General features: G+C 41.5%; 5 protein-coding genes and 1 non-coding gene across 8 annotated transcripts in view; 4 read left to right on the top strand and 2 right to left on the bottom strand.

The window, feature by feature from the left end:
• The first annotated feature begins 7,540 nt into the window (after positions 1–7,540).
• LOC120043850 (histone-lysine N-methyltransferase, H3 lysine-36 specific-like) lies at positions 7,541–35,396 on the top strand. The gene is made up of 18 exons (XM_038988451.1): positions 7,541–7,934; positions 11,826–13,346; positions 13,891–14,040; positions 14,241–14,338; positions 16,263–16,364; positions 16,619–16,756; positions 19,997–20,120; positions 20,379–20,579; positions 24,554–24,733; positions 24,969–25,125; positions 25,440–25,645; positions 25,803–25,915; positions 27,037–27,306; positions 27,829–27,945; positions 31,287–31,428; positions 32,895–33,001; positions 33,251–33,452; positions 33,726–35,396. Exons 1-18 carry the CDS (start codon positions 7,541–7,543, stop codon positions 34,487–34,489), a joined length of 4,986 nt encoding a protein of 1,661 aa, XP_038844379.1. The 3' UTR covers positions 34,490–35,396.
• A 3,962-nt stretch (positions 35,397–39,358) lies between these two features.
• LOC120030611 (ras-related protein Rab-24-like) lies at positions 39,359–45,768 on the bottom strand. 2 transcript variants are annotated; one of them, XM_038976043.1, is made up of 9 exons: positions 45,389–45,768; positions 44,458–44,650; positions 44,265–44,333; positions 43,988–44,066; positions 43,434–43,501; positions 43,228–43,327; positions 42,991–43,041; positions 42,810–42,869; positions 39,359–42,637 (listed from the first exon to the last, which is right to left on the bottom strand). In XM_038976043.1, exons 2-9 carry the CDS (start codon positions 44,569–44,571, stop codon positions 42,573–42,575), a joined length of 606 nt encoding a protein of 201 aa, XP_038831971.1. In that variant the 5' UTR covers positions 44,572–44,650; positions 45,389–45,768; the 3' UTR covers positions 39,359–42,572. The 2 variants fall into 2 exon arrangements, with proteins under 2 accessions (XP_038831971.1, XP_038831967.1); XM_038976039.1 differs by having other exon boundaries at positions 45,669–45,738.
• Positions 45,769–46,956: 1,188 nt separating this feature from the next.
• Positions 46,957–49,943, top strand: LOC120030623 (membrane-associated progesterone receptor component 1-like). The gene is made up of 3 exons (XM_038976056.1): positions 46,957–47,290; positions 48,158–48,313; positions 48,957–49,943. The coding sequence occupies exons 1-3, from the start codon at positions 46,996–46,998 to the stop codon at positions 49,049–49,051; spliced, it is 546 nt and encodes a 181-aa protein (XP_038831984.1). The 5' UTR covers positions 46,957–46,995; the 3' UTR covers positions 49,052–49,943.
• Positions 49,944–55,786: 5,843 nt separating this feature from the next.
• trnal-caa lies at positions 55,787–55,897 on the bottom strand. The gene is made up of 2 exons: positions 55,860–55,897; positions 55,787–55,832 (listed from the first exon to the last, which is right to left on the bottom strand). It is a non-coding gene; the product is annotated as a tRNA-Leu (tRNA).
• A 193-nt stretch (positions 55,898–56,090) lies between these two features.
• Positions 56,091–57,570, top strand: LOC120030632 (cytochrome c oxidase subunit 7B, mitochondrial). Of its 2 annotated transcripts, none has more exons than XM_038976068.1 (3): positions 56,091–56,219; positions 56,941–57,059; positions 57,315–57,570. In XM_038976068.1, the coding sequence occupies exons 1-3, from the start codon at positions 56,183–56,185 to the stop codon at positions 57,396–57,398; spliced, it is 240 nt and encodes a 79-aa protein (XP_038831996.1). In that variant the 5' UTR covers positions 56,091–56,182; the 3' UTR covers positions 57,399–57,570. The 2 variants fall into 2 exon arrangements, with proteins under 2 accessions (XP_038831996.1, XP_038832004.1); XM_038976076.1 differs by having other exon boundaries at positions 56,093–56,219; positions 56,944–57,059.
• Positions 57,571–65,953: 8,383 nt separating this feature from the next.
• The window catches only part of LOC120030645 (phosphoglycerate kinase), an 18,215-nt gene continuing 12,958 nt past the window's right edge, over positions 65,954–71,210 (top strand). The window contains exon 1 of the mRNA XM_038976087.1: positions 65,954–66,094. Coding sequence (XP_038832015.1) covers positions 66,030–66,094 — 65 coding nt within the window. The 5' untranslated portion in view covers positions 65,954–66,029. The remainder of the gene's footprint in view (positions 66,095–71,210) is intronic.

Raw genomic sequence — 71,210 nt, forward strand, 5'->3', positions numbered from 1 at the left:
ATAATTTATTTTTCTAATCAATCTACATGGCAAATACACAAGCGTTATTATTTTTTCCCATTTTTGTTACAATGGTATATATTGCATTAGTACACATTAGTACACCAACTACTTCTCTGATAGAGTGTCAAATCGGAGGGCCTGTTGTCCGGACCTCTGGTAGTCTCTATGGGGGTGCCACAGGGTTCAATCCTCGGGCCGACTCTCTTCTCTGTATACATCAATGATGTTGCTCTTGCTGCTGGTGATTCTCTGATACACCGCTACGCAGACGACACCATTCTGTATACTTCTGGCACCTCTATGGACACTGTGTTAACTAACCTCCAGACGAGCTTCAATGCCATACAACTCTCCTTCCGTGGCCTCCAACTGCTCTTAAACGCAAGTAAAACTAAATGCATGCTATTCAACCGATCACTGCCCGCACCTGCTCGCCCGTCCAGCATCACTACTCTGGACGGCTCTGACTTAGAATACGTGGACAACTACAAATACCTAGGTGTCTGGTTAGACTGTAAACTCTCCTTCCAGACTCACATTAAGCATCTCCAATCCAAAATTAAATGTCATCTATAAAATAGCGTCCAACACTCTACTCAACAAACTGGATGCAGTCTATCACAGTGCCATCCGTTTTGTCACCAAAGCTCCATACACTACCCACCATTGCGACCTGTACACTCTCGTTGGTTGGCCCTCGCTTCATACTCGTCGCCAAACCCACTGGCTACAGGTTATCTACAAGTCTCTGCTAGGTAAAGCCCCGCCTTATCTCAGCTCATTGGTCACCATAGCAGCACCCACTTGTAGCACGCTCTCCAGCAGGTATATCTCACTGGTCACCCCCAAAGCCAATTCCTCCTTTGGTCGTCTTTCCTTCCAGTTCTCTGCTGCCAATTACTGGAACGAACTGCAAAAATCTCTGAAGCTGGAAACACTTATCTCCCTCACTAGCTTTAAGCACCAGCTGTCAGAGCAGCTCACAGATTACTGCACCTGTACATAGCCTGTCTATAATTTAGCCCAAACAACTACCTCTTCCCCTACTCTATTTATTTATTTATTTTGCTCCTTTGCACCCCATTATTTCTATTTCTACTTTGCACATTTTTCCACTGCAAATCTACCATTCCAGTGTTTTACTTGCTATATTGTATTTACCTCGCCACCATGGCCTTTTTTTGCCTTTACCTCCCTTATCTCACCTCATTTGCTCACATTGTATATAGACTTATTTATCTACTGTGTGTATGTTTTGTTTATTCCATGTGTAACTCTGTGTTGTTGTATGTGTCGAATTGCTATGCTTTATCTTGGCCAGGTCGCAGTTGCAAATGAGAACTTGTTCTCAACTAGCCTACCTGGTTAAATAAAGGTGAAATAAAATAAAAAATAAAACATAATACACGACACAGGTATTACACATATCTGATTTCAATATGGGGCCTTCAAATGAAAGGAATTTAAAATATGTATTTATTTAACCAGGTCAGTCATTGAGAACACATTCTGTTTTACAATATTGACCTGACATATATTTGTTAAACCAACTTCTGTGTTGTTACATGAGTAAACGTATGGATTTATTGTTTTTCAGAATCAGAATCAGAATCACTTTATTTGCCATGTACATTTACACATACCTGGAATTTGACTCAGTGAATTGGTGATGCCAGAAATAGACAATGTACAGACAGAATACAGGCATAAAGTCAACATAGTCAACATACAGAATACAATATGAATACAGTAAACATAAAACTCTGGAGTATAATGTGATTTACAGCAAGGATATAGAATTTACAGAGGGGATATCTAACCTGGTGGGTAGGAGCGTTGAGATTGAATCGCCGAGCTGACAAGGTTAAAATGTGTCATTCTGCTCCTGAGCAAGGCAGTTAACCCACTGTTCCCCGGGCGCCGATAACGTGGATGTCGATTAAGGCAGCCCCCCGCACCTCTCTGATTCAGAGGGGTTGGGTTAAATGTGGAAGACACATTTCAGTTGAATGCTTTCAGTTTTACAACTGACTAGGTATCCCCCTTTCCCTTTCCCTATAGATGCAGAGGGAGGGAGGCTGCCATGATGAATATATACATGCATATGCTGTATACAGATGTTTTTATAGCAAAAGGGTCTAAAGGTTCAAGTATATATTATGTATATTTGCCAATGAGATCAATTCCAAGTGTAGATAGTTGAGGTTTGAAATAACTTGTGTTTATTTCATTCATGTTTCATCATAATGTCTTGTCCTTCATATCACTGGACTGGTATGAGCAAAACGCAGCAGATGGGACATTGTCCTCCACCTTTATCATGTGTTGTGCTGCCCCTTGGTGGTAGAATTATGCCACTACAGGTTGAATTAAAAGTTTTATTTGTACAGTAGGCATATGTATGTATTGTATTCCTTTTTTATAAAAAAAATTCAGCGAGGACCCAATATTCAAAATACTTCTGCTGTAGATCGACGATGTTGGAAATAACATTTTTAAATGTGTAAACATTTACTATTACCTCTAATTATCTTTACATTCCATATACTTATGTGATAATATCATATTGAATGTTTTTGTTTTTAGAGAACAAAGCCATATCTATTCATCCCTTATAGGGCATAATAGGGCCTACTGAAACAATAACGGTCGCTTTTGAGCTTTGGGTGGCAGAGGTCAAGCTTATATTTGACCACTAGGTGGAGTAAGGAGGGAGTAGTGCAGTGGAGCCTGTTGGCCGCAGGCCCAGTAGGCCTCATTAGATCAGATCTGAATGTCTTGGACATTTGGCCTCCAAACTTGAATTAAATACATTTTTAGTGACCTGATAGGCCATACAAACGCCATACAAGTACAGTATGTCCGCTCTTCTACTTCTTCTACTTCTAGTGTCTACTTCTTCTTTGAGGTGCATGAGAGAGGTTGTATTTTGTCAATATAGTAGAAATCTCACTATAATAGTGTCATTTAATAGATATATGTTATACAGAAAAGGTATAGTGCTTTCTATGTAACCAAACAACTTATGATTAAAGTGCAAAAACTTATTTAAAGGATCTTATCTAAAATGTATTCTATTGCGCTGGATGTTTAAATAATTAAGACTAGGAGTTATAGGGCCTACGTGATTCTAATGTTTATAAGTACTGAAGTTCATAAGTACAGCTGCATGTCCTCTGAGCCAACGGGCTCATGTCTCATACATAATGCTGCAGGTGGAAGGGGGAAGAAATGGCGCGCCACTAACTAAGCGGCGGCCTAGTTCCTGTACCCAAGGCCGCAGGAAACACCCTCCATACGTCCTCCCTTCTTCCCTTTCTCTCTGGCTTCCACAGGAACGACGGAGCCTGGCACAAGCCTGTGAGTAAACCAATCAGGGCTGTAACAAACTGCTGCATCCACCGCACAAATAGACAACAATAATAACGCAATGCATGCACAGTTGTTTACACACAACAACATGTTACTGTACAGGTGGTTCTGCCCTCTTCCTTCCCCACCTGAATAAAAGTCTGCTTAAAGAACATTTTATTGTGTTACTCTCCAATGGCTCAGATGAAGCATTGATTCTTATGGAGGAGAAGGAGAGATTGTTTTGTTCAAAGACACTGGTAGCAATGTGACAGATGACAGAAATAGAAACTGTTACTCCTCTGAGGCATGTCATTTACTTGTAATAAGAACAGTTTCTGTTTCTTTGCCAGATGAGTCATAACTCATAAGCAGGTTGGGAAGGTGATGGAGAGCAGGGAGGAGTGTGGCATCATCATTAAGGTGACAGTGTCACAGCGGATTTTAAGAGGTGACTGTCACCATCCTCAGAGCACAAAACCTAAATTAACCAGTAACTGCTGTAAAAAGCTCTAATTTGCAGTTACACTATTACACTCACGCAATCATGAGGTCGTATTATGTATAATCAATGCATCATGACTTAGTTGTTTACTTTTCAGGGTTTGGATTCACCACCACCAATAGCTGTAGGATTAGATGACATGTAGGGTTAGATCTGATTGACCCACTGACCTCGAATTATCAATGGGCCAATTACAGTTTTCAATACGTTTAGTAGTGTATTGAACAAAGAGTTACACTTTATACTACATATAACACTGTTATAAAAATGACATTACATATGTCATTAACAGTCATGACTATTGGTGTGCGCTTGTGACAGCAGACTTTGCACTGTCATCATGACACTGTTAATTCAATCAAATGTATTTATAAAGCCCTTCTTACATCAGCTGATGTCCCAAAGTGCTGTACAGAAACCCAGCCTAAAACCCCAAACAAAAAGCAATGTAGGTGTAGAAGCACGGTGGCTAGGAAAAACTCTCTAGAAAGGCCAGAACCTAGGAAGAAACCTAGAGAGGAACCAGGCTATGAGGGGTGGCCAGTCCTTTTCTGGCTGTGTCTGGCTGCTATTTTAAACCTAGCCAATTACTTCATTGTGGCATATGTCATCATAAGTCATACAAGCTAAACTAATGTAGCAGGCGTAGAAATACGCCAGAGCGGAGTCCCCACTTCCCTTTTTCAGGGGAAACGGTGGTTAGGTTTGTAATGCTGTATCCCTGAAAACCGGTAACTTCCGCTTTCTTACAACACTGCTAAGGGTGGTTATAAACTGACTTCAAAAGCTTACTGTTAATAACATATGGCAGTGTTAAAAGTTGTATAGGCCTAACAGTGTTATGTAGCCCTTATGACAGAGAGTTTTAGTAAAGGGTTACCAAATAAAGCATGAGTATGAAGACTGACATATGACTGAATTACATTATAGTCTGTCATGGACTCATAGAGGACAGTTCATTAACATAAGTGACAACTTCGAGCTGTGAGTAAGTAGGCTAATGGGCAGTGACAGACTTTAGAATAGGCCTGTCAATCACTCTCCCACAAAAAGGCATGATGGACTCGTTTACAGATAAGATACTTGTAAGAGTCCACATTGTACAGGTGAAGAGTGAAAACAGCTTGGGTAGAGGTGGAGGAGCACAGGTGTATAAATCAGTTATGGCAGCATGTGGTGTAAAATAGGATAAGAATAGAGTGGTACATAAAAAGGCTTACTTAAACCTGACTAACTTCATCAGAAACTCATGTGCTCCTGTCTCAAACCACCATTGTCTTCTGCTATGACTGACTTTGCCGACATTACGAACTGCACAGACACAGAGACAGAGACAGCACGGCACAGAGGAACACACGGCTCACAACGAGATGATGATGTAAGAGTTTACTTTAAGTCTATTTCTTGACGGATATGTAAATAGATAGGCTTTACATCATGTTATATATTTTTCTCTCGTTACAGTGCAGTCTAAAAAGGAAAGAAAGACGCGTTTAGTAGGGCTTGTAGACGCATGAACGTGTTTGATCTGTCGGGGCGCTATTTTGACTGTGTGTGTGCCCATCGCCGTACACTGCAGGCCCTCTCTCCCACCAGGCTCATGCGAGCGAGGCTGAGCAGACAGCGCAGTTCTTCCGTAGGCTTTAGATTTTCCCCTCGATCAAAAATACCGCATATTAATTTTATGGAGAGTGTGAAGACATAGCTTGCCTTCTCGAAATACAGAACTGTTATTTGATTAACATCTTTGCATATTTAATGGTTGTGCATTTATCTAGGACGACTCCACTCCACCCCCTATCCACGGTCTCTACCAATATAATTTCCTTTGCAACAATCCACACAAATAAGACAATACGAGATTCAAACTCTCTTTTGACGTTCAGGGCATGATGGAGTCTATGGAAATGCCTGCGAATTATGCCACACTGTCCCCCTACTACACACACCAGTTACATTTTCCCGTCGTGAACCTTTCTTCTGTAACCTGACATATGATATACACTAACTATTATTGTGAAAGTGGTTTATTCAATGGTGTTTAATGAATGAATGCAGCTTTGCATTGAGGCTTTGGAATGTTTTGGATGGATTGGAAATGTGTGCGTAATTGCGGTTCAATCTTTTTCGCTTTGATGTGAACTTCATATCGAGCATATTAACACTTTGTGGCCTGTTTTTTGTGAACCGACTCCATTTTGAAGGACCGGGTGAGCAGAGAAAAGGTTTTGCAACTCGTCCAAAGACAAGGAAGCCATCTGTTTTCTGGGTAGCCTATATTAGAATGAAAACATGAAAACATTCTAATCCCATCATTTAAAAGCGCATGGGATGTCCATATGGGGTATGATATGATACCATTGTTGGTACAGATTGAGCAAATGACAGACATGTCATAGTGATTAATGTGAATGACAGTAATTGAAAATGTATGTAATAATTAAAAACCAGTAGAGCGGAATATGCCCGTATTTTTTCAATCCTACATATTTTTGGATTTTTGGTGGAACTCAAAGCCTCAGCAATACTCCAAACTGGGGGTTGGGAGGCAGTGCCGATTGGTCAGCTCTCACACAGACACGGGCAGGCAGGGGCTGCAAGGGGCAGGTCGACAGCTAGGAATTAGTCATAATTTAATAATGCATTGAATATGAGGTAACAAGGAATTAGAAACTTATAGCATATGTCGCTGTAAATGGGTGGTTCTCTCAGTAAGTGAAATGCATGCATATATTTATCGTTTGAAGGGGCCGCTGGTGGTGTAAGAGCTATCGCAAGTAGACTATATGTCCACAGGATCCTGGCCTAGTATTGCTGCTGCTGGGATTCTCCTCATCCGCTTTCACAAAATTCGAAAATAGCATATTTAATGATAGAAATGAAAGGGTTGACAGTTGTTTTTGCGGTGACCGACATTTAAATGGTAAGATTCTTGCCGCATATCATTGTCATACGCGTTTTTATTTGTTTAAACATTCCGTCATTGTGTACAGTATACATCTGTCGGTGGAAGTCTGTACGTATGTGTGGCAGTGTGAACTTGTGTGTCGATACCGTATGTTCGCGTGCCAGCTATGCACTGAACCTATATCTCTGTGGTGCCTCGTGAGCCATGGCACACAGAGTTGATGCACAGGCGCTGTCAAGAGCTGTCCATTTTATTCTTGGTTTCGCGATTTCTTCATCAGCCTTTTGAAATCATCTTAACCCTTCGTTGTCGCTGGGCAGGACAGCGTGTCATTACAGGTACTCTGGTCTAATTTTAACATGACCAGCGGCCTGCCAAACGCGCAATAGGTTGCCACAATTCACGTTCTTGGCGGTGTAGCGAGGAGTGGAATGATGATGACACTGTTGCTTAATACTTTATTTTCTATTTTTTTTAGGTGGAGCAAGATAACCATCTCACACTTTTATATATAACGAAACTCAGTAATTTAAAACTTTCCTAATTTTACAACACTATTGTTTTTTTTATAACTTTTTTAATAACTTTTCAATAATATACCATTACCATCCCCATTTTTGCCACTTTCTATAATAGCTAACAACGAACAGTAAAACAAATTGTATGTGATCAATAATTGCAAATCCATGCAATTAAAGTTGTTATCACTTATTTTTTTAAATATTTTTTTTGCCTATTTCTGTTATTTATGTTTAGGATGGAGCCTTGCCAGGATGAGTCGGCCCTATGAACTGCCTATCAGCAATGCTCAGGCCTGTCACACTGACCCAACATTGACCTCTGCCCCCAATGACCCCTTCTCTCCCTCCTCAAAGCACAATAACCCCAATTCTAGACTAGACCCTCCACGTGCCATGCAGATGTCCACCGCCCCTGCCCTCAAACCTCCATCCACCTATGGGTTCATGCCCAAGGACCTATCCTCTTCCTACAGTCCTCTGAGAAGGCTACAGCACCTGACCACCATGGTCAGCCACCCGGACCTGGTACAGCTTGGAGAGGGGGAGAGGGAGGTCTCGCACACCCGGAATGCTGTTGGGAAAACTGACTTTGGGAATTCCTTGGCCCTCACAGCTCCCCAGCCAGGCAGGAGAGACACAGACACCAGTAAGACTAATCCTAGTGTGGAGAAGAAGAGTGACTGTTGCATCTCTGACCCACCTAGTCCAGACTTTTCACTGGATAGCAATAGCCCTTTTGCGAATGGCTGCCTGCACTTTGAGTCCACTTTGTTTGATGATGATGATGAAGAGGATGATGAGGATACAGCTTTACCTCTGACAGACAGACAGAGAAAAGTTGGAAAGTCACCTGAACCACTTCCTGAATTTTTAAACTTGAAGGTAAAGCAATTACTGAAGCCTGGGCTATCTGTGGGTAAAGGCTTGCAGTCCCCTAGTGTCCCCCCATTAACGGCACATGAAGGTTCAGACGAGGACTGGGGGAGTAACTGTGAGCCGCTCTCTCTTGGGAATAGCCCCTCTGGGCCTTCAATGGCAAGTCCTACTACTGTTATGAACCTTTTACATAACATGGCTATTGACAGCAACATCATGCAGTACCCAACAGCCCTCATATTTAATCCTGTAACATGTCACAGTTCTGGCCTGGGTACTTCCTTTTCAGTCCAGATCACCTGTTTTACTGTGCAACATAAATTGTCAAGCTTATTGGTTTTGATTATATGTGAAATATCAATGAAAAGTAGTGAGAGGCCTAAATCCTAACTAATTAGCAAGAAAGGTCAAGCGAGGTCACTTCCTCTATAATAGATAAGATCCTCTTAGCTGGAGATGATCCATGTAATTCCAGCATATCATATGGTGAATTACAATCAATAGTTGTACCGTTTGAAATTAATAAAACACCTGCACAGAGAAAAGTCATTAGTCAGGCCATATCCAGAGCTTTGTTTAGTGGCTGGGATGTTATGCATGATCCGTTGATACAAGTTTAGTAAGGTTGACTGACATCTAGGCCAGAGAGTGTGCACAGAGCTGATATATTAATTTTAGTGTTTAAAAGATAGTTGGTAATATAATGTGGATTTGTACTATCTTGCATCTGGTGAAAATTAGGATAGAGTTGCAGGGATTTAACTTTACCTAACCTAATTTACCAGGACCTTGGTCCTGGCAAATCAGCAACCGTATAGTCTTGGAAAATATTGGAATGCTTGTATATGTTTACATTTGCGTATTTAAATTGGCATGTAAATTCTGATATACTGTAATACTTTTTTTTAGTTCCATTACCAGTTAAAAGTTTAGACACGCCTACTCATTCAAGGGTTTTTCTGTATTTTTTTACTATTTTCTACATTGTAGAATAATAGTGAAGACATCAAAAATATGAAATAACACAAATGGAATAATGTAGTAACAAAAAAAGTGTTAAACAAATCAAAATATACTTTATATTTTAGATTCCTCAAAGTAGCCATCTTTTGCCTTGATGACAGCCTTGCATGCTCTTGGCATTTTCTCAACCAGCTTCATGAGGTAGTCACCTGGAATACTTTTCCAACAGTCTTGAAGGAGTTCCCACATATGCTGAGCACTTGCTTTTCCTTCACTCTGTAGTCCAACTCATCCCAAACCATCTCAATTGGGTTGAAGTTGGGTGATTGTGGAGGCCAGGTCATCTGATGCAGCACTCCATCAATCTCCTTCTTGGTCAAATAGCCCTTACACAGCTTGGAGGTGTGTTGGGTCATTGTCCTGTTGAAAAACAAATGATAGTCCCACTAAGCTCAAACCAGATGGGATGGCATATCGCTGCAGAATGCTGTGGTAGCCATGCTGGTTAAGTGTGCCTTGAATTCTAAATATATCACTGACAGTGTCACCAGAATTGCACCCCCACACCATGCTTCACTGTTGGAACCACACATGCAGAGATCATCCGTTCACCTACTCTGCGTCTCACAAAGACAGAGCGGTTGGAAACAAAAATCTGAAATTTAGACGTTGGACAGATATCAAACGGTCTAATGTCCATTGCTCGTGTTTCTTGGCCCAAGCAAGTCTCTTCTTCTAATTGGTGTCCTTTAGTAGTGGTGTACTTTAGTAGTGGTTTCTTTGCAGCAATTCAACCACGAAGGCCTGATTCACGTAGTCTCCTCTGAACAGTTGATGTTGAGATGTGTCTGTTACTTGAACTCTGTGAAGCATTTATTTGGGCTGCTATTTCTGAGGCTGGTAACTATAATTAACTTATCCTCTGCAGCAGAGGTAACTCTGGGTCTTCCTTTCCTGTGGCGGTGTTCATGAGAGCCAGTTTCATCATAGCGCTTGATGGTTTTTGCGACTGCACTTGAAGGAACTTTCAAAGTTCTTGAAATGTTCCGTATTGACTGACCTTCATGTCTTAAAGTAATGTTGGACTGTTGTTTCTCTTTGCTTATTTGAGCTGTTCTTGCCATAATATGGACTTGGTCTTTTACCAAATATGGCTATCTTCTGTGTACCCCCTACCTTGTCACATCACAACTGATTGGCTCTAAAGCATTAAGATGGAAAGAAATTGCACAAATTAACGTTTAACAAGGCACACCTGTTAATTGAAATGCATTCCAGGTGACTATCTCATGAAGCTGGTTGAGAGAATGCCAAGAGTGTGCAAAGCTGTCATCAAGTCAAAGGGTGGCTACTTTGAAGAATCTTAAATATAAAATACATTTTCATTTGTTTAACACTTTTTTGGTTGCTACACGATTCCATATGTGTTATTTCATAGTTTTGATGTCTTCACTATTCTAGAAAATAGTAAAATAAAGAAAAACCCTTGAATGAGTAGGTGTGTCCAAACATTTGACTGGTACTGCATATAACATGAATTTAAACCTATTTAAACATGTCTTGAAGTAATTTAAATATTGATTTATTTGGTGTCTATCAACAGATGGACAGCCCAAAGAAGAAGTCCCTTCCACCTGTAAAGTTTTTAGAGGGAGAAGTTATATGGGCAAAGTTCAACCGAAGACCGTGGTGGCCTTGTGAGATGACAGTTGACCCAGTACAGGGAACCTACCACAAAATGAAAGGTAGGCTCTGGTCCTGGGTATTATTTTAACAACTCATTCTTTTGTTTGAACTAATCTTGTAGAACAGATTTGTACTAGCTTGGAAGTGTTATATTTCACAATCCACTTTACATTGAAATGGACACATCTCTCTTGCAAAATGTATTTTATACCTGTGATAAAGGTTAAATGAATATGAAACCTACGAACACTAATACCTAGTGGCCCGGATCCTTTGCTCCTGTGTGGTGATGTTTCAGAGCCCAGTGATAGGCCTTGTCGGCAGTACCACATCAGGACCTTTGGAGAGCCGGTGGAACTGGCCTGGGTCGCAGGAAAAGCTACACATACTTTTCATGGAGGCTTTGAGTTTGAACAGCTCCCCTTGATACGCAGGAGAGGAAGGCAAAGAGACAAAGACTACAAATACACTGTAATTATTAATGTGAATCAAACATGTGGCACAGCTTTTTTGTATGTTGGACAATAATCAATCATGTTTTACCTGAATGTATCTAAAATACAAATATTTATGATTACAAAAACACTTTATTTTCCTCCATAGATACCCAAGCGTTTTAAAGCATCGTGGAAAAACAGTGTGACTGAGGCAGAAGCCGTCCTTCCAGAGCGGCCCAAAATGGTGGCCTCTATACCTGACTCCATAGATACAACCCTCCATGATGGGTCCACATCAGAGAATGAGGACCTTCCAATTCCCCCTTCCTCCATTCCATCTGCCTCTATATCCCCTGCACCAAGTCACATAACAAACGGAACTGTGTCGCCACAAAGTAAACCTTCCCCAATGAAAGGAAGCATTTTCAAGAAGCCTCAGAGGAAGAAGAATCCAACTAAAGCATCAAAAGCTAAAAATGAGTTCTTCAACACCGAAACATTTGGAAGCACTGACAAGCCAGAAGAATGTCCGTATTTGGACCTTGACTCTATCCCCAATATTTTGTGTCCTAAAGCACTTGAGCGTCATTCCAAGCCCTCTCAGACTCATTCCTCAGTTCCAGTAGTAGAAAAAGTGAAGAAGCAGCCGGAAGTCCAAACTGGCCTGTGGTTCAGCAAACCAGGAAAAGACAGGCGACTCATCACTGCCACCTCCATATCTAAACACAGTTCCTTTAGCAAGGGCCCCTGCAAGAAAAATACTCAAATTGCAGCTGCTGTCAACAGAAAGACACAAGTGTCCAGTGTGGCAATCAAGGAATGCTCTAGTCATCAGTTGAAGACTCCAGTGTCCAGTGTAATAGTCAAAGAAATGACTGCTGATCAGTCGAAGACTCCAGTGTCCAATGCAACAGTCAAAGAAATGACTGCTGATCAGTTTAAGACTCCAGTCTTAAGTTTACCCAAGCTCTCGGATCAGTCGAAGGACCTGGGCAAGCAGCCTGCGCATCTGCCCGCTAGCAACCGCCTCATGACCAGAGCCCTTAAAGCTATGGAGGAAGCTGAGCGGAAGGTCTCATCTTCCACAAACACGCCCTCTGATAAACCAGAGACCAAAACAAACTGTTATACAGAGGACAAACCTTCAAAGGTTGACAACGATAATCAGATCATAGCTTTGCCAAATTGCTCTTCATCAAAGTTCACTAGGTCGAAGGACTTTGTGGCAGAGGTTAAGACAGAAAATGAGAGCTTCTTTGTATGCCAGATGCCTGCAGACTTCATACCTCTAACTTCTGGGAAGGAAAAGAAAGAGAACTGTGTGTCTCACATCTCCTCCTGTTCCTCTCCCTCGCCATGCTTCTCTCCCATGGATGTCTTCAAAGACATCAAAGAGTTATCCTTCAAGTCCCTGGAATCAAGTGATGGTGATGGAAAACATGTGTCTTTTAAACCAGACACTAACTACAAGTTCAGTACTTTCCTCATGCTGCTGAAGGACGAGCACGATACCAGGGAGAAACATGGTACACCCTTGGAGCTGGAAATCGGACCACCCAGTGCCCATGTAAAAGAGGAGCCTTCAGTGGTTCCACCCATACTGGGAGAAGAGTCACTCAGTCAAGGCCCTATTCTCAGTAAAAGTCAACAGTGCAAGGGCAAAACAAAGGCCAAACCCAAGCTCAAGTCTTCTCTGAAAGTAGAAATCCCACAACTTGAAGGCAGCATAAACCAGGACTTGAAAAGGTCAGCCAAAAAGAGAGGCTTGTCTGGGACTAAAAATAAGCCTAATGGAAAAGAGCCTTGTGGTAAGAGGTCTTCTGGACCTGGCTACCTTGGGATGGAGGCCTCACACCATCTTTCGATCAATGCCTGGCAGAAGTTTGACCAGGATTCAGGGACATTAGGGGGGTTGGGGGAGGGCTGCAGTGGGCTAATGAATGAGAGACTACAGAACATGGTGCCTTTGGAGCAGGGTGGTGCAGACCCATCGGTGTCCTTTCAGACAAAGACAAGGTTGGACCAGCAGATTATCCCTGCCATCAATTCTGCAAACACTACACAAAGTACTGGGGAAGGCCAGGAGGCTTCCACAGGTAAGAAATCGTTTTTTTTCTTCTTGGTTTGACAGAAGGGTATCCCAAAGGAGATTATGACTGATCAATGCATTGACTTTGCTCCGGGAATTATACCATAATGAAAATATCAAAAGCTATGAAGTGATAGCGTCCAATTCAGGGCCATGATGCCAAATTCTGTAGATCATAAAATGTTATGGTTTTTACATGTGTGGCATATTCATACTTTTTGCACACTTGTCCTTCATCAGCACATAAACGAATTAGAAAACCAAGCAAAAGACTCATAGAATGGACAGAAGAGTATGATCAGATATTCTCCACAAGGAAGAAACAGAAAAAGGCCCTCCAGTCTTTGAGAAAGGTAGCTCACTTAAACATACAGTATTACATCTCTTGGATTTTCAGGGTTTTGTATCATGATACCAGTTCTATACCCTCTTCATGTTTTTCCAGGTGGCACAATCCAACAGCAACAAACCAGATCCCCTACCATCAGAGAAAACCACACATGACCACGCCCCTCTGAACCCACTTCCTGAAATACAATCCCTGCCCCCAGAGGAACCATCCAAGACCCCAAATGGACAAGCCCCTCCCCGAATAGAGAACACTCCCCCTCAAGATGCGCCTATCCTGTCCATAGATACTCTAACCCTGCCTCCTGAAGCAGACCCTTCGCTGTTGTGTGACAGTCTTACAAAGAATGTTGGTGAGAAACCATTTACATATCAAATGTATACTTTGGTTTAATTGCAAAAAATTACAAAATGTTTTCGTAAGCAATGTGCCCTGAAACCAAGGAATTACTGTTTTTATTACATTACTCCTCTGTAGTAGTGGTCTTAGATCCTAAACACCTCATTATCCCAGATTTGTGTAAAGGTCCATAATAACACTGTCCTGTGGCAGGTGACGTTCCTTACTTGGAAACCATCCGTAAGAGACAGAGAAAACCCACTCTGAAGATTCTGGAATACTCAGAGGCTGCCACAATCCCAAAGAAAAAGGTATGGAGAGGTTAGGGAATGGTTGTGCTTTGTTCATTAAAACTTCTTATGGCTTGGGGGCAGTATTTCGACATCTGGATGAGAAGCGTGCCCAAAGTAAACTGCCTGTTACTCAGGCCCAGAAGCTAGGATATGCATATAATTGGTAGATGTGGATAGAAAACACTCTAAAGTTTCCAAAACTGTTAAAATAATGTCTGTTAGTATAACAGAACTGATATGGTAGGTGAAAACCTGAGGAAAATCCATCCAGGAAATGGGATTTTTTTTATGTGGGTAGTTTTCAATTGAATGCCTATAGAGTATCTAATGTGTTAGGACCCAGATTGCAGTTCCTATGGCTTCCACTAGATGTCAACCGTCTTTAGACATTGTTTCAGGCTTGTTTTCTGAAAAAATGAAGAAGAATGAGACCTTTCTGTCAGTGGACTGTAGAATCATGCAGTGCTGGTTTGCGCGCGTGACCGAGTGCACGCCCTTCGTTGTTTTTCCTTTCTATTGAATACGCTTTTGTCCAGTTGAAATATTATCGATTATTTAGACAATTGACAACCTGAGGATTAATTATAAACATCGTTTGACATGTTTCGACGAACTTTACCGGTACTATTAGGATGTATTCGTCTGCATGTTTTGACCGCCTTTGAGCCAGTGGATTACTGAACGAAACGCGCCAACAAAACTGAGTTTTTGGGATATAAAGAGGGACTTTATCGAACAAAACAAACATTTATTGTGTAGCTGGGACTGTTGTGACTGCAACCATATGAAGAACTTCAAAGGTAAGTGATTAATTTTAGCGCTATTTCTGACTTTTGTAATTCCTTTACTTGGCTGTAAAATGTTTGTATGCTTTTGTAAGCGGGGCGCTGTCCTCAGATAATCGCATGGTATGCTTTCGTCGTAAAACCTTTTTGAAATCTGACAAAGTGGCTGGATTTACAAGAAGTTAATCTTTAAGCCGATGTATAACACTTGTATTTTTTATAAATGTTTATTATGAATATTTTTGTATTTTGAATTTGGCGCTCTGCAATTTCACCGGATGTTGTCGAGGTGGGTCGCTAGCGGAACGCCTGCGCCAGAAAGGTTAAAGGGACAATGTGCAGTTCAATCAATAACAAAGCATACACCCCACCACCTTTTTGGGTAAAGAGCTTAGGAATGGAGCTGGAGAAATGTAACCACCAAATTCATAGATGGGGCAATGGATGCAATGACTGATAATCTATGAGATCAAAATTATAGTTTTAACCATGTTTTTAAGCTATACAGTGTTTGTTTACAATGGCATTGTTTACAAACAGTGGAGGAAAAATATATATATTTTGGGTCTGATGGGGTTAGGCAGTTAAATTAAGCTCATGAGGCATTTATATGTTACATTCTTCAAGAAACAATTACAATATATAATTAATTTTAAAGTAAAAAAAAAAATGTAACAATTACAGATTGCCCCTTTAAGGATTTTTGTATCTTATGGGTCCATTGATTTTCACAGTAGTGAAGGCCTTACAGCAGGGGTTGACTGGTTAATTGTGTATTACAGGTCAAGTCCCTGAAGTCCAGCTCATCAAGCCATGCTGTTCATTCAGGTCAGTCTACACAGGAAGGACCTCCCTCAAACTGTCCGCATTACACAGTTCTTAAGCGTCTTTCCCACTGTTGTGTAAGATGAGTACAGGAAAAGCATTAAGAAATGTAAGGCTATACACTGTTTATCACAATGCTTTGTGATACTGCTTTCATTTAACTCATGATTGTCAATTCAGAGGGTTGATTGGTCTTGGGGTCAAAGTTGACTTGACTGTTTTTTTCCCCAGGCTCTGGACAACACTCCTTTAAATCAAAGATCAAGCAACCAATGACATCCACCACTGCATCCTCCACAATGTTGCCCTGCACCCCTGCACCCTGCCCCCAGACCCAGAGTTGCATGGAGAGGGGGTCAGACATCGACCTCACCACGCACCCCACTAAGGACACTAATCTCCATGACGATGGGAGGGACACCATAGACCCAGAGGTCAGACAAGAGGTTAAATCTGCAGCTTAATTTGATGGTCCATATGTTTTACCCGATAATAACATAGAAATTACATGGTAAAATTGTAATTACACAATAATGATCCAAAAAAGAAAAAAATAACACTAAAACATGCATCAATACGTACCTGAATTTTTTTTTTCTGCATCGAATAGTGTTACGGCATGATTGCTTGCAATGTGGCTTTCGGTGCTTGAACTGTCCTGCTGATTTTCGTCTTCTTTGCTCCTCAGGGTTTTACATCCAGTTTCGATGACAGCTTTTCATCCATGAGGGAGGAGTCTTCACAGTGCGATGACACACTCTTCCCCAATAAGAAGATCATAGTGGACAGAGGGGGCGCGGCCTCATTGAAGGAGAATGTGTGTCAGGTGAGTAGGTCTAACATCACCAATATAAGAGTGGTAAGGGGTCTAAGGCACTGCATCGCAGTGCTAGCTGTGCCACTAGAGATCCTGGTTTGAGTCCAAGCTCTGTCGCAGCCGGCCGCGACCGGGAGACCATGGGGTGGCGCACAATTGGCCTAGCGTTGTCCGGGTTAAGGGAGGGCTTGGCCGGCAGGGATATTCCTGTCCCATCGTGCACTAGCGACTCCTGTGGCGGGCCGGGCGCAATGCACACTGACACGTTAGTCAGGTGTATAGTGTTTCCTCCGACACATTGGTGCAGCTGGCTTCCGGGTTAAGCGGGCGTTGTGTCAAGAAGCAGTGCGGCTTGGCTGGGTTGTGTTTTGGAGGACGTATGGCTCGTGACCTTTGTCTCTCCCGTGTCCGTACGGGAGTTGCAGCGATGGGACAGGACTATAACTACCAATTGGATTCCACGAAATTGGGAAAAGAATCTATAAAAAGAGTGGTTACCTTATGTTTTTTAACCCTTTGACATGTACCAACAAACGGGTGTGATCATTCTACAGTGATCCCTGCAGCATACGTTCAAACCGGTGTGATTAGAACGCTTATTTAGAACGTCCAGTTTCGATTGACGCAACAGTTAGCGTTTGAGCTGGCCACACTGTTTTTTCACAGAAACATTTTGCACAAACACAGTCCTTACAAAATTATGTCCTGAATGTGAGCAGTTAATTTTTGGATGCAATGTTCAGACATTCACAGAAGTAGCGACGTCATAACAGAATCATCCAGACGGAAAATGTAGGCTACATTAGTCCTAGCGCTAACTCTCGGCTGACAGACACCACAATATGAATTAGCTAATAGCAATTACTATTTATAATTCATCACATCATGGGGTGAGCTCACCATTGATCGAAATAATTGAGTATAACACTTTATAAAAATCTTAAGTAATCCGACGATATGTAGTTTGTGCGCGCCACCATGTTTGTTTTTTCGCTCCAACCAAAGATATGAAGAGGAGACAAGATGAGTTTGGTCTGTTTGCATTATGCATGTTGAAGTGGTGTGTCGTCTACGATCAATCACTTCCTTTCAATTACGGACGTTTACTCGAAAGATAAGTGAACCATTCCTTCATCTCATTATAACATCTTTGGTCTGACAGATGTTTACGTGACACCCAGAATGCATTGTATAATGTCAACAAACATGGTGCCACACATAGCTAGCAAATAGCTCAGCATTAGCTCATCATAATTAGTACAACCTTAAAATAGTATTTTACACAAATCGCAGGTGTCTATTACAATCTATGCAATAATCGGAATGCATTATTTGTCACAAGTACATGACAATGTGAATAAAACTCTAAATACATTATGCTCCACATATACTGTACATACAGTACCAGTCAAAAATGTGGACACACCTACTCATTCAAGGGTTTTTCTTTATTTTTTACTATTTTCTACATTGTAGAAACTATGAAATAACACATGGAATCATGTAGTAACCAAAAAAGTGTTAAACAAATCAAAATATATTTAATGTTTTAGATTCTTCGAAGTTGCCACCCTTTGCCTTGATGACAGCTTTGCACACTCTTGGCATTCTCTCAACCAGCTTCATGAGGTCACCTCGAATGCATTTGAATTAACATGTGTGCCTTGTTAAAAGTTAATTTGTGGAATTTATTTCCTTCTTAATGCATTTGAGCCAATCAGTTGTGTTGTGACAAGGTAGGGTTGGTATACAGAAGATAGCCCTATTTGGTAAAAGACCAAGTCCATATTATGGCAAGAACAGCTCAAATAAGCAAAGAGAAACTCCAATCCATCATTACTTTAAGACATGCAGCTCAGTCAATACGGAAAATGTCAAGAACTTCGAAAGTTTCTTCAAGTGCAGTCGCAGAAACCATCAAGCACTATGATGAAACTGGCTCTCATGAGGACCACCACAGGAAAGGAAGACCCAGATTTACCTCTGCTGCAGAGGATAAATTCAGTTACCAGCCTTAGAAATTGCAGCCCAAATAAATGCTTCACAGAGTTCAAGTAACAGACACATCTCAACATCAACTGTTCAGAGGAGACTGTGTGAATCAGGTCTCCCTGGTCGAATTGCTGCAAAGAAACCACCACTAATAAGAAGAAGAGACTTGTATGGGCCAAGAAACACGAGCAATGGACATTAGACGGGTGGAAATCTGTCCTTTGGTCTGATGACCTGCATCAGATGACCTGGCCTCCACAATCACCCGACCTCAACCAAATTGAGATGGTTTGGAATGAGTTGGAGCGCAGAGTGAAGGAAAAGCAGCCAACAAGTGTTCAGCATATGTGGGAACTCCTTCAAGACTGTTGGAAAAGCATTCCAGGTGAAACTGGTTCCGAGAATGCCAAGAGTGTGCAAAGTTGTCATCAAGGCAAAGGGTGGCAACTTAGAAGAATCTCAAATATAACATAGATTTTGATTTGTTTATTACTTATTTGGTTACTACATGATTCCATACGTGCTATTTCATAGTTTTGATGTCTTCACTATTATTCTACAATGTCAAAAAAAAAAATTTAATTAAGAAAAACCCTTGAATGAGTAGGTGTGTCCAAACTTTTGACTGGTACTGTACTGTGAAACGACAACACGTTATACAGAAAATAAGGCACTTACTTTGATAGGAACACACACATGTCCAAAGTTATAATTTTTTGGGAAAACAAGAATAGTGGCATTGCGAGCGCCAGACAAAAAATGTGTCAGAGGGAAAAAGTTTGTGCAAGACTGGGCAAATGTCTGCGTACTTGATCTGCGTAAACACTGGGGAAGTGCTTGGGCTCTCCTTGAAGAAATGTGTCCAGCTCAGTAAAGCCTCAAACATAAATTGTCTGCAACAGTGAAACGGGCTACTTCTATGTGAATTAATGAGGAGGAACACACCTCAATTCAAACTGTTGAAAGAGAATAAAACTTGATAGAAAATCATTTGAAATTGACAAGTTGAAACATAACCTACAGATAATTATCAGGCAGTGAGTGAAAACTATCGCGTTGCGAAACAATCACATTTTGGAATGTGCATAAAACAACTCACGCTGGGGTGACCGTTAGAGATATTTGGAACTCACACGTGAAAAGGTTAAAGTGCTATAAGTGATTGTGGAGTCTATTTGCTCTTTGCCCATTAGAAAGTTTCAGATAGCTGTGTACATTGTTCTAATGTTGTGTAAACCTTTATGGACTGTACGGTAGGTATGTGAGAAGACTGGGGAGCTTCTACTGTGTGAGGGCCAGTGTTGTGGGGCCTTCCACCTCCAGTGTAGCGGCCTCACAGAGCCTCCTAAAGGGAAGTTCGTCTGCCAGGAGTGCAAGTCTGGTGGGTCAAGCATATATTCTGTAAAAACACAACCACTGTATCCTCATTAACATGTTTTTTATGCCTCATTCCTACTCAGACAAAATTGTGGAAAGACTATTATTAGTTGCATATAGAGTTATCAGTGTGCTATCTGATCGTTTCACATATAATTTTGCTGATTCTCTCCCCTCAGTCATCCTCTCATCCTAACATCCATCATTCTCTCTGGCTTGTAAAAGCAAATCAGTTTATTAAACTTGATGTGTTTGTTGCTAGGTGTCCATACCTGTTTTGTGTGTAAGAAGCCCGGGGAGAACGTGAGGCGCTGTATGATCCCAGTGTGTGGGAAGTTCTACCATGGAGAGTGTATCGCCAATCACGCTCCCGTTGCCCCCCTGCACGGGGGCTTCCGCTGCTCCCTCCACGTCTGTCTGTCCTGCTTCATCACTAACCCTGTCAACCCCTCCGTCCCCAAAGGTGTGTGCTGCTCTGCTCCACCCAGCACAGTTCAGTTTAATTAGATTTTATGCAAATCTTCTCAATTGAAATCACCTTACACTGGTAACTCTACAGGAGAAAGGGATGAGGTTAGAGTTGGAAAACTGAATATTTTTGCTAAAATATTTTGCTATTTTTGCTTTTCATTTTGCACAAGAAATTCAGTTAGTTCATTTCAACACCATGATAAAAAGACCCACTATTTGAAATGAGCTGTGGGAAGTAAATATACAGTACCAGTCAAAAGTTTGGACACAACTACTCATTCATGGGTTTTTATTTATTATTACTATTTTCTACATTGTAGAATAAAGTGAAGATATCAAAACTAAGAAATAACACATATGGAGTCATGTAGGAACCAAAAAAGTGTTAAACAAATCCAAATATATTTTATATCTGAGATTCTTCAAAGTAGCTACCCTTTGCCTTGATGACAGCTTTGCAGACTCTTGGCATTCTCTCAACCAGCTTCACGAGGAATGCTTTTCCAACAGTTCCCACATATGCTGAGCACTTGTTGGCTGCTTTTCCTTCACTCTATGGTCCAACTCATCCCAAACCATCTCAATTGGGTTGAGGTCGGGTGATTGTGGATTCCAGGTCATCTGATGCAGCACTCCATCACTCTCTTTGGTCAAATAACCCTTACACAGCCTGGACCTGTGTTGTGGGTCATTGTCCTGTTGAAAACAAATGATAGTACCAGATGGGATGGAGTATTGCTGCAGAATGCTGTGGTAGCCATGCTGGTTAAGTGTACCTTGAATTCTAAATAAATCACTGACAGTGTCACCAGCAAAGCACCATCACACCTCCTCCGACATGCTACACTGTGGGAACCACACATGCAGAGATCATCCGTTCACCTACTCTGTGTCTCAGAAAGACACGGCGGATGGAACAAAAATCGCAAATTTGGACTCATCAGACCAAAGGACAGATTTCCACCGGTCTAATGTCCATTGCTCGTGTTTCTTGGCCCAAGCAAGTCTCTTCTTATTATTGGTGTCCTTTAGTAGTGGTTTCTTTGCAGCAATTTGACCATGAAGGCCTGATTCACGCATTCTCCTCTGAACAGTTGATGTTGAGATGTGTCTGTTAGTTGAACTCTGTGAAGCATTTATTTGGGCTGCAATCTGAGGCCGGTAACTCTAATGAATTTATCCTCAGCAGCAGAGGTAACTCTGGGTCTTCCTTTCCTGTGGCAGTCCTCATGAGAGCCAGTTTCATCATAGCGCTTGATGGGTTTTGCGACTGCACTTGAAGAAACTTTCAAAGTTCTTGATATTTTCCGTATTGACTGACCTGCATGTCTTAACCTCTCTTGGGTAGGGGGCAGTATTGTAAGTGTCACTCCAGGTGGACTCTACTGTTTTGGTGCGAGTGAACTGGAGCGCGCTTCACGTTGTTTTTATCCGGTATTGGAAACAGTATATTCCGTCTTAAATTTTATCGATTATTTACGTTTTAGGGTACCTGAGGTTGGATTAGGAACATTGTTTGAAATGTTTGGACCAAGTTTACAGGTAACTTATTTGATACTTTGTAGGCATGTTGGGCGAGTTGAAACCGGTGTATTTCTGAATCAAATGCGCCAAATAAATGGACATTTTTGTGACATAAAGAAGGACATTATCGAACAAAAGGACCATTTGTGATGTTTCTGGGACATTTTGGAGTGCCAACAGAAGAAAATCTTCAAAGATAAGGCATTAATTATATTGCTATTTCTGACTTTTGTGTCGCACCTGCCTGGTTGAAATATGATTTTCATGTGTTTGTATGCGGGGCGCTGTCCTCAGATAATCGCATGGTTTGCTTTCGCCGTAAAGCCTCTTTGAAATCTGACACAGCGGCTGGATTAACAAGAAGTTACGCTTTATTTTGATGTATAACACATATATTTTCAAGAATGTTAAATATTTGAATTTGGTATTTTTGAATTTCGCGCTCTGCAATTTCACCGGATGTTGGCCAGGTGTGACGCTACTTGCCCATAAGAAGTTAAAGTAATGATGGACTGTCGTTTCTGTTTGCTTATTTGAGCTGTTCTTGCCATAATATGGACTTGGTCTTTTACCAAATAGGGCTATCTTCTGTATACCAATCCTACCTTGTCCCAACACAACTGATTGGCTCAAATGCATAAAGAAGGAAACAAATTCCACAAATTAACTTTTAACAAGGCACACCTGTTAATTGAAATGCATTCCAGGTAATTACCTCATGAAGCTGGTTGAGAGAATGCCAAGAGTGTGCAAATCTGTCGTCAAGGCAAAGGGTGGCAACTTTGAAGAATCTGAAATATAAAATAGATTTTGATTTGATTAATAACGTCTTATGGCTGAGATCCCGTTCACGGGATCGACTTGACAACAGCCAGTGAAAGTGCAGGGCGCCAAATTCAAACAACAGAAATCTCATAATTAAAATTCCTCAAACATACAAGTATTTTACACCATTTTAAAGATAAACTTGTTGTTAATCCCACCACAGTGTCCGATTTCAAAATGGCTTTACGACGAAAGCACACCATCTGATTATGTTAGGTCAGTACCTAGTCACAGAAAAACACAGCCATTTTTCCAGCCAAAGAGAGGAGTCACAAAAGCAGAAATAGAGATAAAATTAATCACTAACCTTTGATGATCTTCATCAGATGACACTCATAGGACTTCATGTTACACAATACATGTATGTTTGTTCGATAAAGTTCATATTTATCTCCAAAAATCTTAGTTTACATTGGCGCGTTATGTTCAGTAATGTTTTGCCTCCAAAACATCCGGTAATTTTGCAGAGAGCCACATCAATTTACAGAAATACTCATAATAAACATTGATAAAAGATACAAGTGTTTTACATGGAACTTTAGATAAACTTCTCCTTATTGCAAACGCTGTGTCAGATTTAAAAAAAACTTTACGGAAAAAGCACACCATGCAATAATCTGAGTACGGCGCTCAGACACAAAAACAAGCCATACAGGTACCCGCCATGTTGTGAAGTCAACAGAAGTCAGAAATAGCATTATAAATATTCACTTACCTTTGATGATCTTCATCAGAATGTACTCCCAGGAATCCCAGCTCCACAATAAATGTTTGTTTTGTTCGATAACGTCCATAATTTATGTCCAAATACCTCCTTTTTGTTCGCGCGTTTAGTTCCAAAATCCAAATTGATGACGCGCAGGCCAGACGAAAAGTCCCAAAATTCCATTACAGTTCGTAGAAACATGTCAAACGATGTATAGAATCAATCTTTAGGATGTTTTTAATATAAATCTTCAATAATGTTTCAACCGGAGAATTCCTTTGTCTGTAGAAATGCAATAGAACGCAGCTAACTCTCACGGAGGCGCGCCTGAGTGAGCTCGTGGCACTCTGCCAGACCCCTGACTCAATCAGCTCTCATTCCCCCCTCCTTCACAGTAGAAGCATCAAACAAGGTTATAAAGACTGTTGACATCTAGTGGAAGCCTTGGAAGTGCAATATAACCCCATAGACACTGTATATTGGATAGGCAAACCTACAAACCTCAGATTTTTCACTTCCTGGTTGGATTTTTCTCAGGTTTTTGCCTTCCATATGAGTTCTGTTATACTCACAGACATCATTCAAACAGTTTTAGAAACGTCAGTGTTTTCTATCCAAATCTACTAATAATATGCATATCTTAGCTTCTGGGCCTGAGTAGCAGGCAGTTTACTCTGGGCACCTTATTCATCCAAGCTACACTTTTTTGGTTACTACATGATTCCATATTTGTTATTTCAAAGTTTTGATGTCTTCACTATTATTCTACAATGTAGAAAATAGTAAAAAATAAATAAAAACTCTTGAATGAGTAGGTGTGTCCAAACTTTCGACGGGTACTGTATGTGTACTAGATATTCTAACTAACAGCTCATTCTGCCTCTGTCTCCCCTGTGTTGTGTGTCCTGTAGGTCGTCTGACACGCTGTGTGCGTTGCCCTGTGGCGTACCATGCCAACAATTACTGCATGGCAGCGGGCAGTGTGGTTCTGGCCAACAACAGCTTCCTGTGTCCCAACCACTTCACCCCCCGCAGGGGAATCCGCAACCATGAACACGTCAACGTCAGCTGGTGCTTTGTCTGCTCTGAAGGTACGCCGGCCTCCACATATGTTGGGTTGTTAGAGTCCGATATGCATAGATACACTCAGTAAATACTTACCTACATATGTAATGTGTATTACATGATCAGGGTACAATTTTCGCAGAACACATGATCAGAGTTCATATGTACTACAGACCAGTTACATCTCTGTTTGCTCATCTGAGTTTTCAATCTCATAGACCAGTCCAGTAGACAAACTGTTATTCCTCTCCCATGCTCCAGGGGGCAGTCTGTTGTGTTGTGAGTCATGTCCTGCTGCCTTCCACCGGGAGTGTCTGAACATCGACATGCCCGAGGGCAGCTGGTTCTGTAACGACTGCCAGGCCGGGAAGAAGCCCCACTATAAGGACATCCTGTGGGTCAAAGTGGGCCGGTACAGGTCAGTATAGCCGCCTGGGTACCAACCTCACTGGCTAACCATTGGTTTGGCAAAACAACAACAAGTTGCCTAAAGAAGAAACAGATGGCATCCAGGATATTAGTAAAAGTCCTCCCCTGCCTGAACCACATTCCTCATGATAAAGTATCCTTTAGGTGTTCTGACATTACAAAACCACCAAGGTACTGAGAACTGAAGTGCACCTGTATTCTCTTCACAATATGGCAGAGGTTGCAAATGGTAGTGGTTTTTCTGCCATGGCACATTTCCTTTTCTCATTCATATCGTCTTTTCCCTTCCTATCTTCTGTCTAGGTGGTGGCCTGCGGAGGTCAACCATCCCAAGAACATTCCGGAGAACATCCTACGTATGAGGCACGACGTAGGAGAGTTCCCTGTGCACTTCTTTGGCTCCAACGACTACCTGTGGACCTACCAAGCCAGAGTCTTCCCCTACATGGACGTAGACACCAACAACAAGGAGAAGATGGGGAAGGGTGTAGACGTCATCTACAAGAAAGGTATTCACACCAATTTTGATTGGCAGTAGAGGACATTTGAAGGGGAGGCTTGAGCTGTGTAAGTGTGTGTAGCATGGGTGTGTGCATAGAGTAAGAGTGTTTTGTCGAAGTGAATTGTGACAAGGTTGTCGTTGACTTAATGTTAATCTTTCCCCAGCTTTGGAGGAAGCTGCTCGCAGGTTTCTGAAACTGCAGGCGGAGAAAGAACTGAGACAGCTTCAGGAGGACAGGAGGAATGACAAGAAACCCCCTCCATACAGACACATCAAGGTACCATAACTGCCACACCTCTTGCCGCACAAATGTATACATTAAAGGCCCATTGCAGTCAAAAACATGACTTTTCTGTGTTTTATATACACTGAGTGTACAAAATATTAGGAACACCTTCCTAATATTGAGTTGTACACGCTTTTGCCCTCAGAACAGCCTCAATTCATCGGGGCATGGACTCTACAAGGTGTCGAAAGTGTTCCACAGGGATGCTGGCCCATGTTGACTCCAATGCTTCCCACAGTTGTGTCAAGTTGGCTGGATATCCTTTGGGTGGTGGAACATTCTTGATACACACAGGAAACTGTTGAGTGTGAAAAACCCAGCAGCATTGCAGTTCTTGACACAAACCAGTGCGCCTGGCACCTACTACCATACCCCGTTCAAAGGCACATAAATATTTTGTCTTGCCCATTCACCCTCTGAATGACACACATACACAATCCATGTCTCAAGACTTACAAATCCTTCTTTAACCTGTCTCCTCCCCTTCATCTACACTGATTGAAATGGATTTAATTAACAGGTGACATCCATAAAGTATCATTTGATTCACCTGGATTCACTTGGTCTGTCTATATCATGGAAACAGCAGGTGTTCCTAATGTTTTGTACACTCAGTGTGTATTTCCACTATGAAGTTGCAATAATACTCTAAAATTGTGAAAATTATAATAATGGCTTTTTAGTGTAAGAGCTGTTTGATAAGACTGCCTGAAATTTCAGCCTGTTTTGGTGGGATGAAGTTTTGGCCTGTCTGGTGACATCACCAGGCGGTAAATTAGTTAATAGAACAATAAGAAGGAGAGTTACAAACCTTTCTGCCAATAACAGCTAGTTTTCAGTTTTCCCTTCCCCACTCAGACAACTCCCAGACAGTCCTAACAGAAGTCTTGCTTGAGAAATTGCTCTTTGCTAACAAGCTATTTTTGTACATTTTTGACCATTTTTATTGAAAACAGTAAGGTTAGGTACTTAATTGTTACCCAGAAATGATTTGATATTGAGATTTTTAAAAGTCTGCGTTGGACCTTTAAGTTTTAGTTTCGAGTTATAGAAGTATTACCACACCCCCTTTGCAACTTCATTCCTCTGAAGTCACTCGCCTAACCCCTCAGGTGAATCGGCCAATCGGGAAGGTGCAGTTCATCATGGCCGACCTATCAGAGATCCCACGCTGTAACTGCAAGGCGTCAGACGAGAACCCGTGTGGCATTGACTCTGAGTGTATTAACCGCATGCTGATGTACGAGTGCCACCCCCAGGTGTGCCCGGCGGGCAATGGCTGCCTGAACCAGGCCTTCACCAAACGCCAGTACAGCCAGGTAGAGATCTTCAGGACGCTGGCACGAGGCTGGGGCCTCCGCTGTGCCCATGACATCAAGAAGGTAATGGTGGAGGTTTTACCATTAATCATGTAAAGTAGAGATCAATGTGCCACCATGAAACTGTATCCCCTGGGGCCTAAACTATATTTTCAAAAAGCTATGGATTTGAAACGGGCTTTGATTCTTCTTCAATCCAGACAGATTTCAATTCCAGCAGACTTTTTTCTAGAAAGTGTAAGCAATATTTTGGATGTTAAATTAAAGGAATCATCTCCATGTTAAGATGAAGTATAATGACTTTTGAAATGGTAATCAGTGATATGTTAATCTAATCATCAAACCATAAAGTCGACGAAGCCCTGTCATCAATGGCCATCATGGCTTTGAAACATTGATTTGCACAAGTCTATCTGCTATGATCTTTACATGTAAATTACCCTTTCAAGAGTCAGTTAAAACCAAGCGAGCTCTCAGATGAATCCAAGAGTTCAATCCAAGAGTAATTATTTGAGTAGAATGATTGGTAGTAGAATGAGTGTTCCACTGTATCTCTCATGCTGACGGTCATGGTTGTGTTCTCAGGGGGAGTTTGTGAATGAGTACATAGGAGAAGTGATCGATGAGGATGAGTGTCGGGTCAGGATCAAACATGCCCAGGATAACGACATCTGTAACTTCTACATGCTGACTCTGGACAAGGTGGGGCTCAGGAGTCAGGATTTCAGAGCTCTTGTGGGACTATCTCTTGGCCTGACGTTACCTCTGTAATCTTATGACCTTAAACCACGATTTCTGTAACTAGCTACAGGAAGTTGTCATGGGTTATTAATGCTATTGGCTATGTTATTGGTTATTATCACTACTATTGACAATTGTTGGTTCCTTGTTCTCTTAGATGTTAAGTCCCCGATTCCGAACGATATTTCTGTGAACAGCCCGCTCTGTGAACGGCGTTACGTACGCTCCATGAAAGCGCTGGTTGTCCTGATTCATATGCGCTATTGCAAGCGCAGCTGTGAGTTTCACGGACACAGGAAATCTGGTATTTGCATAGGGAGCGACGCGTCACATTTTCTTTGCCTGTGGATCTCACAGCAGTGCTTGCAATAGCTCATGTAAAAAGTCAAGCGGATGCAACAACAGTGGTTTCATCTCGCTGTGATATTCTCAGGTGGATTTATAGCTCTGAAGTTGTAACGAGTCTGCACACATTTGAATGGTATCTCAACGCCGCTCAGAGGACGTTTGGCAGAAAGTCTCTGTCGTCAGCAATATGAAACAGTGCCAATATTGTACCGTCACTAAATATGATCATATTTATTTTACAGTTATAAGAAAGGTGAAATCTTATAGTAAGTCATTTATAATTTGATGTTTTACTGTATTTAGAAAGCATTTCAGTCCTTTCAAGCCCTATTGCCCCATTTTTTTTGAATAAGGGGAAAAATCATAATACAGAGCTGCCAACTCGCAATTGACCCTCTTCTCACGTTCTCACGGCACACCTCTTATATTTCACGCATTGAAAAGTACTGCTGTTATGTAGTCCATTGAAAAGTACTGAAAAGTACTGCTTTTATGTAGTCCATTGCATAGTCAGCGCGTTAACCTTTCATCTGTGCTCCAAATCGTTTTGAAATCGGAGCATCTGCACATTCAATTTAACATCATCACGAGCGGAACCTCCATCATTGTCCTGTCTTGCCACAGCACTGTGAACCGCGGCACATTGAAGCATATGATTGGTCTAGTTATGTAAGGGATCAAGGGGGTTGGTTGCATGTTTTAAAGATACACCCCTCAAGATTAGAGTAAAAAGAGCTGCACTGTAGCGCTGTTTTATGTACAATGTTGTCAACAAAATTAGGTGGCTGTTACTCCCGTCCGTATTGCAGAATGCAGCCTTTTGACAGCATGTACTGAAGTCGATTTAATCCACACTTGCATTAGTCCCCTCGTTTGGTGATTGGCATTTAGGATAAAAGCTCATTTATGCTTGATCCAAAATGAGGTCGGAGGCTCCGTATGGATGGTGTGACGCAATCGCGGATCCTCTGGAGACATGCAGACATTTAGCTCCATACCGCATCGCCGTACAACTCCCAAATTTGGTAACAATGCGGAGGGTTTCTTATAGCTCTGTAGAGCTCCGCATTGGCATGATTGGTTGACGGTAGGTGGGTGCGGGAGGTCCTGTTGAAACACAAACTCATTTCCTTGACAACTTCCTTCACAACAGCTCTGCTCAACAGCTCTGTGCTGTTTCGCGAAGCGCAAGAAGTATGAATGCCCTGACTTCTGCAGAGGCCGTATCGCCATAAATGCTGCACTGCGAATGCAGACGTCAGATTGACAATGCATTGCCTTTTAGGCTATTACAACGAAAAGGCAGCAGACAGACCTACAGTATATTTTATCAGGGAAGTTTGGTAGGGTGACTTGATTTGTAACTATGAAAATAATTTTGTCAAACAGACTGTGAACCGAAAAGTGTAAGTTTGATTCTAGACTATAACTATACCAATAATTTGGTTAGTGTGTAGGGGCAGATTTATGTAATTTTGTCTTCAGGAGATTTTATTATCTACAGTATTTACTTGATCTAGTCTGATCAGTGGAACAATTCTCATTCTTAACAGTGGGCTAAAATATAGTGTAATTAGTGTGGCTTGTCAGCAAGAAAACTACTGTTATTCCCCACTTATTTTATTATTACACTTCTTCCCAATTTTGACACTAATCACATATTTGAAATCTGATATGATTACTTGTGTCTTTTGAAAATGAATTGTATGAGGCTATGTATTAATGCAGCCATTCATGGACAGTTTTGAATAAGTCATATTATTGGATATTAAATGCTCCAGAAATCAAATGTAATTTGTCACATGAGAACAGGGATCAATCTCTTTTTCCAACCTTCCCACTATTTGTAGAATTTGCCGGTCTCCCTATCTCATTTCATTACTGTCTGCGTCAAACCACCAACAAATATGTTAACAAAAAAATATCAGCATACTTTAAATTTTATTCCCCCCCCCCCCAAAAAAATCTCAAAGAAACAAAGTCATCAAATTTTTAGTGTTCATTTAATGTTGAAAGCATCCTGAATATACCTGACCTGTGGTTTTTATTTTAAACTTTTCCACCCTGGTCATAGGCCTATGCCATGTCAAAATACGTAGAATTGCAGGAAGTTAGCATAAAATTAGGAACATTTTCCTGGGGGAGGACACCCAGTCTTCATCTGGGGGTTGTGCCAGGGGTAATGAAATTCACATAGCAAATCTCACTCCCAAGCTTTCTTCAAAAGTTGGCAGTCCTGTCATATTTATAATTTTTTATATTTCATAATATTTGTACTATGTCATCAAAAAGAAAGGAGGACCAAGGCACTCTTCGTATAATTAATTAAAATGCCTTTATTAGTTATGGCATGTTCAATAGAAACAAAGTTTTAAAAATCCGACGCGTTTCGGCTGCATGGCCTTCGTCAGGGAGTACAAAAAAATAATACAATGTCCTCTTTTGAACAGCTTTTCCAATTAGCCCTAATTAGAAGAGGGAGTGGTTACAAAATTGATTGGACACACCTAGTAAGCAATACTATACACATTAAAAAGTGAAATACTGTAGCTATGTTATCATAAAAATACAACTGTCTACCAAAATATACCTTAGTAGCGCTTCCCTTCCTCCTCTTTCTACTATTTGTACTATGTACTTGAGCTTAGGTCCTCAAAAGTGAGTACACCTCAGCTATTTATTGTTTAAAAAAGTACCAGAGAGGTGAGTTCTACACCTTTCTAAAATTATGCAGCATTACCATTTATGTTTATGGCCATCTTATGAAAAATTATTACTTTTGGGTATGTCTATTTAGGCAGAAAGCTACATTTTGCCCTATCATTCAAGAGAGGGGATTCTTTTGGTTTTCTGTATTTCATCTCAGAAAATTGCATCTGCTTTGCATGGTATCATAAAGACACCCAAAAGTAATGATGATTGAACAGTGTTGTCCATGTCGGTGTGTTGATTAGGATCGGATCATTGATGCTGGGCCAAAGGGGAACCAGGCCCGCTTCATGAACCACAGCTGCCGGCCCAACTGTGAGACACAGAAGTGGACGGTGAATGGAGACACACGTGTGGGGCTCTTCACTCTCATAGATGTCCCTGCAGGTGAGCGGAGCTTTGGCTTAAGGAGTTTGTGCTATATTACAGCTTTGGTTTTTGGCAACACTTTTCATTATATAGGCATTGGCAGGAGAACTACACTACATGACAAAAATTATGTAGACACTTGCTTGTCGAACATTCTCGTTCCAAAATCACTGGCTTTAATATGGAGTTGGTCCCCCCTTTGATGCTATAACAGCCTCCACTCTTCTGTGAAGTCTTTCCACAAGATGTTGGAATATTGCTGCAGGGACTTGCTTCCATTCAACCACAAGAGCATTAGTAAGGGCACTGATGTTGGGCGATTAGGTCTGGCTCGCAGTCGGGGTTCCAATTCATCCCAAAGGTGTTCGATGGAGTTGAGGTCAGGGCTCTGTGCAGGCCAGTTCTTCCACACCAATCTCGACAAACCATTTCTGTATGGACCTCGCTTTGTGCATGGGGGCATTCAGGACAGGGCCTTCCCCAAACTGTTGCCACAAAGTTGGAAGCACAGAATCATCTAGAATGTCATTGTATGCTATAGCATTAAGATTTCCCTTCAATGGAACTAAGAGGCCTAGCCTGAACCATGGAAAAACAGCCCCAGACCTTTATTCTTCCTCCACCAATTTTTACAGTTGGCACTATGCATTCTGGCAGGTAGCGTTCCCCTGGCATGCGCCAAACCCAGATTCACCAGTCAGACTGCCAGATGGTGAAGCGTGATTCCACGGCGAGCTTTACACCACTTCAGTTGATGCTTGGCAATGTGCATGGTGATCTTAGGCTTGTGTGCGGCTGCTCAGTCATGGAACCCATTTCATGAAGCTCCTGACGAACAGTTATTTTGCAGACGTCGCTTACAGAGGTAGTTTGAAACAGTGAGTGTTACAGACGTGTTTTAAGCGATTCGCGCTTCAGCACTCGGCAGTCCCGTTCTGTGAGCTTGTGTGGCCTACCACTTCGCGGCTGAGCCGTTGTTGCTCCTAGACGTTTCCACTTCACAATAACAGCACTTAGAGTTGACCGGGGCAGCTCTAGCAAGTCAGAAATTTGATGAACTGACTTGTTGGAAAGGTGGCATCCTATGACGGTGCCATGTTGAAAGTCACTGAGCTCTTCAGTAAAGCCATTCTACTGCCAATATTTGTCTATGGAGATTGCATGGCGGTGTGCTCAATTTTATACACCTGTCAGCAACGGGTGTGGTTGAAATAGCCGAATTCCCTAATTTGAAGGGGTGTCCACATACTTTTGTATATATAGTGTATAAGGGTAGCATTGTACCAGGTATATAAGAAAAGGAAGTTGCATAATATTTACCACTGTGAGGGCAAAGTAGGCCATAATTACTGTATTTACAAAACTTTTTTTTTACACGGTAATTACAAAGGTTATTCCATCAGCAGTTCATGTCCATCTCTCCATCACTTGTTGTGGATACTGGTTTATATCGGTCCTCTATGGGTCGTTTTGTCTGTCTCCAGACACAGAGCTGACTTTCAACTACAACTTGGAGTGCCTTGGGAATGGGAAGACTGTGTGTAAATGTGAAGCTCCAAACTGCAGCGGCTTCCTAGGAGTTCGGCCAAAGGTGAGAGGAGACACTGGAACCAGATGTTGTTATTGATGACATTCATCCACAGGATGAATAAGATACATCAATAGTAGAAACAATCATGATAGCTATTTTAAATTATCTTTCCACAAATCCAAGAGGCCCTTGATACAGTAGTCAAAATAGTAGTCATGTCAACGGGAATGAGATATTTGAATGAAAGGGCCATCTTCAGTTTGGGTTTCTGTGTCTCTCTCAACATCCTGACGCGTCGTCCTTCCCCAGAACAACCCTCCAGCAGATGACAAGAGCCGCAAACTGAAGAAGAAGGTCCTGGCTAAACGGAAGAACAAGATGGAGGTGACCAAGGAGAGGGAGGATGAGTGCTTCAGTTGTGGGGATGGGGGACAGATTGTGTCCTGTAAGAGACCAGGCTGTCCCAAGGTTTACCACGCAGACTGTCTCAACCTCGCCAAGAGGCCTGCAGGTCAGTGGCACAGTTAGATTCCTGTCAGAGGAGATGATATCGTAGTATTATAGCTTGTAGTGGTTTGTTCTATTTCCCCTCTGTTACTGTAGGTTTGTGTGATTGAGAATGATATGCATGACATATTTCATGCATTTTCACTGTTTGAAGTCTGTCAGATTCCTGGTTAGCAGTCTCAGTGTGCTGATTACTTCTCTGTGTTACTGTTGATGCAGTTGTGTCTGACTGCCCTTGTCTGATATACTGTATCAATCTCCCTGCTCTGTGCTGCAGGTCGGTGGGAGTGCCCGTGGCACCAGTGTGACCTGTGTGGTAAGGAGGCAGCCTCCTTTTGTGAGATGTGTCCCAGCTCTTACTGCACACTGCACCGCGACGGCATGCTCTTCATCTCCAAGCTGGACGGACGGCTGTCCTGCAGCGAACACGACCCCTGTGGACCAGACCCCCTGGAGCCAGGGGAGATCAGGGAATACCTACCCGACATCTGTGCTCTCTCACCGGGCCTGGGGGCTGGCGTAGTTATCCCTGGTGCTGCTGTGGCTGGTGCTGCTGCTACAGTCACTACCACAGGGACAGGGGACCCCCAGCCGTGCCCTGGTCCTGAGTCTGAGTCTTTCCCCCCTCTCCCTAGCTCTAGCCCCATCTCTAGCCCAATCTCTGGCCCCTCCTTTGGCCCCATCTCTGGTCACTTTTCTGGCCCAATCTCTTGCTCCTTTTCTGTCCCAATACCTGTCCCAATATCTGGCCCCATATCTGGTCCCTTCTCTGGCCCCATCAGCACCCCTCTACCCAGCTCTGAGGCCCCCGATAGCGCTCACCTATTCCTTCCCCAGTACTCACCCATCTCTTCTTACGAAGATGAGAAAGAAGAAATTGAGGATCCTTTGGGTGAAGAGGGGGATGGAGAGGGGATGGAGGGAGAGTTGGAGGATGGTGAGATGGAGGGTCTTGAGTTGAAAGATGAAGAGGATGAGGAGGAGGAAGAAGAAGTAGAAGAACAAGAGGAGGAGGAGGAAGAAGAAGAACAAGAGGAATAAAGAGATAATTTTTCAACAACTCTGCATGGTGGCTTATCATTCCACACAGTCCATACAGGGGGAGGGGACATGTACACTGATCAGCCAAACTACAGAATAGCCCTGTCAATCACTGTTCTTATTGTCCAGTGAGCATGTGATTGTCCTAAAGGTCTACCATGTGGGAGAAGGGCTACCTGCTTGTTCTTGAGGGTGGGCCTGAGCTCAGCATCATGTAGATTCACTCATCTTTGTATATAAGGATATGTTCTTGTCCAGAGGATTTATAGATCTGTGTATTCACACACCGCCTTGTTCAGTCAGACCCCCGAGAAATAGCAGGATGTTACAATGGGGTCTGGAGCTGGTGTGTCGAGACGGAGTAGGATGGAGTTGCCCCTGGACACTGATTTGTGGTCACGTCTAGCGTTTTCCCCCTAATAGTCAAGGTTACGGTTTGGGGTGGGTACACTGATCCTGGATCTGTGCTTAAGGGCACAATGGAGTATGATGGGAACTGTATTCATATAGCTAGGCCCATTTGGATCTCTTCATGGTTCGTTGTCGAAGCTGCTGGTTTTTGTTTTAGAACATGTTTACACTTCTGCACCTCCTCTTGGAGGACACAGCAACTAACTTATCTGCAGGGTCATCTTTTTCAAAGGGGAGACTGAAGAGAAGCGGTACAGTGCTGTCAAAGGCACGGATATCCCCTCATGAGCAAGTAGCCTATAGTGTGTTAGATGAGCCTGTCTCTGTTTCTCTCTGAAGCAACTCTCCTGCATGGCACAAATGAGTAATGCTGTGAAATGAGTACGTCAGCCATGGAAATGATTAGTCACACTATCAACCAGTCCTTTCATCCTTGTCATTGTTGTGCAGTGCACAGTCTATATCCGTATCTGTTGATGATCATTAATCTACTGTCTCTGCTGCCCTCTGCCTTACCACACCAAATGATACAGACACCTAGACAATACACATACAGTCAAATGGCTTAGTTAGTACATGTGGGTAGTACATCAAGGAGATGGCTTGATATTGAACATGCCCAGATCCTAATCCATGACAGCACTTTGCGTTCCCCCCTAACCCTGGCATTGCATCGCCATTAGCTCTTCTGTACTGATATCTGTTTGAGTGCAGTTGGCTGTACTGTAGGTCTTTGAACACAAGCTTCCTCACATGGTGGAGCTTTGTCTAGAAACTGAACTGAACCTTCAATGTGAAAGTGCCATTGTACTCAGCTGTTGAGTAAGCTGCTTGACGTAACCTTATCACTAAGATAGCTAGCTCTTGTGTGTGAATTATACTCTCTATGACGTATTTATGTAGAACTTTATAACGCACAAATTAAGACGGGACTGATTTATAGTAGTGGCATTGCTGTGTCTCTTTATATCATCCATACTTCCTATTTGAAAGGCTATACTCCTGCCTTTGGTTTAGCACTAAAAATGACAGATCTGGTGTGTTCCCCTGCTAAAATGCTTTCACTACAGTATGTTTGTCTCTGCTATGTGTTTTGTCCCTCTTGAAGCTTGTCTCTGTCTCGCTGTCTTTGTTGTGTCCGTTTTTCATCTTTACTTATGCCTTTTCAATTGAGTCAATCAGTTTTGGGGTTTCTGTGAAAGAAGGGAGGTGAAGTTGATTCTGGAGGGCCATAGAACAGAATGAAGTGGATTTGCCATTTCCCTGTTATGGGAATGTTGTGTTTCCATTTCTGAAGCTTGTATATCATGCCTTTACAATAAGCAATATTTGTAGTGCTTAATATCGCCCAATTTTGTAACTTTAGTCATGTCGAAGTATCTCTAGCAGCTTTTATGTATTAAAACTTAACTGGCTTAGTTTTAATTCATCGTGCAAAGATGTGCAATTTCTTACATTTGAATAGAAATCCAACCAGTTTTTTTAACGATTTGAAAAATGTAGGAAACAGTTCGGTCCCTTCTTATCCATATACTGTACTGTGAAGGTTGCCATGGTGCCCACTGCTGTTGCTCCAATATAGAGATACAGGCACCATCGTCATGGCCTGACTTGAACATCTTCACCCAGAGGTTATACAGTAACTCATAATTGTATTTTAATAGCACTAAAACAAATACGATTTTTAACAACACAGATATAAGATCCTAACTGATTAATACATCTGTTGGAAGAATATTTGTGCCTGTCCTTCCAAAATCGTATGTAATATGTATATACATAACATTTGTATATAAAAGCTAAATATGATTAATGAAAAAAACATGACCTTCAAATAAGTCTAGAGCCAGAAGATATGCGTTCTCTGGTCTCAGCTCTGTCATCAACCTGTCCAACAAACAAGATCACTTCAACTTTAATACATATTGGTTGTTGGTTGAGCTGCTGTCAACAGATGTGTTAAATAACACTTTATATTGCTGTAACAATATCACAGTCATCAAGCAGATAATAGTAGGCTATGATAGCACAGTATGAGGAGGTCGAGGGTCATTTCTGGTCACATCACATGAGTCAGAAATCGGAAGAGTAGGGAGATGAAACTCCCAACTATCACCACAGTACTTTGGAACTTGTGATACGATAATGAGCTGTATAACTTTTTCTACATTGTCAGTTACCCCTCCGTCCTCTTTGAAGGGTTGTCTGATAATGCACAAAGAGTTGGGAGGCTGTATCACTGTTTATATACATTCATACACATGTAACAAAGGTTGTTTGTTTTTTTGCTTTCTTGCTTCTTAGCTTCGGACTCCCTTCCCTCTCTGCCTTATTCAGACATGTGTAATTCATCTGTTCAAAATGTAACTGTTGAGAGTTCAATAATATCCTTCTGCCTTGTGAGGAGATTGAAAGGTGTTGTATTTCTTTGTACATAATAAAGAAAAAGCTAAGTTGCAATTACATGATCTGAACGTTTTTCTCCAACTGTTTTTGGCATTATGATTTTGGCCCGAGTTTGTATTGTTATTTTTCAGAAGGTACATTTAAGTTAAACGCAATCTTACTGTAATAACAATTAACAAATGATTGCATTGGGCTGGGGTAGATAATAATCCACATTAGAGGTGCTTATGTTATAGCAACTGGCTTTAGCAGTTGCTCAGTGTACTGTTAGCCTTGTTAATAAAACTGACCGCTGTGCTCACCCCTGTTTCACCTCACATACAGTTAAAGTCAGAAGTTTACATAGACCTCAGCCAAATACATTTAAACTCAGTTTTTCACAATTCCTGACATTTAATCCTAGTAAAAATTCCCTGTTTTAGGTCAGTTAGGATCACCACTTTATTTTAAGAATGTGAAATGTCTGAATAATAGAGAGAATTATTTATTTCAGATTTTATTTCTTTCATCACATTCCCAGTGGGTCAGAAGTTTACATACACTCAATTAGTATTTGGTAGCATTGCCTTTAAATTGTTTAACTTGGGTCAAACGTTTCAGGTAGCCTTCCACAAGCTTCCCACAATGTTAGGTACATTTTGGTCCATTCCTCCTGACAGAGCTGGTGTAACTGAGTCAGGTTTGTAGGCCTCATTGCTCGCACACGCTTTATCAGTTCTGCCCACAATTGTTCTATAGGATTGAGGTCAGGGCTTTGTGAATGGCCACTCCAATACCTTGACTTTTGTCCTTAAGCCATTTTGCCAGAACTTTGGAAGTATGCTTGGGGTCAATGTCCATTTGGAAGACCCATTTGCGACCAAGCTTTAACTTCCTGACTGATGTCTTGAGATGTTGCTTCAATATATCCACATAATTTTCCTGCCTCATGATGCCATCTATTTTGTGAAGTGCACCAGTCCCTCCTGCAGCAAAGTACCCCCACAACATGATGCTACCACCCCTGTGCTTCATGGTTTGGATGGTTTTCTTCGGCTTGCAAGCGTCCCCATTTTCCTCCAAACATAACGATGGTCATTATGGCCAAACAGTTCTATTTTTGTTTCATCAGACCAGAGGACATTTCTCCAAAAAGTACAATCTTTGTCCCCATGTGCAGTTGCAAACCGTAGTCTGGCTTTATTATAGCAGTTTTGTAGCAGTGGCTTCTTCCTTGCTGAGCGGCCTTTCAGGTTATGTCGATATAAGACTTGTTTTACTGTGGATATAGATAATTTTATACCTGTTTCCTCCAGCATCTTCACAAGGTCCTTTGCTGTTGTTCTGGGATTGATTCACACTTTTTGCACCAAAGTACATTCATCTGTAGGAGACAGAACGCGTCTCCTTCCTGACCGGTATGACGGCTGCGTGGTCCCATGGTGTTTATACTTGTGTACTATTGTTTGTACAGATGAACGTGGTACCTTCAGGCATTTGAAAATTGCTCCCAAGGATGAACCAGACTTGCGGAGGTCTACAATTATTATTTTGAGATCTTGGCTGATTTCTTTTGATTTTCCCATGATGTCAAGCAGAGGCACTGAATTTGAAGGTAGGCCTTGAAATACATCCACAGGTACACCTCCAATTGACTCAAATTATGCCAATTAGCCTATCAGAAGCTTATAAAGCCATAACATAATTTTCGGGAATTTTCCAAGCTGTTTAAAGGCACAGTCAACTTAGTGTATGTAAACTTCTGACCCACTGGAATTGTGATACAGTGAATTATAAGTGGAATAATCTGTCTGTAAACAATTGTTGGAAAAATTACTTGTGTCATGCACAAAGTAGATGTCCTAACCGACTTGCCAAAACTATAGTTTGTTAACAAGAAATTTCTGGAGTGGTTAAAAAACGAGTTTTAATGACTCCAACCTAAGTGTATGTAAACTTCCGACTTCAACTGTATATGATATACTGAAGTTAAACAATATTGTGTCCAGCGGTCAGTCTGGTTGACGAGGCTAATGTACTGTAAGTGTCACACAGACACACTAACAAAGAGACTTGCAGAAATGGAATCTTTATTTTTCCAATTTACAACATGCTAGAAAACACAGTCACTGGAGTCCACACAATGAATGATCATATCAGCAGACTCTGTGGACCTGTAGTGTTGGAAATATATGCATGTTATCTACAAGGCCTCAGACAGATGTGGGACTGCAAACAAACTCTGGCTTCGTGCTTGTACACATTGCACCTTCTAATAACAAGAGTCCTGTAAACCATTCAGAAAATGAAATATGTGAACTATCCCTCTTTCTCAGGCACCAGGTCTGCGTCCTTGGGGAGTGACAACATAGAAGATGCTGCGTGTGTAAACTATAATGGAGCCTGCTATGCACCGCTAATGATGGATATGTGATTCATTACTCAAGGGAAAACCAGCCTGTGGGCCCATTGCTGCTGCTTACTACTAGTCTCTTACATGCACAACTTCAGTGGGACTGAGAAAAAACCTCAGTGAGGTTTCAGTATTTCCTCTCATTTATCTTTGCACTCAAATTCAATAGTAGGTCTAACTAAGCTAATTTGAACACACATTGGTAAAATCAAGTAAAAATCAGCCATTAGCTAGACTGTCTCAAAAGGTCAAAGGTGTCTCAAAGTGTAAACATTAACAATACATTCAGACAGTTTAAATTTCCCATTGTGTGTGAAGTAACGACAATGGTCAGCCACGGTTTGATAAGGTGTCCGTAAAACATTAAGTTAGTGACTTGCTGGATATTAAATTGTACATTAGCTACACATAGCTGTCTGTATATAGGGTTTCTTATTGCAATGGCATTATCTAGTACTTTTAGCCATGGCGACGTAACTCTCTTATTACAACATTTACCCATAAACTTGTTCCTGTGTTGGTGCATTCTATATACGTTCAACTGTATCAGAGCTTATGACAAAAGAAAAATATATGTTACATGACAATAAATGTGCAGGTACATAGAATGGCAAGTCCATTGCAACCTAGAGTAGACAATGAAAATAGTCTATAGTTTAAAGCCCCAAAACCCACAGAATGATCATTGAAATCAAGTACTTAAAAAGAAGCACAATCACTCAAGGCATTTGATTATGGGATAAAAGCTATACATGTCATTGGCATAATTCATTTATATAAGGAAAGTTCGAGATTTACTGGGGTGGGGAGGTCCAAAATAGGGGAGTGTCGTCTAACGTTTTTTATTTATTTATTTTTGCTTTTGGGAGGGTTGTTTTTATTGGGCACAGGGTAGTGCGTTTTTTCCCGGGTTTACATTCGTCCCTTTGCAGGTTTTACTATATAATTTCTTCCATCCTAGACAAATGTCCTCATCTGCTTGCATGCGCCTCCCTTATATCAAGTTGCGTTGGTACTTCTCTCATGCACTATGCTTTTCCGTGAGCTAACTTTTACTATACCACAGGTCAGTATAGTATACCAGCCTATCCTGCCTTCTATCCACCATTCATAGTGACAATAGCACTAGGTGGATCATTTGTCCAGATCTACAATAGGCTAACTAGCATCATACCACAGATAAAATCATTCAAAGTTGCACCAATTTTCACTATCAGCAAAGAGGCCAGGTGGGTCATTGTGCATGAAAGAACTGTGAAGAAATGAGACACGCAACTCAAAAAGCTCCCCTAGTCATCTGGTTCAGGGACAATTATGTTTCAATTATCCTACATAGACTAGCCTATAACACCACAATGCAATGAGATATTGCATTATTGTTTTCAAGTACAAAATTCTACTCTAGGCTATAAACTGCAGTGAAAATGTTATTTAAATAATGGTGCAAAAGCCCTGTGATTTGAATGTTTCATTCCATTTGGATCACTTGTGGGTCTACTCGCCTGTTTATTAGGTATAGAAAGGCAGAGTAGCAGGCCAGTCTGGCTGTATTTTAAGTTCTGATACTGACATGCATTGTCTGTCGCAGATCATCATCCTCCCAAGTCGTAAAAATGTGGCCACATATGCTCCCAGCAGGCCCAGTTATTCAGGAAAGCTTAACACGTGCTCTGCCTCAAGAGATTCCTCACGCACCTAGAACCTAACGCTTCAATGTAGCCTAAATATTTGTCATTTAACTTTTAAAAATGTATTGAATTTTATGTGTGGCATAAACACAACCAGTCACAATGTTTTAATCAAAAGTATCCTGTAGGCTACCTGCGCACGTTCATCCTAAATGTAATTCCAGCATCCAAACTGTGCAGCAGCCATTTGATGAATGGAAAGAGACATCTGTTTAACACCAAAAAGTGTAATGACATTTGGAGACTGTCAAGCCAAGCTTTCGATACTGGGTAGGCCTGCAAGGTAGGGCAGGATCTAGGCCTATGTTCTGTTTGTCGAGATTGACAGTATATTTCATTGTGGTGTTGAAAACACTAACCATGAACTTGAAGCGTCTGAAATGGGTATGCTTCGCTTATGGGTTGTGTGGTGCATTGGCACAGAAACCTATTGGTGGAAAATGTGTTGCATATATTGTATATAATTATAGTGTCAAACTGTTTGAAATTAGATTTCTAGCTAGCTGAGCATTGTCTGCAGCCGGCTCTTATCGTAGTGCATCGACTGTGCCACAAAACCATGCTGAAGTGGCAAAGTCAATATCCACATTTTTAAACACAGTTATTGTTATTTGTGGTCGTACATTTTTTTTTCTGACACCTCGAGTTGGACAAACTAACCCCACCCCACCCCAGTAAACTTTGAACTGTCCCTAAATGGCCCTATACACTTCTATCCAACTACATAAACGCAGCGACAGAGTAGTTGTCACACATAGTTCTACATATTTTTGTTTGGCAAAAAATGGGGAATGGATCGTATGCGATGCTCCGTTGCTCTGTTTGCATGAAGTCTGTAGTGGCATTAAGGTGAGTTGATAGACACTAAGGAAAACAAGGCTTTTTTTTTTTAAAGTGGGGTTGAAGTGCCATTTCCCTGTCTGCTTCATTCCGATATCCCCCGTGGCAGGTATTTTGTCCTGAGAGAGGGGAAGTCCAATCATTATGAGCACTCCTTTAAATGCAGTGAGCATTTAGCCTTCTATGGCACAACTGAAAAAAGCAACCAAAAAAACACAGTACTGCTTGGACTCCTCTCTTTCTTTCTCTGATTTTAAATGAACAGGCTCCAGGTGGACTGTCTAGCATCCATCCAACATTTCCAGGTTGGTTTTAGGGCAAGTGACCGCTGTCTACCAGTAAAGGCTTAATTGTGGCAGCAGGAATAGAAATAAGAGTCCTTCTTCTGACCCAAGTCAATACCTGTCTCTTCTGTAAAGAGAGAGCAGAGAAGTGTCAACCAGACCTATTCAGGAGAGCAATAATTCACCACAGTAGAGATTGAGAATGACAATTCATGACAGTAATACTACCATTGCAGACTAAATGTACACAGACAGCTAAACTATAGATGCAATATCTAAGAAGAGAGCCAAAGTCTCACCGGTCATGAATTGGAAGGAGATGCTATTAAAGTCCTCTGCAACTTTTTGGAACAGCTCATCTGGAATGTGGTTAAAAGAGAAGATGAGTCTACTGCTGCACTGATGCATTTTTGGGAAATGTAGTTTTATGAGACTATACACTAGATTTGAAATGAACTGACCATATGAGGTGTCACTTACCCACGTTGTTGCCTGTTTTACTGGATGTTTCAAAATGCTGAGCCCCAATTTCTGTAGATGAGAATGTTGAAAGAATAAACATAAACTACTCAAAAACAGCCAGTCCTTATACTAATCTGCCGGTGTAAAAAGGGCTTTATAAGTAGATTTGATTGATTGATTGATTGATGTCTGGTAAGACACTCAGACTCCATGATAAAGTGGGAGTTAGTGATGATGATTATCATAGCAATTTACCATCAGCAAAGTCCTGAACATCATGGTAGTCTACTTGCCGCAGGCCCCGGTCACTCTCAATCAGGTCAAACTTTGTGCCACACAGGTATATCTTGCAGTGCTTCAATGGAGGTCATAGAAGAAATTGTGAGCAGTTACATAGGATAATATACAGGGCAATACCCATCATGGAAAGTGAGTTGTGTTTTATTAAAAGGGTCTCTAACCTCTTCACAGTTTTGCACCTCCTTCACCCAGAATTTAGCTCGCTGGAAACTGCTGGTGTCTGTCAAATCTACAGGAGCGAAAGTCACACAAATAAAGATCAATGACAACACAAAACTTGACTAAAACATGATATGTTTTCATAGTTATAAAAGTATATTCAACCTAGAATATTCTCTATTACTATTACTAGATAGTATTATTGCAATGTAAATCAGCCCATAAAAACCACACTAAAAACAGAACCAGCTACAACTAAAAAAGAAACAGAACAAATTGAGTCATCAACTGTGGTAAATGCCTCATCAGATATTTTCCAAACCATGAAAATTCCCCCAATGTGGGAAATATGAGTGCATGACACGTGAGCACAATTCACAACATGCAGAAACGTTAATTGCTCTCAACAAGAATTTCCTCAATGAAACATTTCGGATATAAGAACTCCATAGTAGCAAAATAAAAAATAAAACGTAGACAATGACAAAAAAGTAAACAATAATAAACCTAGACAGAGTGCTACTGACAGTGTCATTCCATGGGGATTAGGATTTACCATAGCAGACAATGGCAGCCCTGGCTCCTCTGTAGTAGATTCTACTCATAGCCTCGTAGCGCTCTGATCCAGCCGTGTCCTGGGTTTCAGAGAAGGAATCACTTATAGTCTATCCACACATAGCCAGTAGCTACCCCATATCAGGCTACGATGGATTCATTAATTTATTTTCCAGGGATTATAATTCACCAGACAGTGCCATAAAGCATATAGAGACTCATGCAAATGTATTTGCCATTGTATTTTATGTAGGATGACATCAGTCATCGTCACTCACCCATATTCCCAGGGTAACCACCTTGTCTCCCACCTGGATTGGTTTGGCAACGAATGCAGCCCCAATAGTCTATCGAAGAAAAAAAATGTAGCAAGTCAAATATTGAGAAAGAATCTTCACACACAAGCAGAGAGAGCATCCCACACATCCAGTTGGAATCACACACTGCCCTAGGAAATTAACTGATACTCACGTTCTGGTAGGGGCCGACGAGAAAGCGATGGTGGACATATCTCTCTACAAGGCTGGTCTTGCCTACACTCTCCTTCCCAAGCATAACTACTTTGGCATCCACACGCATTGTCATACTGCACAGGACCAAGATGAGATAGGAGAGGAGGAGCAGGAGCAGGAGCAGGAGAGGGGTAGACCAGGATGCTGAAAAGCTGTGCAACAGAAAGAGAGACAATACGATTCGTATTTTATTCAGCAGCAAGTAGCTCATAAAATGGGCCTGTAAACCCATGCTGCGTGAAGAAACAAGACTGTTGTAAGATGTGGTATCAAACTGTCTGTTCAAGCTTGGTCCCTAATGTAATCTCCAATTGAAAATATATATATTTTTAATTTGAAGTGACACTCAATTTAATGGGTGGCAGCCACCCACAGCACCAACAGAATGACGGGTTAATCTGGTAGTCGGGAACTAGGAAACTGACATTTCCGATTTACTAACAGGTCGTAGTTATACACGTGCTGCATTGAACCAGTTAGCAAGTCGGACATTTCCGAGTTTCTTAGTTCAGACTAGTATGTGAACACGGCAACTGTATCATAAATTGCGACAGCAGAATTTGTTCCAAGAGAGCAGCATACATTTCATGTCATTACATTTGTGGCTCCTGTCAACAATTTCCAAGAAGTTCAAATGGGCATGGGTGTGTAGCTAGGTAGTTAAAATACACGTAATGTTACCAATACGATAACGTTAGAGAGCTCAACAATCAACAAAATGGTACACACAATTAGCAGACCTGAAAGATTACACAAAATGCGAATTAACTGTTCGCTAGCTAGGTTGACAGTGGCAATAGTATTTGCTAGCTAGCCAACGTTTGCCATCAAACGTTACATTAGCTAATGATGACTTGCTAGGTAACGTTTTCTAAAACCAAAACACTTACCTGCTTGGCAAACTCAGCTAAATGTGTTCAAATTGAAGAATGAGAACCGAGTCGGATTATACTAAGCTAAATTTAAGCTAAATCTTATGTGAACATTTCGTTACAGTTAGCTATCTAACTAGCTGGCTAGCCAGTGTTTGAGCCACTCGAGGTTGCTCTTGTTGTTGTCAGCTTACGCAACGTCAATTGTACTACAAACTAAAATTACAAGCTACAGAAAGATCCCTAACATGTACTGTATATTGTCTATGCCATTGTTATATCGTATGGCAAATCTTACTCGACATGCATTTCTGGCAGGCACAGCCTCATTCGTTAGCTTGCAAGAGGCTTTGTTATGGGGAACTACTTAGAGAGACATTGTACAGAAGAAATAAAGGTTAAATAAATATACAGGATGTGATGTCATTAATCACCATTACGATGACGTCGTATTCAAAGTTCCCATTTTTAACACAAAATGGTTCAAATAATTTTAATTACAGTTAAATGTTGTTTGATTTTTTTTTTTAAACATCCCCTACTCACCAGGCAAGATGATCATTCTTCAATGAATTACGGTCATATGAGTTGCTCCCAAAATTCTGATTTTAATGTATTTATGCTTTGAACATTTTATATAAAATAGATGAATATGTGAAATATGCATCAAATTGATGTAGTACATTTCTCAAAACTACAGTTCCAACACAAAGCCCATTGATCATTATTTATTGTAGTTCTTGTCTCTCATCATCATTGAACCTCTGCTAGCTAGCTACATGCTAGCTAAATTATTTGTTTAGAATAGGGACGTCGAATGAATATAATGATTAGAATTGAGGACTGGCTCAAAACATGAGAAAATAACTAACGACCAGCACTCTTAAAATAGTGCAGGCTGAGTTTACTACCATCCTTACGAAAAAAGACTGCAGTCAGAGAGCAGTATAACTGCAGTACAATGCAGTATAACTGCAGTTAAAGTGCAGTCTAACTGCATTATGTTGCAAATACTGCGTCCAAAATAACACCGTTTTTTACTACAGTAATTTTTCAGTATAACGGCAGTTACAGTGAAGTATTTTGGACGCAGTAATTGCAGAATAATTAGGATTAGTCCAATTAGTCCAAAATATCATAGTCGACTGCAGATACAGCACTTTTACTGCAGTTTCAAAACTGCAATCTTTTTTTTGTAATGGCAAAAACGGTGTATAAATGCAAGAATGCCCCCGAACATAGGTATTATCTATCGTGTGACAACTCCTCCCAAGGGCTGTGTCCTGCCGGGAATCAGAACATCCATTGTCGCAACGTTCGATGTGCAATGAGTTTCTGCTATTAGTAGGCCTACATAAAAAACATTCTGCTTATTTGTCCATATAGTACATAGTTAATGAGATCATGGTTTATGTTGGGACTCGTGAGTTGTCACACGATAATTCCCGGGTTCTCAGGTATTATTTCTTAAGTAATACATTTCTCAAAACTACAGTTCCAACACGAAGCCCATTGGTTAAAACTGCATAACAGTGTCTTTTTGGTCTCTGTGATTGGTGCATTGATCCCACCCTCGAAAAGCCTCATGTCCCAGTACAGTCCCAACCAAGCATTGAGAAACAAACATGGCTGATACAGAGGGAGCCGAGGAAATTTATCCAGGAATTTTGCAAGAAATTTTTACTTCCCCGTTGAATTTGAGTCTGCTTGGCCTCTGTATATTTCTTTTGTACAAAATCTTCCGCGGAGACAAACCTGCAGATATGGGCGAGGTCGAGGAACCTCTGCCTAAACTCAAGAAAAGAGATTTCACGTTAACGGAGCTGCAACCGTACGATGGGCTGCAAAATCCAAGAATTCTCATGGCTGTCAATTTTAAGGTGTTCGATGTAACCAGAGGAAAGAAATTCTACGGGCCAGGTAAATACGTTTGTTTTCATGTGCTGTCCGTCGAGCAAGGACTTGGCTATTTCCGCCTAAAAGAATGGTTGGCGCAACTGTAGCCAAGCTGGTCTTTCGACTATTTCTAAATTTGTTAATTATATGTATGTGTGTATATTACTAAGTTGTTACATTGTAACTGCGACCATTCTAAAACGCCACTCCCCCTCTCTCTTATTCATTAATCATTTGCCCAGGTTTGAATTTCACAACACGCGAACTGCTAGTGACGTTGTCAGCCTAGTTGGCATGTAACCTCTCACCGAGTTGATTGATCCTGCACTGTCACGCAACCCCTCCTGAGGAACGCCCTGCCTGAAAATATATATAAATTGCAATATTTTCAGTCTATTATAGTCTATGTCCCTTATTGCTGCTCCTCGTTTATGATGTTGTGTTTCAGTTGCCTTCATTCCATTTTAAAATAAATAGTTTGACACAGGTGAATGCCTTGCACAAAGGTTTAAAATTAAATTCAGCCAGACCAGATGGTTGCACAAAGTTAGGCTTGTTGAGGCCTATTGGAGAGCAATGCTAGTTCTCAATTCACAGATTCAGGCTGACCCTTCTGTCAGCCTCAACATCTATAAAAAAAAAAAAAAAAAAAAAGGGGTTGCTGTTGGGGCTATCGCTGAAGCTGTCATAGAATACAGCTATGTCTGTTGGAGAGCTTGTGGAATTTAATTTACACAATAAAAACTGCATACTTTCAGAAAATGGTAGTCATCAGCCAATGTATACACGCTGATAGTTTATTAGAACCTGTCTATTCACAATCACATTTTAGTTCATAAAATACTTGGCTGAATTTCAAATCAAACTTTATGTCTGTGTGATGGTTTCCAGAGGGTCCCTATGGAGTGTTTGCTGGTAAAGATGCCTCCAGGGGCCTGGCCACGTTTTGTCTGGAGAAGGAGGCCCTGAAAGACACCCACGACGACCTCTCGGACCTCAACGCCATGCAGCAAGAGAGCCTCAACGAATGGGAGACCCAGTTCACTCGTGAGTTGATGCAGGAGTTGATAGAAGTTGCTACAAAACACTGGTTTAAATTCTGATACTGTATTTTCTACTTCTACCTCAAGCGGAATGAACCTCTTGCAGTGAACATCACATACACCACTCAACAGTCTTTGAAAACAAAATGTTTTTATTTAACTAGGCAAGTCAGTTAAGAACAAATTCTTATTTACATTGATGGCCCAGTGCAAGTTTTTCATGCCCCCGAACAGTTTTGATGGCTTAGAATGATTGGTGTTTAAGATCCATTTCTGTATTGCGCCTCAGGGCATAGCTAGTGTTGATGTGATCCAGTCTTTTTGTGCTTTAGTCAACTCCTCTGTGTTCTTCAGTTGTATGGCTTGGCAACAATAGAAGAGTTTGCTATATCACAAGCAATAGTATAGTGCCATGCCAGGGCATAATGTATTACTACTTTGCATCAAAATGAATCTTTTTGATACATTTTCATCTACATTCCATTGAGTAGTGCTGTGAATTTAAACCCACACATGGGAGTCTTTCTGGGCCAAGGCTGTTCTCCACCCAGTGATTACCATGTCCTTGATAATGGCTCTGATGTTGTGTCTGGTGAAGGTCTCTGAGGGACTCGATGTAATTTTCTTCTTCTTCCTGCCTTTCACAGAAAAGTATGACTACGTCGGCAAACTTCTGAAAGCTGGAGAAGAACCTACCGAGTACACAGATGACGAGGAGGTCAAGGACAAAAAGAAGGACTAGAACTCAAGTACACAAGGGAAATTCAGATGCCTTAATTTTTTTCTGGATAATGTGATGGATATTGCCTTGTGTTGCTGCATTTGAACAAAATGCTTTCTCCTGTATGGTTTTTGTATTATCACATTTTCATGGACCATCACCTCTTATGCTAATTTCAAATGCCACAGACCTTAATTTACAAAAATCTAGTGGATTTTTGGTTAAGGTTTGAATAATTCTTGAATTCTGTGGTGTCTTTGTAAAGTTATATAGGTAGTATTAGTCATTATCATGTAGATGCTGATGGAAGATCTATTACTGTAGCTTGAGATGAACGTATTTCATTTTTGTAATCATGAGATGACCACAGATTTTCAACACAGAAGCAGATAACATTCCATCAGAAATATTTTTGTTTGTTTTTTGGCTCTGGTGTATCTATAAAAATTTCTGACTTGGCCATTCTGAGTTATCCATCACTAAGCATAGCTAAAAATCACATACTCGGTCTGACTGAACTGCAGTTAGTTTCTCATATGCGTTAGAGAAGATCATGCTTGATATACTCACTCTAGCATTCACTATCAGCATAACTTTGTAATAATAACACAATTGGTCTGATAATTCCACACACTACTAGTGTAGGGCTTGCACTGGATGAAGTAGGTTTTAGGATGTTCATACTGTAGCACAAAATATAAAAAATGTTAAGTGAACTAAGGTGCTTCCTGTACCAATTATGTATGCCATGGCAAATACTCCCTGGAATTGGCCAGAATCTGGACTCAAATACTGGTAAACACAGGAAGGGAACTCTACAAAATGCATTACAAAGGAATGTCCTAGTTTGTGTGATCATGACACTGATATTTTGATATGATAAATAAATCTACCCTAATGTTTAATCAACCTGTGTATGGTGTTTGTCAGTGTTTTTTGTTGTTGTGTGTTTATGAATGTTGGGCCTGAGCATGATATATTCAGCACACACTAGTGACAAAGCTCTGGATTGATGATGGGCATGATTGTGTGCATGGAGCTCATCTGAAATAATAGCTGTTTTTTTTGTCTATAATTCTGAACAGTATTTACTCAGTGTTGGAAAAAGTATTTTCTAATTGTCATACTTGAGTAAAAGTGAAGATACCTTTAATAGAAAATTACTAAAGTAAAAGTGAACATCACCCAGTAAAATACTACTTGAGTAAAAGTCTAAAAGTGTTTGGTTTTAAATATATTTACAGTGCATTCGGAAACTATTCAGACCCCTTGACTTTTTCCACATTTTGTTACATTACAGCCTTGTTCTAAAGTTGATTTGTTTTTTCCCCCTCAATATGCACACAATATCCCATAATGACAAAGAAAAAACACATTTTGACATTTAAGCAAATGTATAAAAAAATATCTTGACTAAGTACTTTGTTGAAGCACCTTTTGCAGCGATTACAGCCTCAAGTCTTCTTGGGTATGACGCTACAAGCTTGACACACCTGTATTTGGGGAGCTTCTCCCATTATTCTCTGCAAATCCTGCAAATGCACAACTATTTTCAGGTTTCCAGAGATGTTCGATCATGTTCGCGCCCAGTCTGAGGTCCTGAGTGCTCTGGAGCAGGTTTTCATCACGGATCTCTCTGTACTTTGCTGCGTTCATCTTTCCCTCGATCCTAACTAATCTCCCAGTCCCTGCGGCTGAAAAACATCCACACAGCATGACGCTGCCACCACCATGCTTCACCGTAAGGAGTTCCATCTTGGTTTCATCAGACCAGACAATCTTGTTTCTCATGTTCTGAGAGTCTTTAGGTGCCCTTTGGCAAACTCCAAGGGGGCTGTCATGTGCCTTTTAATTAGGAGAGGCTTCCGTCTGGCCACTACCATAAAGGCCTGATTGATGGAGTGCTGCAGAGATAGTTGTCCTGGAAGTTTATCCCATCTCCACAGAGGAACTCTGGAGCTCTGTCAGAGTGACCATTGGGTTCTTGGTCACCTCCCCGACTAAGGCCCTTCTCCCCCAATTGCTCAGTTTGGCCGGGCGGCCAGCTCTAGGAAGAGTCTTGGTGTTTCCAAACTTTGTCCATTTAAGAACGATAGAGGACACTGTGTTCTTGGGGACCTTCAAAGCTGCAGACATTTTTTGGTACTCTTCCCCAGATCTGTGCCTCGACACAATTCCTTCAACCTCATGGCTTGGTTTTTGCTCTAACATGCACTTCTTGTTCTTCTGTGGATTTTATACAGCGGTTGGCAACCAACGTTAAGGTGCATTACCGCCACCAACTGGACTGGAGTGTGGACCAGAGACAATGAAGGTGTCCATAATTAAATACTACATCCACTGAAGATTTCTCCAGCAGTTCACGTAATCCTGGCTCTTCAACCCAATTACTCCTCAAATCTAATAACAATCGCTCCCTTTCTCTCGCATATTTCTGGCACTGAAGTAGAACATCCTCCACTGTCAGACTCCTGACAATGATCACAGATCACACCTCACAGTCAGTTTCCCCACCACTTTCAATGTACTATTTAGCCTTGTGTGTCCCAGTCTCAGCCTTGTGAATACCCTTTCCTCCCTTCTCTCTCGGCCTGAGGACCTCCCTGCCCCCACCTTTTCCTGAATCTTATACAGGTATCTTCCCTTTCTCTCCCTGTTCCACAACTCTTGCCACTTATTTTGAACCACTGTTCTTATTAATCCCTTGGCCTCTGGTTTACTGATTGACAATTCCATCTCAACATTAGGATGTTTAAGAGCCTGCTTGGCGATAACATCCACCTCCTCATTCCCCTCTACTCCCACATGAGCTGGTGCACAGAGGGACATCACAAATACCCCCATCTTTTTCATCCTATACAAGCACTGCAAAACCTCATACAATACATCCTGTCTGCTCTGAGACACACATGAATTTAAGCTCATTAGCGCTGCACAGGAGTCAGAACAGATGATACCCTGTCTTCCCTCACCTCCTCCACCCACTCTGCAGCCAATATTATGTCCAACAACTTCATTATGTCAACAGATAAATGGTCCATAGCTCTTTTCGTCACTGCCACCTTAAACTCAGGAACACTAAAAGCTGCTCCTGTCCTCCCAGTTTTAGGGTCCTTAGTTCCATCTGTGAATATATTTAAGAAAGCATAGTATTGTCTTCTTAAATGTTCACTTACAACTGAATCTACTCCTTCCTAAACAGTTCTTACCCTCTCAAGCAACCCTAGATCTATCACTGGCTGAGGGAGAAACCAAGGTGGGATAGCAGGAAGAACCATAGAGGGACTAAACTGCCTCCCAAACAACCCCATCTCTCTCGCCACGCAATTGCCTGTCCACCCAAAGCTTGTACTCAGATTTTGTTCATGTTCCCAGCACTCTAGGAGTACCTTTTTTGTAGTATGTGTAACCTTATGTCTACCTGCATCACTGCCACCGGGGAGGCCATGAGTGCTCCAAAACATATTCTTAGGGCTTGGGACTGGATAACATCGAGCTTTTTAAAGATGTCTGAGCGGCTGATCCATCTGCTATACTTCCAGAATCCATTGATGACCTTAACAGCGCTAATATATATATATATCCTTTTCAATGCCATTCTATCTGCCCCCCACTCCATTCTTGACAAGCAACGCATCACATTCAATATTTTATTTCCATTGACAACTACTCTGTTAATATGCTCCTCCCATGTCATTCAAGTGTCAAACCTGACCCCCAGGAACCTAAACACTCCCACCCTCTCCTGATTCCTTCCATACAACTTCAAGTATATTTCCTCCCCAACATTCCTTCTAGAAAAAAACACAGTCTGTGTTTTCTCAACTGAAAACTTGAAGCCCCACCTGAGGGACCACTGCTCAACTTCACTAATCGCTTCTTGAACTCTTATGGCTGTATGGGTAATATTTCTCCCTCTCTTCCACAGTGCTCCATCATCCGCAAACAATGACCTCCCAATATCAGGTCTCACCTGAGAGAATACATTGTCACTCATAATGGAGAACAACAAAGGACTAATGACACTTCCTTGGGGGGTACCATTATCTACCTCATAGCTTTCTAACATAGAGCTCCCCACCCTCTCTTGTATTGATCGACTAAAAAGAAAATCCTTTATCCAGTTAAAAACCCTTCCTCTAACCCCCATGTTATCCAGCTTGATAAGGAGGCCTTCCTTCCACATCATATCATAAGCCTTCTCTACATGAAAGAAAATGGCTACCACCACCTTATTTGCCTGTCCCTTCCGTATGACTGACTCAAGTCACAGTACAGGATCCATCATTCCCCTGCCTTTCCTGAACCCACTTTGATCTGGTGAAATTAGTCCTCTACTCTCCAGAAAGTAAGTCAGCCTTTCCGTTATCATCCTTTCCATAAGTTTACATACGTGAGATGTTAACGCTATCGGCCTATAGCTTGAAGGACTATTAGGGTTTTTCCCAGGTTTATGTATTGGCATCTCTACCGCCTGCTTCCAACTTCCAGACAGTTTCCCTTCCTGCCACCCCTTATTGAAAAGGCCCAATACTTTCCCCGTTGCATTGACACTGAGATGAGCCATCATGATGTAACACATCTCATCCTTCTCAGGAGATGTTACCCCAGCTTTAGCTAATGCTCTCTTCATCTCAGCCAACGTAAAAGGGCCATTCAATGTATCCCCGACCATCTTTCTCTGATCCACGACCCCCGGCTGTTCTCCTCTGACCCTCTCTCTCCCACGTTGCCCCTCTTCTGTCAGGTTATTTGAGCTGTGCACCTTCACAAATGCCTGGGCTAACATGTCTGCCTTCTCAGTATCTCTCACTGCAACAATTTCCCCACTTTTCAGCACAGAGAAATCCCAATCTCATCTGACCCCTCATCCTCTTAATAATCCCCCATACTTCTCCCACAGGAGTGATCCTGCCTATGTTTCCACAGAACCGGTGCCAATACTCCCTCTTAGCTGTCCTAATGATCCTTTATGTCTCAGTTGTTTAATCTTATGTTCATACAAAGTTTTACACATGTTAAGTTTGCTGAAAATAAACGCAGTTGACAGTGAGAGGACGTTTCTTTTTTTGCTGAGTTTGGTAACTCATATACCCAATCCTAACTTTTCTTGGCAATAACAGATCCTCAAAGTTTAGCAGCACTGACAAGCTATCCACTTTCTTCCCATCTCGTGTCATCTGGAGGCGCTTTGCCTCAAGAGAGCCTCCCTTTAAATGGTCCTTTATTTCTTGCATGTTAACAATTTCTGGAACTCCAGTAATAACTGCCTTCACCTACTTCTGTCCAGATTGATCCGGCATGCTATTATCAACCATACATTTCATACCCGCTTGAGTTTGAGTGCCTTATACTATTTAGCATTGATACACACCACCACCACTAAACTTCCATCATGAAGAACTTTAGCAATCAACCTCTCCAACTTTGCTCTCCAAATCCCTAGCCAACGAGATCAGACTCACCGCCGTGACTCCACCATGATTCTTAAATTTCACCAACACCTTGAACTCCACTTCTCTCAGTAAAACACTGCAACTCGAACCTCCCTCATCACTGCTCTCCTCTGACAAGACCTGAAAAGGCTCCTCAGGCTTCCTCTTCTTAACCTTTACTCTTACTGTACCTCCACCTTTTTCCACTCCACCACTACACTCCATCCTCCTCAACTCCTAACCTCCCTACCTTTCCTTCCATCTCTGCTCCAGTCACAGCCCAGTGTTGCTCAACCACCTCCACCAGATTTCCTCTCCGTTTCGTTTATCTTTGTTCAAATCTATTAACTTTGCTATATTGAATAATCGTCGTTTATCTATCCTAATTTACCAAACGTGGACAGCTTCTCAGCCATCGTTTCTCCAAACGTCTGCCCTCTGACATGCACTGTCAACTGTGGGACCTTATATAGGCAGGTGTGTGCCTTTCCAAATCATGTCCAATCAATTGAATTTACCACAGGTGGACTCAAATCAAGTTGTCATCTCAAGGATGATCAATGGAAACAGGATGCACCTGAGCTCAATTTCAAGTCTCATAGTAAAAGGTCTGAATACTTCAGTTTTTTTTATTTTTAATACATTTGCAAAAACAAAAAACGTTCACTTTGTCATTATGGGGTATTGTGTGTAAATTGATGATTATTTATTTATTTAATCCATTTTAGAATAAGGCTGAAAAGTAACAAAATGTGGAAAAAGTCATGGGGTCTGAATACTTTCCGAATGCACTATAAGTATCAAAAGTAAATGCAATTGATAAAATATACCTAAGTATTCAAAGTAAAAGTAATTTCAAATTACTTATATTAAGCAAACCAAACATAATTTTTTATTTATTTACAGATAGCAAGGGGCACACTCCAACACTCAGACATCATTTACAAGTGAAGCATGTGTGTTTAGTGAGTCCGCCAGATCAGAGGCAGTAGGGATGACCAGGGATGTTCTCTTGACATGTGCCTGGATTGGACCATTTTCCTGTCCTGCTATAACATTCCAAATGTAAAGATACATTTTGGGTGTCAAGAAAAATGTTTTGAGTAAAAGGTACATTACTTTATTTAGGAATGTAGTGAAGTAAAAGTAAAAGTTGTCAAAAATATAAATAGTAAAGTACAGATTCCCCAAAAAGCTGCTTAAAGTAGTACTTTAAAGTATTTTTACTTTAGTATTTTAAACCACTTTACTCATCACATGTCCGAGTTCTCTACAGTGTGTAAAACATTTTATCACGTAATTACAGAACCTGTAAAACATATGTCAGAAGTGGGATTTGAACCCACGCCTCCATTCGGAGACCAGAATTCCCGTTCATACGGAAGGAGATGATCCTTGAGTCTGGCGCCTTAGACCACTCGGCCATCCTGACACTGATATTAAACGTGGGAAAATAATGGTATTTCAAAATTAGAGCCAGCAATAATTTGAGTTAATTATTATTTTGTGCATTATTAACTACATAGATTGTTGTTTATTTACAACATAGTGCATTACGCACCACAATCGACAGTAAAACAAAAAAACGCTCGTCACAGTTAGCGTTAGTTATGCGCATGAGCGTAGGAGTGCTTTTTAAATAGTTTCCGGTATTTTGTCGCAAACGTTCTTCCATTTTGTTCTTCAAGGGTATCCACGAACCTCCAGTCGAGCCAACATGTTTCGGTTTGTTAAAGCAGCGCTGAACGTCTCCGGTAAGACATCGTTTCAAGTTATAGAAATCTGATCCTTCATCTTGTGTTCGTTTGAACATTTCTGTAAACGAGCAATTATTGTGTGACTGTGCTTAGCAACATGGCTACCAGTAGCTGTCTGAAGCTAGCTCGCTAGCCTACCTAACGTTACCAAGTCTTTAGCGCTTGTAATTTTGACTGAGTGAATGTAGCAGCCAAGCTAGCGCTACTAGTTGGCTAGCTGCTTACTTTTTTTATTTTTAACTTTACCTTGATTTGTCATGTCTGTTTTTATTCTGTAACTTTGTCATTGTTAGCTTAACTTGCAGGCAGTGAGTGGAACAATCAGACGGTCATTTCCAATGTCAACTTCCCTCCTAACTAGTTAGCTAGACTCACGTCACCTCATCCCCAAAGCCAGGCGTTAGGTTGGGTATTGCACCAGTTTAGCATACAAATCTAACAAATACATAAGTGAAAGTCAGATACTAAAGATCCAACATGACAACGTGATAGTCAGTGGAGAAGTCACATTGACATTCCATCCCACGACTCTTTGGAGAAGATGAGAAGTGCTGGGTGCTAACAAGTTTGCGTTCCATAACCCTGTTAATTGTTTTACGCCTGTGTTAAACAGTATAACCAAGGGCTCATAACCTCCGAATCAATGATAATCACTCACTGTGTGGATGTTGTGCCCTGCGCAAACAATGCAGCTATATTTTGTTTTATGTATTCAAAGCAGGACAAGGTGCCCGCCAAGTGAGGCTCAGTTCGACGCACTCCCCCGAATTCCATGCCAAGTATGGCACCGGCCTGATGATCGGAGGATTCGCGTTCTGTGTGTCTGTCTGGGGATTTGTACGTTTTAATCTCTTTGTGCTCATCTCTTGTATAACACCTTGTGGTAAAGAACAATGTATACATTTGTATAGTCTTGTGTGTATTATTCCTTCCCTAAAAACTATGCATCAACATCAAATGTATTTATAAAGCCCTTTTTATATCAGCAGTTGTCACAAAGTGCTTATACAGAAATCCTCACTTGAGTATTCATTCACTTGCTATGTACACACATCAGTTGTGTTTTGTGATGCTCAGTCTCCTCGTTTTCAGGTACTGACACAAACCGGCATCACATGGAATCTGTCTCCAGTCGGCAAGGTCCAGCCTAAACCATGGAGGGAGGTAGAAGAATAATGGACTGAGGCTGCTCCCTTTTCCCCTGTGGAGATAGACCACAGTCAACCACACAACCCTTAGCCCAGATATCCATATAAACATTCTGGTTGTACAGATGGATACACACGTTTTCAGCTTGTTACCGTGCTGGCATTACCTATATATACATTAAATTTAAACTAAAAACGTTGACTGATTATTTTATTTAAGCACACTGTGTCCCCTTTTCATGTACCTTTTCAAATGGAAGGGTCTATACTTGTCAAATGGAATCAGGAAAGTAAGAGTCAACAACTTTATGGACAATACCTGCTCAATGTTTAGACGTGTATCTGAAAATACTTTCACATGTTATTTGTCAATGTTCAGTGTATTTAAGGATGTCATTCTACGTGATTCTAAGGAGGTTTAGGCTTAGATGCATGTCCTGTCACTACTGACTTTTTTTCACCCCTTTTTCTCCAATTGGTAGTTAGTCTTGTCCCATCGCTGCAACTCCCGTAAGGACTCGGGAGAGGCGAAGGTCGAGAGCCGTGCGTCCTCCGAAACACAACCCGGCCACACTGCTTCTTGACACAACTTAACCCGGAAGCCAGCCGCACCAATGTGTCGGAGGAAACACTTCTGACATGCCGTAATTGCCTGACCTATATGTAACTGAGAGGGTGCTGTTGCTTGGGTGTTTGGAGGATATTGGCACAAACACTGGCTTCGAGGGTATATACAACGGGTTAACGCTTATTAACGCTTTGATGAATTTATTCATTATTTAATCCTTCCACAAGATGGTTCCAAAACAAATCTAGGGTTGCTGGTCGCTCATTCTATTGGTTCGGTGGCCAGTCGTTCAGTCTATTTGTTCTGTATCTATGGACACGACCCTGTTCGTTTTAAATGTTCCATTGTACAGTTAATTATCATATAGCAAAAACTGTATGGTGAAAATTGTGGGCATGCATTGGTGGCCAGAGTGCATCTGTTGCCAATACATTGGCTGCCACCTTCCCTCCATCGCGGTACTGCACGACTCCGGGGCATGGAAGCATGCAGGAAAGATTTTTGCTGAACCCTCTTCCAAAAACTCCTCTGGCAGGCGGTTCAGGTCAATCATGACCAAAACCATCCGCCACCTGAACAGTCTCCGTGCTGTGGCCCTCAAACAGCAATGTGGCACAGACTAGGACTATGCATTCTTTTGCACATCAAGCCATCTCTGAACTGTACACAAAATAACTGCACTTGCACTCTGTTCATCTTTCTGCATTTAGATCTATTCTGATACTGTACATTTCTACATCCACTGTAGGCTATATCGACTGTATAGCCATTGCTCAGTCCAGTATAGCTCTATGCTCACTACCTAACTGTATAAAATGTACAGTATGTAAACTTAGTTTATACAACGGGTGGGTCTAATCCTGAATGCTGATTGGTTAAAACCGCATTCCAGCCGGTGTCTACTCCACAAATTACCACCCGCTAAATCTGACGGTAAAATGCCTATTTACTCTGTTCTATCCGATTGCGCAATCCACTGTCTCAACCCAGGCAGGGAAGTTAACTTGATCTCCACTATAAAAAGCATCTAGACATTCTCACATTGCTTGTAGACTAACATTTAGTTTTAACAGCGGAGATTTGTATAAACCTTACCGTCTGTCTCTCTGACATCTGCAACATTGTTTTAATATTCAAATTCAATCTCCAACTGTCCCACAGGTCATGTGGTTTGGTAAGAAGAATGCCTCTCCCCACAGGTGTGATTACTACCTCCTGAGGGGTTTAGAGCTTGAGGTAGTCACCTCATACAAGTACTTGGGAGTATGGCTAGACGGTACACTGTCTTTCTCTCAGCACATATCAAAGCTGCAGGCTTTAAGGTTAAATCTAGACTTGGTTTCCTCTATCGTAATCACTCTTCTTTCACGCTAGCTTCCAAACCCTGATTCAGATGACCAGCCTACCCATGCTAGATTACGACAATGTAATTTGTAGGTCGGCAGGTAAAGGTGCTCTCCAGCAGCTAGATGTTCTTTTCCATTCAGCCATCAAATTTGCCACCAATGCTCTGTATAGGACACATCACTGCACTCTATACTACTCTGTAAACTGGTCATCTCTACCTGCCGCAAGACCCACTGCTTGATGTTTATTTATAAAACCTCACTCCCCCCTGAGATATCTTCTGCAGCCCTCATCCTCCACATACAACACCTGTTCTGCCAGTCACATTCTGTTAAATGTCCCGAAAGCACACACATCCCTGGGTCGCTCATCTTTTCAGTTCGCTGCAGCTAGCGACTGGAACGAGCTGTAACAAACACTCAAACTGGACAGTTTTATCTCAATCATGGACCCTCTTACTGACAGTTGTGGCTGCTTTGTGTGATGTATTGTTCTCTCTACCTTCGTGCCCTTTGTGCTGTTGTCTCTCCCCAATAATGTTTGTACCTGGTTTTGGTCTGCTACCATGTGCTGTTGCCATGTGTTGCTGCCATGTTGTATTGGTGGGAGATAACTGGGTTTTGGCCTTATTTAAAATGCTCTTCAAGTTAAAATAGGATTCATTTTATCTGATGCCAATGGAGTTGACAATGGTATTCCCCAAGGCAGTGCTATCAGTTGTATTTTGTTCTATATTATGATTAACAATGTGTTTTCGAATGTAGGTAGGGCTATTGGGGGATTCCCTATACAGTGGCTTGCAAAATAATTCACCTCCCCTTGGCATTTTTCCTATTTAGTTGCCTTACAACCAGGAATTAAAATATATTTTTTGGGAGGTTTGTATCATTTGATTTACACAACATGCCTACCACTTTGTTGATGCAAAATGTTTTTTTATTGTGAAACAAACAAGAAATAAGACACACAAAAAAACAGAACTTGAGCGTGCATAACTACCCCCCCCCCCCCCCCCCCCCCCAATTAGATTGAGGTCTGGGCTTTGACTAGGCCATTCCAATACATTTTTCCTCATCTCTGGAAGACAAACAGATTTCCTTCAATGATTTCCCTGTATTTAGTGCCATCCTTCAATTCTGACCAGTTTCCCAGTCCCTGCCGATGGAAAAACATCCCCACAGCATGATGCTGCCACCACCATGCTGGATGGTGTTCTCGGGGTGATGAGAGGTGTTGGGTTTTTGCCAGACATGGCGTTATCCTTGATGGCCAAAAAGCTACATTTTAGTCTCATCTGACCAGAGTACCTTCTTACATATGTTTGGGGAGTCTCCCACATGCCTTTTGGCGAACACCAAACGTGCTTGATTATTTTTTTCTTTAAGTATTGGCTTTTTTCTTAACACTCTTCCGTAAAGCCCAGCTCTGTGAAGTGTACGGCTTAAAGTGGTCCTATGGACAGATACTCCAATCTCCGCTGTGGAGCTTTGCTTTCTCTGTACCTTCTCTGCTATGCAATCTGGTTTCCAAGCTGGTCATGGGTGCTCCTCAGCCACGCTCAAGGTCCTAAACGATATCATAACCGCCATCGATAAAAGACAATACTGTGCAGCCATATTCATCAACCTGGCCAAGGCTTTCTACTCTGTCAATCACCACATTCTTATCGGCAGACTCAACAGCCTTGGTTTCTCAAATGACTACCTCGCCTGGTTCACCAACTACTTCTGAGACAGAGTTCAGTGTGTCAAATCAGAGGGCCTGTTGTCTGGACCTCTGGCAGTCTCTATGGGGGTGCCACAGGGTTCAATTCTCTGGCCGACTTTTTTCTCTGTATACATCAATGATGTCGCTCTTGCTGCTGGTGATTCTCTGATCCACCTCTACGCAGATGACACCATTCTGTATACTTTTGGCCCTTCTTTGGACACTGTGTTAACTAACCTCCAGACGAGCTTCAATGCCATACAATTCTCCTTCCGTGGCCAACTGCTCTTAAATGCAAGTAAAACTAAATGCATGCTCTTCAACCGATCGCTGCCCGCATCACTACTCAATGGTTCTGACTTAGAATATGTGGACAACTACAAATACCTAGGTGTCTGGTTAGACTGTGAACTCTCCTTCCAGACTCACATTAAGCATCTCCAATCCAAAATTAAATCTAGAATCGGCTTCCTATTTCGCATCAAAGCATCCGTCACTCATGCTGCCAAACATACCCTCGTAAAACTGACTATCCTACCGATCCTTGACTTCGGCGATGTCATTTACAAAATAGCCTCCGATACTCTACTCAGCAAATTGGATGCAGTCTATCACAGTGCCATTCGTTTTTGTCACCAAAGCTCCATATACAACCAACCACTGCGACCTGTATGCTCTCGTTGGCTGGCCCTCGCTTCGTATTCGTCGCCAAACCCACTGGCTCCAGGTCATCTATACGTCTTTGCTAGGTAAAGCCCCACCTTATCTCAGCTCACTGGTCACCATAGCAGCACCCACCCGTAGCAGGTATATTTCACTGGTCACCCCAAAAGCCAATGTTCCTCCATGGTTACTCCCAGATCCTGTTGTTGATCTAACCTTGGTAAAGAAAAGGAAAGATTGGTCAGAAGTCCATGATATAGGGAAACTGGTTGACAATTCCATTGGTAGAAGTTATGCTTCTATAAACAGCTTTTCACAGATGGATCCAAGGACCCAGATGGTGGGCGCACAGGAGCAGGTGTTTACGTTCCTGAATTTGATGTGCAGATATGTTGAAGACCAACAGATGAACTGTCAGTATACTCATTTGAACTGTTGGAGATAATAGTTGCCCTCCAGTAGGTGAGGATGTACAACCTGTTAGAATTATAGTATGCTCAGATTATCAGTCTGTGTGGAATAGTTATCATCTGGTAAATCTAATAGGAGTGACCTACTATTGGAGGTATTAATGTTATCAAGAATTGAGAGAATGGGTGTATTAGTGAGATTCTGCTGGATCCCAGATCATTCGGGTGTGGAAGGGAATGAAATTGTAGACCAATTAGCCAAAAGAGCTTTGAAACTAGATGTAATTGATATCAGTGTTCCACTGGTTAGAGGTAAGATCAAAGCCATTTTGATAGATGTGTGGCAGAAGAAATGGGACTTTGAGCACAAGGGCTGGCATGTAAACTCAGCAAAAAAAGAAACATCCTCTCACTGTCAACTGCATTTATTTTCAGCAAACTTAAAATGTGTAAGTATTTGTATGAACATAACAAGATTCAACAACAGACAAACTGAACAAGTTCCACAGACGTGACTAACAGAATAGGAATAATGTGTCCCTGAACAAAGGGGGGTCAAAATCACAAGTAATAGTCAGTATCTGGTGTGGCCACCAGCTGCATTAAGTACTGCAGTGCATCTCCTCCTCATGGACTGCACCAGATTTGCCAGTTCTTGCTGTGAGATGTTACCCCACTCTTCCACCAAGGCACCTGCGAGTTCCCAGACATTTCTGGGGGGAATGGTCCTAGCCCTCACCCTCTGATTCAACAGGTCCCAGACATGCTCAATGGGATTGAGATCCGGGTTCTTTGCTGGCCATGGCAGAACACTGACATTCCTGTCTTGCGGGAAATCCCGCACAGAACGAGCCATATGGCTGGTGGCATTGACATGCTGGAGGGTCATGTCAGGATGAGCCTGCAGGAAAGGTACCACATGAGGGAGGAGGATGTCTTCCCTATAACGCACAGCGTTGAGATTGCCTGTAATGACAACAAGGTCAGTCCGATGATGCTGTGACCCTCCACCTCCAAATCGATCCAGCTCCAGAGTACAGGCCTCGGTGTAACGCTTATTCCTTCGACGATAGGCGCGAATCCGACCATCAACCCTGGTGAGACAAAACCGCGACTCGTCAGTGAAGAGTACTTTTTACCAGTCCGATCTGTCTGGTCCAGCGACGGTGAGTTTGTGCCCATACGCGACGTTGTTGCCGGTGATGTCTGGTGAGGACCTGCCTTACAATCGGCCTACAAGCCCTCAGTCCAGCCTCTCTCAGCCTATTGCGGACAGTCTGAGCACTGATGTAGGGATTGTGCATTCCTGGTGTAACTCGGGCAGTTGTTGTTGCCATCCTGTACCTTTCCTGCAGGTGTGATGTTCGGATGTACCGATCCTGTGCAGGTGTTGTTACACGTGGTCTGCCACTGCGAAGACAATCAGCTATCCGTCCTGTCTCCCTGTAGCGCTGTCTTAGGCGTCTCACAGTACGGACATTGCAATTTATTGCCCTGGGCACATCTGCAGTCCTCATGCCTCCTTGCAGCATGCCTAAGGCACGTTCACGCAGATGAGCAGGGACCCTGGGCATCTTTCTTTTGGTGTTTTTCAGAGTCAGTATAAAGGCCTCTTTAGTGTCCTAAGTCTTCATAACTGTGACCTTAATTGCCTACCGTCTGTAAGCTTTTAGTGTCTTAATGACTGTTCAAACCCTTTACAATGAAGATCTGTGAAGTTATTTGGATTTTTACAAATTATCTTTGAAAGTCAGGGTCCTGAAAAAGGGACGTTTATTTTTTTTGCTGAGTTTATATGCCCTCCAAAGAAAGATCGGTGGACCAAGATTCAAAGGTCAGATTAGGAAGGAAGAGGTGATGTTTGCCCGATTGCGCTTAGGACATTGAACTCGTCATTACATCTGGTTGGCAAGCATGTGACTGGTTTGTGTATGGTCGATGAAACGGTGGAGCATGTGCTGTTTTATTGTTGAAGAGAGGGAAAGATTGAAGTGTAGGGTCATTGAGATTGGACGGGTTTGGAAGGGATTTGGGGAAGGGTGTATTAGAAGTTAGTAGGGCTGTTTTTTTATTTTCTCAGGACTGAGTTAGGGTAGGAGGGTTTAGAAATGTTGTAAATAGTGATTGACCACACACTCCAGCACAGTAGGTGGCGGCATGCACCTTTAACGTTGGTTTGCGGACAGCCATTATATCATAGAAATAGTGTCTGACTTTATTAGTTATTATAAGTTTAAAAAAGCCATGGGGCTACTTTAAGCTAAGAATAAGTACTAACAAAGTAACAAGAAGCAGACCCCTTAACAGTAAGATGAAACTAACGCCAGCTTGTGATGACTTGTGACTTAGAAAGTTAGCACTTACTAGTAGTAGTTTCCTTCAGCAGATGTTCCCATGTTCTGTTTGGAGATGCATATTTGTTCAAGACGGCTGTCAATCGAAAAACTAGAGCCAAGTCTTTGCAATCGCAAAACATCTTACATCAACCCACTGATGCGCGAGTCCGTATTGGCAGATGTAGCAAATGCACGCGCTCACAGAACTGTTTTTGAGGCAGAGAGACATCTGCACGAGCTCAGCCATTAAAGAGACTCGCGTGCAATTATTTAACTGGGAAAATCTTCACGCTGTGAGAAATTTCACAACATGACGTCACAACCAGGACGATTGGGAAAGATTTTACATGACACCCTGTGCTGCGTTTAGTACATTCAGGAACGGAACCGGTGCTGTACAGAACGACCAGTTAGGGAACGCTGTTAGCATGGGCGCTACCTTTTAAACACGTCACTCGTTGCGTCAAGCCACACCAACCAAACTAGAGCAAACGTACCTCAAAGTCTGTTCCAGAACCTCAGTTGTCTGGAAAGCGCCACTTCGAGCAGAATGCCTTATTTCAATGCGATGTTGTTTAAAGTGCCATATGTCATATCTTTCTGGAATGACATTTTAATAAATATTAATTTGAAAAATGTCTGGTCTCTTTCTCAGAAGTGTCTTTGAACTAATACGATTAAATAACTTTCATATAAATTAATCCACAAGTGGATCTTTTTCAAACGTTTTAAGATATAGGGTATCCTACTGAACATTATCTCAAAACGTTTGAAAAAGATATTGTTTCTCGTACATTCTGTAATGAACAACCGGAGGCTGTTTTACATTTATTTTGGTATTTCTCTTATCATAGAAGTAGTGTCTGACTTTATTAGCTATTATAAGTAAAAAAGCCATAGGCTACTTTGAGCTACGAGTAAGTACTAACAAAGTAACAAGAAGCTGTGACAAGATATCTGTTGATCATATACATGCTAATTTGCCCTTCTACTTGAAAATGTGATATTTGGTTTTACAAAATATAGCAAAGACTATGCAAAGCCTTTCTTCTTATTAAACTTCATTGTTATTTTTGCTAAATTCCATATTCATAAGTTACATTTTAGTAATAAACCTCTTTATTATTTGTGAGAATGAAATTCAACAATATATTTAAAAAAATATTCTCATAAAAAAAGCAATACAAAATGTAAATGTTTGTACTTTTTACAAGGTCTTCATATAATGTATTGTTTGTATTCCCCTGGCTGTTTGCAATGTTTGCATACTCTTTGTTTTTCTATATTGTATATTTTTAATTGCTTTACAATTATTTGTATTGTATTTATTTTTAAATAATAAAAATAGTCTTCGAGGAAAACGTTACGTGACTTTCGTCACACGCCGTTTCCCGTTAAATTGAGCTTTAAATGAGGACATAGCTCATATGACTGGCACTGGCATAACCCAATGGCAGTGCTGATGCAGCAGTTCCGTACTAGCTTTGGACCAATACACCGTGGATGGGCGTGTAACGTCCCGCCCACCCGAAGTGCTTCCTCGCTGCGCAAATGTGATTTCATTCGGGAACTACCCATCAGCAGAGTGAGGTAAAGGCAGAAAAGCAGGTGCAACTAAAATATCCAAAATGTCGCTGTCAAATAAACTCACCCTGGACAAGGTGGACGTGAAGGGGAAGCGCGTGATCATGAGGTGAGTTCGAATTGAGCCATCGGAAAGGGGGTTATTGGTGCTTTCAAGACAACTGGGGAAACGAAGACAACTGAAAAAACGAGGTCAAATCAGTGATCTTCAGGTCTGAGTTCTAGAAATATGCCCGAGTTTCCGACTTGTAATTCTGAGTTGGATGACTGTTAACGAATTCCGACTAAGGAAATCGTTTTTTCCCAAGTTCGCAGTTGTCATGAACGCAGCATTGGACATCGCACTGTGATTCGTAACAAGACAGGAACTGAGAGACGCTTGATACTTTAGCTTTGGAAACATTCACGATACATTGTTATCGAAAAGCTACATTGAACTTCATTGCAGTTAAAATATACATTTGGTTGGCTTTCAAAAATATCGCCTAGTCAGACCGTTATTAGTGTTTCTTCGTGGTGATACGGGTGCTCACTAGTTACCATAGCCACAGTCAGAAATTCCGTTTATTTCAAATCTTATTTTAGACCTAACCTTAACCACACTGCTAACCTTCTGCCAAACCCTAACCTTAAATATAGAACAAAGGACATTTTTGTTTTAATGAATTCTTATCATATAGCCAATTTTGACCTTGTGGCTGTTGTAACTACTGAAAACCGGCGATGCATGTGCAGTCAGCATGTAGGCCACAATGTGACATCACCTAGCTTGCCACTCTAGCTAGCTATACTGAACAAAAATATAAACGCAACAATTTCAAAGATTTTACTGAGTTACCGTTTTATAAGGAAATCGGTCAATTTAAATAAATTCATTAGGCCCTAATCTATGGATTTCACTTTACTGGGAATACAGATATGCATCTGTTGGTTAGGGACATGGATCAGAACCAGTTAGTATCTGATGTGACCACCATTTGCCTCATGCAGTGCGACACATATCCTTTTGCATAGAGTTGATCAGACTGTTGAATATGCCCTGTGGAATGTTGTCCCACTCCTTTTCAATGGCCGTGCAAAGTTGCTGGATATTGGTGGGAACTGGAACACGCTGTGTTACATGTTGTTCCAGAGCATCCCAAACATGCCATGAAAAAAAACGGACATTTTCAGCTTCCAGGAATTGTGTACAGAGCCCTGCGACATGGGACCGTGCATTATCATGCCGAAACATGAGGTGATGGCGGCAGATGAATGGCACGACAATGAACCTCAGGATCTTGTCACAGTACCTCTGTGCATTCAAATTTCCATCAATAAAATCGTGTTCATGCTCCATAGCTTATGCCTGCCCATACCAAAACCATACCGCCACCATTGGGCACTCTGTTCACAACGTTGACATCAGCAAACCGCTTGCCCACATGATGGCTTATGGTAGAGAAATTAATATTACATTATCTGACAACAGCTCTGGTGGGGTGGACATTCCTTTAGTCAGCATGCCAATTGCACACTTCCTCAACTGGAGACCTCTGTGGCATTGTGTTGTGACAAAACAGCACATTTTAGTGGCCTTTTATTGTCCCCAGCACAAGATGCACTTGTGTAATGATCATGCTGTTTAATCAGCTTCTTGATATGCCACACCTTTCAGGTGGCTGGATTATCTGGGAAAAGTAGAAATGCTCACTAACAGGGATGTAAACATTTGTGCACAAAATTGGAGCGAAACAAGCTTTTTGTGACTGGAACATTTCTGGGATCTTTTATTTTAGCTCATGAAAGATGCAACACTTTATATATGTTGCATTTAATATTTTTGTTTAGTATAGTTAGCTGGCTAACATTATAGGTTTACAGAGTCACGTCTAACAATACAAATCATTGTTTTCTATTTCCGGGGTAATATTTGTTTAAACTCTTGAATTGTGTTCTGTGGGTGTCACTGAGTAAACTGTTAGTCTATTTCATGGGGTGCATTGTCCATAGGTTAGGCTGTACAGTGCAATTTGAATATTCAATATGCACAATAGGCTGACTGGGAAGGTGATTTCCCACAGTCAAAGTCCTGCAATGAGAGCTAAGACAATATGTGTGTAAACTTCATCCCCCGTGTGTGTCACTGAATATGCTGATACCCCATTTCATGGGTGCACAATCCATATAAGGCTGTACAGTGCATATAAGTATACCCCCAATTAAATTATGCAGTCTAATACATCCATTGGGATTTCAAGTTTTTTGTTTATGTATTATTTATAAACTAATTACATGTGACCAATTCCAAGCTTGCCACTCTAGCTAGGTAGTTAGCTGGCTAACATTATAGATTTACAGTCATGTCTAACAATGCTAATTGTTTATTTCTAAACTATTTTTGGGTTAATAATTTCTATTGATTGTAAATACGTTTTATACATGCTTATGGTGTTATTGTACAGAGTTTCTAAACCCAGAGGTGCAACATTGCAAGACTTCCGCAAACGCTTGCGAAACAGACCAGGGCCGGGGTTTGAGAAGACAATGAGAGAATTGAAAAAATCTTCCTTAGTTGTACATTATCTAGAAATCTAAAGGCACAACCTAGATTTGAGCCAAAGTCTTAAATAGTTGGACATGTTATTACTCCAACCTCGTGAAAGTGACAAACGGACACATTTTCGTCAAACTACTCCATATCGAAGCAGTGCCTTTGATTTGATGGCCCGCACATGGGCAGTTCGGCGCGAGACGACTGTTAGACCTGATGACGTGCATGCGCTTAGCTAGCCAACAATGCCATGACATCGCCTAAAGGTGTGATCTCGGATTTCTATTGAATAAGCCGTTTTAGCCTGTCTTCCTACTGTACTTTTTGTGGTTATAGTTAACTTTTCACACGTTAATTATATATATATTTTTTTACTCTGTTGCTATGGTCACTGGCAACTGTCATCCTCCATGTGTGGAATTTGTGGTTCGCCTTCAAAATAAGTCCCTAATTGAAAGTGATGCAAACGGATACAAATAGTGAAATCATTACATATTTGGATTAGATAATGCTAAACAATGTTGGAATGTTACATAATTTGTTTAAAAAAAACGAATCCCACTGGATGTATTAGACTGCATAATTGAATTGGGGGCAACCTATAGATTGTGCACCCATGAAACGGGGAATCGGCCTAATCGGTGACACCAACAGAACACAATTCTCAAGAGTTAACACACATATTAGCTTCTTAGCTCTTATTGCAGGACTTTGACTGTGGGAAATCATAGGTAAGGCTATACAGTGCATACAAGTATTCCCCCAATGCAATTATGCAGTCTAATACATCCAGTGGGATTTTGTTTCTTCTGTTTATTATCAAACTATTGTGTTTAATTTTAAATTATGTAGCAGCATTCCAATCAGCGTTATCTAGTCCAAATATGGCATGATTCCATTATTTGTATCACTTTCAATAAGGGCCTTTTTTGAAGGTGAACTGCAAATTCCACTATTGTGGCTAATTTGTTATCATGGCTAGCTTCACATCGGTAGGGACAAAATCGAATCACATTTTATTTGTCACGTGCCAAATACACAATACATTTTTCGCTGAAATGCTTACTTACGAGCCCTTTCCCAACAATGCAAAGTGAAAATTAGCACAAGAAAAGGAAAGGGTAACACAATAAAATAACATTAACAAGGCTATATAAATGGACTACCGGTACCGAGTCAATGTGCTGGGGGTACGAGGTGATTGAGGTAACATGTAGGTAGGGGTAAAAGTGACTAGGCAATCAGGATAGATAATAAACGGAGTAGCAGCAGTGTGTTTGTGTGGCGCCAATATGTATGTCTTTGTTAGTGTCAGTGTAGTATGTGTGGGTTGAGTCCAGTGAGTGCATAGAGCCAGTGCAAGAGAGTCAGTACAAAAAGGAGAAGGATGAGGTACAACGACCAAGAGCCAACATTTAGGCAGGCTGCTACTAAATATTTTAATTAAGTTATTTGTAACTGTAGGCTACACTGCAGCCTCAGTTAGCCTAGCTAGCTAACATTAGCTAGCTTAACTTGCTTCTCCTGGTTCATAGCAGTCCAAGACGGGTATTACGTAATGATAGTTGATGATGATAAATAACCTAGCTATGGCAGCTATGACACTAGGCTACCTTAAATAAAGGTTAAAAAAAATTCAACTAGAGTGTGAGTCGGCTTGGTTGGTTTCTGTCTCTCCCTCTTCCCTGCTCCCATGTCACTCGCTCACAGTACAGCCCCTCCCCTGCTTGCTAGAGCGGCACCCCTCTCCCTCCTCTGCTTCATCAGCTCCGGTTAATAAAGTGACAAAAAAAAAATTATGCTGCTTCCCTCACTCGGACTGGTTCTGGATCCAACCAGGTTCATGCGGAACGGGTCTAGTTGTCCTCGGGTCTGTTTGGGACGTGTCTCTATATATATTTCTTTTTTTTATGCATGTCCGGGTGGGGAAGCCCCAGGGCCATTTCGGAACGGGTCCAACTTTTTGGATGGGTAAAGACCTAGAGTGTGGATCTTATAGGTCTTCAGTGATGTGGATGCTGAGGAACTTGCCTGGCTCTCTGCCTGGTCCACTACATCCCTGTTGATGTGAATGGGGGCGTGCTCGGCCCCTGACCACCTCCCCTGCAGTCTCATCGTCGTCGGTGATCAGGCCTACCACCGTTATGTCGTTGGCAAATTTAATGATTGTGTTGGAGTCGTGCACGTCCACCCAATCGTGGGTGAACAGGGAGTACAGGAGGGGACTAAGCATGCGCCCCTGTGTTGAGGGTTAGCGTGGCGGATGTGTTGTTGCCTACCCTCACCGCCTTGTGGCGGCCCATCAGGAAGTCCAGTTGTAGAGGCAGGTGTTTAATACAAGGGCCTTTACTTTAGTGATGAGCTTGGAGGGAACTATGGTGTTGAATGCTGAGCTGTAGTCAATGAACAGCATTCTCACATAGGTTTTCCTTTTGTCTAGGTGGGAAAGGGAAGTGTGGCATGCAATAGAGATTGCGGTGTTCAAATGGTGCTGTGTTGAAGACACCTCCATCTTGACCTCCCCCACTGTGGGAAAAAATATATATTTTGGAAGCTATAGAAATGATTTGTCTACATAAAAAAAAATGACACGTTTGGTCTATTATAGACACATTAATGCATACTTTTTAAATTTATATTATGTGAACATAAAATACAAATAAAAAAATAAGTAATGAATTTTGATTACTTA

Source organism: Salvelinus namaycush, chromosome 3 (assembly GCF_016432855.1).
Source record: "Salvelinus namaycush isolate Seneca chromosome 3, SaNama_1.0, whole genome shotgun sequence".
Classification (NCBI taxonomy): Eukaryota; Metazoa; Chordata; class Actinopteri; order Salmoniformes; family Salmonidae; genus Salvelinus; species Salvelinus namaycush.

Coding starts and splice junctions, on each gene's coding strand:
- LOC120043850 (XM_038988451.1), top strand. CDS start 7,541: ATGAGTCGGCCCTATGAACTGCCTATCAGCAATGCTCAGGCCTGTCAC. Junction 13,347..13,890: donor AGGCCAGGAGGCTTCCACAG/GTAAGAAATCGT, acceptor CCCTGCCCCCAG/AGGAACCATCCAAGACCCCA. Junction 27,307..27,828: donor GTGCCCATGACATCAAGAAG/GTAATGGTGGAG, acceptor TTGTGTTCTCAG/GGGGAGTTTGTGAATGAGTA.
- LOC120030611 (XM_038976039.1), bottom strand. CDS start 45,700: ATGAGGCTGTGCCTGCCAGAAATGCATGTCGA. Junction 43,502..43,987: donor GGCTGCCATTGTCTGCTATG/GTAAATCCTAAT, acceptor TCGCTCCTGTAG/ATTTGACAGACACCAGCAGT. Junction 42,638..42,809: donor CTCCTTCCAATTCATGACCG/GTGAGACTTTGG, acceptor CTCTCTTTACAG/AAGAGACAGGTATTGACTTG.
- LOC120030623 (XM_038976056.1), top strand. CDS start 46,996: ATGGCTGATACAGAGGGAGCCGAGGAAATTTATCCAGGAATTTTGCAA. Junction 47,291..48,157: donor AAAGAAATTCTACGGGCCAG/GTAAATACGTTT, acceptor GATGGTTTCCAG/AGGGTCCCTATGGAGTGTTT. Junction 48,314..48,956: donor ATGGGAGACCCAGTTCACTC/GTGAGTTGATGC, acceptor TGCCTTTCACAG/AAAAGTATGACTACGTCGGC.
- LOC120030632 (XM_038976068.1), top strand. CDS start 56,183: ATGTTTCGGTTTGTTAAAGCAGCGCTGAACGTCTCCG. Junction 56,220..56,940: donor AGCAGCGCTGAACGTCTCCG/GTAAGACATCGT, acceptor ATGTATTCAAAG/CAGGACAAGGTGCCCGCCAA. Junction 57,060..57,314: donor GTGTGTCTGTCTGGGGATTT/GTACGTTTTAAT, acceptor CCTCGTTTTCAG/GTACTGACACAAACCGGCAT.